This window comes from Onychostoma macrolepis, chromosome 07 (genome assembly GCF_012432095.1).
Source record: "Onychostoma macrolepis isolate SWU-2019 chromosome 07, ASM1243209v1, whole genome shotgun sequence".
Taxonomy (NCBI): Eukaryota; Metazoa; Chordata; class Actinopteri; order Cypriniformes; family Cyprinidae; genus Onychostoma; species Onychostoma macrolepis.
The window spans coordinates 46,911,084-46,983,172 of NC_081161.1; the positions used below are offsets into that span (position 1 = coordinate 46,911,084).

Genomic DNA, 72,089 nt, shown 5'->3' on the forward strand with positions numbered 1-72,089 from the left:
AATACATCTGAAAAAACGCGTTCGTCTTATATTCGGGGTCTAGACTTTGACATGTCAGTAATACACCCACAACAATAGGTGGCGCCAAAAACGCATAAAACGAGTGTGCCATGAAATATGTAATGTGTGTTGTAAAGATCGCGAATGAAAACAAAAGAAAAAGAAAAGCTTACAGCAGCATGATCGTGACTGTCATGTTAGTCTGATGGGAACAAACTTCCTCTGTAAGTGATTTTAAAACATAAGACAGTACCCAGATTTGAAGACTACAATAAGATTTCACGTCTACTGTTAATAACATTTTGGTAGACTACTATGAGATTGATAGCCTAATTGTTATATAATTCAGATGGGCTACCTGCTATTTCAATGGTATATCAAAATGTTCCAATGTCATTGTTGGTACATTTTACCAGTATTTACCATACTTTCAAAACAAAAATTAAAATTGGAAAAATATGCAATATGAAAATAATTTAAGAATAAATGTGTTTTACAGAGAGAGAAAAAAAACGAAAAAAAAAAAAACAGGATACAGGTACATCTGGAAAAAGGGGGGTCGTCTTATAATTAGGGTCGTCTTATATTCGGGACAATACGGTATATTAAAATAGGAAACCAATATTAGAAATTGCAATAAGATTTCACAATATTACTGTTTGTTCGGTATATTTGATCAAATAAAGACAGCCTTGAGTAGAAGAAACTACTTAAAAAAACATTAAAAAATGACTGATCCCAAACTTTTGAGCAGCAGTGTGTGTGTGTATGTATATATGTGTGTATATATATATATATATACACATAAAACATTCATAAAGCTTAAAAAAATCTAGCTGATGCAACTGTCATTACCCAGTAAAACATTGTTGTGAATAAGTTGACGGTAGTAATTCAGCATAACTGTTCATACTTTCTGAAATAGCACTAAGAATCAACTGATGTAATGTTGGCCTACCTTCAGTGATCGTGAGTTATCAGGATGTTTCTGAAGTTCCCAATCTTGTGCTGTTTAAATGGGTTTGTTACGTTAAGAAGGTAATTTCACAGTCAGACATGCAAAGTGCTGTTTATCATTAGTTTTGCAGCTCCTCCTTCTTTTGTGGATCATCTGATGACTCCAATTATAATGCGATTCCTCGTTAATCTTTCAAGTAGATGTTACACATTTAGACTGAATCTTTGAATGACTGTTGTAAATCTGCATTAAAACATTAGACAGATGATGGAAGTCATAATTTAAGTGAAATAAGAGCCATAGTGTATCTTTTACATAATCTTGACCTGATTAAATCATACAAATAGTTAAACAGATTGATTTAAAGTGGGATGCTATCACTCTGTTTTGGGAGGCTTTGTGGTGTGTTTAATCTGAATATAACTTTATTTTTCAGTTTAAATGTCCTTGTGGATCATGTAAATGAAGGGACAATGTGATTCTCAAGTCTATGCAAAACAAACAGTGTCACCTCATAAAGGTTATACTTCATGTAAACATTTACAGATATTTTTATTCAGAAAATCCATTCTCTTTTAAAATTATCATCTACAACTTTTCATTCACATGTACATTTGGCAGACACCTCTGTCCAAACCAACTTGTATTGCATTCAAGGTACACATTTACATTTGATCAGTTTTTCCATTTATACTGTGCACTGGAATAATATCACATAAATGTTTGGTTAAAGCCATGTTGTAGATCATGTGTTTGGATATGCGAAACATTAGAAATGTTGGTAACACTTTACAATAAGGTTCATTAGTTAAATATTAGTTAATGTATTAACTAACATGAACTAACCATGAGCAATACATTTGTTACTGTATTTACTAATCTTCGCTAACGTTAGTTAATAAAAATACAGATGTTCATTGTTAGTTCATGTTAGTTCACAGTGCATTACCTAATGTTAACAAGATTTTAATAATGTATTATTAAATGTTGAAATTAACATTAACAAAGATTAATAAACGCTGTATAAGTGCAGTTCATTATTAGTTCATGTTAACTAATTGTAAAGTGTTACCGAAATGTTTCTTTGTTTTTTTTTCAGGCCAGCTGTGTTTGTGATTAGCAGAGTGTTTTCAGATCATGCAAAATTTTGTCTCTTAAGAAGTTATTTTCCTATGCAAATGCTAGTGTGTGCTTGGCCCTTTTCCTTGAAATTCAGAGAAAAGAAAACAAATAATATAAAAAGCTATATTTATCATATATATATATATATATATATATATATATATATATATATATATATATATATATATGTTTGGACACATATATATTGGTTTGGACAGAGGTGTCTGCCAAATGTACATGTGAATGAAAAGTTGTAGATGATAATTTTAATATATATATATATATATATATATATATATATATATATATATATATATATATATATATTTTTTTTTTTTTTTTAATATTATTTATTGTTTTCTTTTCTGAATTTCAAGGAAAACTGCCAAGCACACACCTACTAGCATTTGCAAAGGAAAATAACTTCTTAAGAGACAAAATTTTGCATGATCTGAAAACACTCTGCTAATATATTTTATATATATATATATATATATATATATATATATATTATTCATATTTACCAAGGGTGCCAACATTTTTGGCCATGACTGTATATGTATAGTATATGTTTGCTGGTAAGATGTGTTTGATAGAGTTATAGCTCATTCACATCCTTCTCTCCACTCTCTGAGGCAGAAGTCTCTAAACTCATCCTTTCCAGTCATCCTACTACTTTTCTGCTTGATCCTATTCCATCTCATCTCCTTCAAGCCATTTCTCCTGCAGTTGTACCTGCACTCACTCACATCGTTAACACATCCCTTCACACTTGAATTTTTTCCCTCAGCATTTAAACAGGCTTGTATAACCCCACTTCTTAAAAAACCCATTCTTAACCCAATCTTTTAGGGAACTATTCCTGTAGCTCAAATAGTAGAGCATGGCGCTAGCAACGCCAAGATCATGGGTTCGATTCCCAGGGAAAGCAAGAGCTGATCAAATGTAAAAACTGTAACTTGAATGCAATGTAAGTCGCTTTGGATAAAAGCGTCTGCTAAATGCATAAATGTAAATGTATAGACCAGTTTCCCTTCTACCTTTCATTGCAAAAACACTTGAACGAGTTGTTCAAGTCTCTGTCTTTCTCACACAGAAAAACCTCCACCAGATCCTCCTGTCAACCCTATTGAGAAAGGGCATCTCAGGAACCGCACTCCAGTGGTTTGAGTCTTACCTCTCATATAGGTCCTTCAAGGTATCTTGGAGAGGTGAGGTATCCAAGTTGCAACATCTAGCTACTGGGGTGCCTCAGGGCTCAGTTCTTGGACCACTTCTCTTTTCTGTCTACATGGCATCACTAGGTTCTGTTATTCACAAACATGGCTTTTCATATCACTGCTATGCTGATGACACTCAACTCTACCTCTCATTCCATCTTGATGATCCGATGATAGCTGCTCGCATCTCAGCATGTCTAACAGACATTTCTTGCTGGATGAAGGACCATCACCTTCAACTCAACCTAACTAAGACAGAACTGCTTGTAGTTTCAGCAAACCCATCACTTCATCACAATTTCACCTTACAGTTAAGCTCATCAACCATAACTCCTTCAAAAACAGTCAGAAACCTTGAAGTTGTGATTGATGATAAGCTGACATTCTCAGACCACATTGCTAAAACTGCCCGGTCCTGCAGATTTACATTATACAATATTAAGAAGATCAGGCCCTTTCTCTCGGAACATTCAACACAACTCCTTGTTCAGACTCTTGTTCTGTCCAGACTTGACTATTGCAATGCTCTCTTGGCAGGTCTTCCAGCCAATTCCATCAAACCTCTACAATTAATCCAAAATGTCGCTGCAAAATGAATCTTTAATGAGCCGAAAAGAACGCACGTCACGCCTCTGTTTATCAATTTGCACTGGCTACCAAAAGCTGCTCGCATTAAATTCAAGGAACTTGGATGTGGGAAATAATTACATTAGATCAAAAAGATAGTTTTAGCAACACAGCGCAGATGCTACAGAACACAGTTAGCTGACTAGCTGTATATGATTGTGTACTACACTAATATATTACTTCACAGGCATTACTGGCTTGTACTTTTGCATCCATAATATTATAAATTGATAGTTTATTGCTGGTCTGTGGTTTTACAGTGGTGTAATTTTTTAAAGATTTTATATTATTTTAAGGTGAGCTTAAAGGGTGCACTACTATGAAAATCACACAGATTCAGTGTGACGTCAATAAGAAAAAATATAATTTCATAGATATTGTTAATAATAGTTGTTCATGTTAAAATATGTATGAACTTTATACATGACCTAGACTATTTATTTAGCAAAACCCTGTCCTTTTAATTAAGATTACATGAAATTTATTAAAAATTGTTTCTGCTCCAATTAAGCTCAGTGTGCTTTCTTTAAGCTCTTCCACACCGAACGTCTGTAAATACTTCATAAACAGATTTTAAAAATTAACTGATGGTTGTCACTTTAAGTTAAGTTAATCGATTTTCTATGGATTCTGTCGACTCAAATCTCAAAGTCAACTCAACTCAAAACTTCTCCAGACTGTAAATCTGTGGAAAATCAGGGCAAAAATCATGTAGTGTTCTCCAGCCTTAAGAGACTATAGATAAGTTGACATCCATTTAATAAGAGGTTTCATAATGAGGCTAGTTTCTGTGTTCATCCCCATGAATGAAATGTTTTATTGGTTTGTTTTATTTGATTTTTGAATGTTATTTAGCTGAAAGTGGACTAGTATAGATGTTGCAATGTGCTTAGATGACACTTCATTATGAATATATAACTGATCAACTTGAATGCCTTTTTGCTTGATTTTAGGGTTCTGATTTTTGTGATTGACTTTGTATCTTCAAAAAAAAAAAAACATTTTTTAAATTACTCTTTAAAAAGGTTGTTTAAAATAAACCCATGTACCCATTAAGCACAGCCAGACTTTTTGAATTTAATGATGTATATCTTAATTGAAATGCTTTTTTCATTTAAAATAAAATTAAATATTTTTGTGTGGGAGATAAATATTTTATTTTAACATAACTTTTTGTACTGAAACCAATATCTTGTGCACTAAAAACGTCTCAATGTAGATTTTGGTGAGCTTAAACACTGGCGAGAATTAAAAAGAAATTCAATTTCTAAACTTTAGTGACGATGCGACACTGCCTCGATTGTGCAAGAGACAATTCCTGTGTCAGCTGTGCAGCTCATATATAGCGCAGACGAGATGTGGCGATTTGAAGACATTCGCGCATTTTGAGAGAGAAAGAGAGAGAGCGCGGTTGATTCACTCACACTGTTTGTGAAATTACGTCTCACAGAAAGTTTTCAAATTACTTTATTTAATGAAGAAAAATGAATTGTACCTCACCTTCAGCATTCTAATTATTTTACTCGCGTTGGACAGAGATTGAGACGGTGCCACTGCATGTCGTGCCAAACCTCTGACGGCAGACGTGTCGTCAGCTTAAAATCGGTTTATTGGGGACTTCCGGCTTCACGATGTAGTGAGAGGTCGCACGGTGTTTGTGCTCTGGTACTTTCTGCGGATGTCTTTACTTATATTTGCACGTGATACAGTGTCTTTAGTGTCCAGGGAGCAGAACTAATATAGAAATGGGCAAAAATACTAAACCTGGCAGTGCTAAAAACCAAGAAGCTTCAAGTAAAGACAGTGAAGCATCCAACATGGCGGCGGCACCTGTTCCTTTAACGGTAGAAGTGCTCGTGTCAGAGCTCGTGAAGTCAAGGCGAAGTTTGTCGGACGAATTCACAGCTTTGCTGAACTCATCTTTATCCCCTTTACAAACATCTTTGGAGAGCATCCATAGCACTTTGGCCTCACACTTTAAGAGCTGCGCAGATCCAATATACTGTTAGACATGTGTTTTCCTTCTCAGCTTGTGTTTATGAGTGTATGTCTTGATTTCTTAATTTGCCAGAGTAAAACCCTCTATCATCGCTCAGTGCCTAACAAGGGATTGTTGTGTGTTTGTTTTCACTGAAACATGGCTGAACGACAACATCCCGGACTCCGCCATTCAGCTGCACGGACTAACTTGCTACCGCGCGGACAGAGATTCATCACTCTCTGGTAAGACTCGCGGCGGTGGCTTGTGTGTGTACGCCAACAAAGAATGGTGTAACAATGCTGGGGTAGTGACAAAACACTGTTCATCGCTGGTGGAGTTTATGTTTGTGAAGTGTCGACCGTTCTATCTGCCGCGGGAGTTCACTGCCATTGTTATTGTCGCAGTATACATCCCACCGTGCGCAAACGCAAAGGACGCGCTTCGCGAGCTGTACAGCGCCATCAGCGAACAACAAACAAATAACCCCGACGGCTTTTTTATCATAGCCGGTGACTTCAACCACGCAAACCTAAAGACAGTTTTGCCAAAGTTCTACCAACATGTGAACTTTGCAACAAGGGGAAATAACACACTGGACTTTGTTTACACAACAGTTAAGAGCGCATACAAAGCTGAACCCCGCCCCCACCTTGGGTACTCGGACCACATCTCTGTTATGCTAATCCCAGCATACAGACCACTTCTGAAACTGGCCAAACCGGTTCACAAACAGATCAAGGTATGGCCAAACAATGCCACCTCAGCACTGCAGGACTGCTTCCAGGACACAGACTGGAACATGTTCAAAGAAGCGGCCACCTACAACAACCACACAGACCTGCAGGAGTACACTGAAACTGTGACTGCTTACATCCAAAAGTGCACTGATGATGTGACAGTCACCAAGACCATTACCACACGCGCCAACCAGAAGCCATGGATGACAGCAGAGGTTCGTGGGCTGCTAAAGACCAGAGATGAAGCATTCAGATCAGGAGATAAAGCAGCCCTCAAAACAGCAAGAGCCAATCTGTCCCGCAGCATAAAAAATGCAAAACGGTCATATGCTCAAAAAATCAACAATCACTTCACAGACAGCAGTGACACACGGAGCCTGTGGCAAGCTATTCAGACCATCACAGACTACAAGCCCCCGCCACAGGCCTGTGATGATGACACATCCCTCCCAGATGCACTCAACCACTTTTACTCACGGTTTGAAATGCAGAATGACACACCTGCACAAAAACTGCCCACACCTCCCAACGACCAGGCGCTCTGTCTGTCTCCAGCCGACGTAAGGAAGACCCTATCTAGGATCAACCCACGCAAGGCTGCGGGTCCCGACAACATACCTGGCCGTGTACTGAAAGACTGTGCTGCACAGCTGACAGATGTCCTAACAGATATCTTCAACACCTCGCTGAGCCAGGCAGTCGTCCCCACATGTCTTAAATCCACAACAATCATACCGGTACCAAAGAAATCACCTGTGTCCTGTCTAAATGACTACCGTCCCATAGCACTGACTCAATCATAATGAAGTGCTTTGAGAGGTTAGTCATGCACAACATCAAAACCAGCCTCCCAACACACTCGATCCGCTCCAGTTTGCATACCGTCCGAACCGCTCTACGGACGATGCAATTTCCTCCACTCTCCACCTGGCTCTTACCCACCTAGAAAATAAAGACTCCTACGTTAGAATGCTGTTCATTGACTTCAGCTCAGCATTCAACACAATAATCCCACAACAGCTCATAAATAAACTCAACCTGCTGGGCCTTAACAATTCCCTCTGCAATTGATTCCTGGACTTTCTAACCGGAAGACCTCAGTCAGTCCGTGTCGGCCACAACACCTCGAGCACTACCACACTGAACACAGGTGCCCCACAAGGCTGTGTGCTCAGCCCGCTGCTCTTCACACTGCTGACCCACGACTGCACTGCCAAGTCCAGCTCCAACCACATCATCAAGTTTGCTGACGACACAACAGTGGTAGGTCTCATCAGCAACAACGATGAAACGCACTACAGAGAGGAAGTGGCACAGCTGGCCGAATGGTGTGGCACTAACAACCTGTCCCTCAATGTGAGTAAGACAAAGGAGGTTGTGATGGACTTCAGGAGAAACTCCGGTGACCACCCCCCACTGACCATCGACAGCTCGACTGTGGAGAGAGTCAGCAGCACTAAATTCCTGGGGGTGCACATCACAGAGGATCTCACCTGGTCCACCAACACCATGTCACTCTCCAAGAAGGCACAACAGCGCCTACACTTTCTCTGCCGGCTGAAAAGAGCAAGTCTCCCTCCACCCATCCTCACCACTTTCTACAGGGGCACCATTGAGAGTGTGCTGACCAGCTGCATCACTGTCTGGTACGGGAACTGTACCGCAGCAGACCGCAAGACCCTCCAGCGGACAGTGAACACCGCTGCAAGGATCATCGGTGCCCCTCTCCCCTCCATCCTGGATATTTTCCTCACACGATGCTCCAGCAAAGCCAATAGTATCGTGAAGGACTCCACACCCCTCCCACAGTCTCTTCCAGCTCCTACCATCAGGAAGACGGTGCCGGAGCATCAGAGCCCGCTCTGCCAGACTGCTCAACAGCTTTTTCCCCAGGCTGTGAGAGCCCTGAACTCAAATCACCCGCCTCTCTGAACCCCCATACAAACCCCTACCTCCTGTAACATGTAACGTGCAATTCGAAGTGTGCTACACACAGGTGAGTGGGCCTGTACAAACCACCTGTAGTAGCTCACTCTCCTCCTCTATGCGCACTAGTCACTTTTCACACTCACTGCTGTGTGTACACAAATCCCACAAAAAGAACTCAGTAATATATGTATGTTTACATGCTCATGCACTACAAATCATCCTGCACTGTTCCCCAGCCAGCTGCTTGAACTCAATGTTTCTCCTTGCACATGTACAGTATTTATCTGAAGCATTCGTATAGTTTGTATAGTTTGTATTTTTTAGTTTGTATAGGTACTTTTTTATAGATAGTATATTTATAGTCAAAATCTATCAGTAGGATAGTTGTGTATAGGTTTATATTGTCTTACTCCATTGTTGTATGCCTGTATTTATGTAGCACTGTGGTCCTGTGAGGCACGACATTTCGTTCCACTGTATGCCCCGCGTGTAGCGGAATGACAATAAAGCTCAACTTGACTTGACTACTAAGACCGGCGGAAAATGAAAAGTTGTGATTTTCTAGGCTGATATGATTAGGAACTATACTCTCATAGACCCTGCAGTCAAACATGAGCGCGGTAAGAGTGTCTACGGTAATTCACGTTGGGCAAAACACACAAGGAAACGCGTTGTGGAAAAAAATCTCACCGGCAATCACAGATATTCGCATTCGGACGGGATTAGTTTTCTCACAGGATCACTGAGTTTGCTGAAAAACAGCAGGTAATTTGCTCTGGAATTATTACAGAGGTTGTGTGAGAAAAACACAGACATGGCAGATTCGGACGGGATTAAAAAAGTACGTCTGTGAAACACACATTTCTCTAACGACCCCCTCTAAAACTAGTCCCATCCGAATAGGGCTTAATTTTAGTTTGGTAATTATGCATTTATTAGTAATTTATTACATATTTATTAATAACTATTTTAATCTGTTTTACCAGATTCCACTGCCAAGCGAAGTAAAATAAATGCTCACCATAGGCAGCATGTTAATTCTGACCCTGCAGTCAGGCACAAACTCCAGATGTAATTTTCTGCTGTAAGAAAGATGTTTATGATTTCATCTCAGAACCTTAGAGTCAGCAACTCTAAATTGACCCTTAGCAAAGACCCATCCTTAGTTACTGTTGCTATGTCAGACAAACCATCCGACAAACCATGGCACTTTTACATCACTTTTACAGAAATACATCATGGAACAAAGAAGACACTGACAACATGCTGACATACAAGACGGATCAGGTTACTTTTGGTATTAAACAAAGTCTCAGAGTTCAAATTTTGTCATTTCTTTAAAGAAATTCAAACAACAAATACTGTTTTGTGGCTCTTTAATGTGTCGTTACAGATCACTGTAGCACCTCAGTTCAAGCGGCATGTGACCGATCATCTCTTACTAGTTATAGCACAAAATAAACATGAATGAACATCAGAGGGTATCTTGTTTCAACTGTGAAAAGATGTCAATAAACACTATTTTTAAAGTTCAATTCCGCCGACGTTAATCTACTCTCCTGTTTGTTTGTCAGACAAAATTGGCAGATTTGGCATTATGATTGCTCAGGTTGCCTGTTAATCAATCATAATGCCAAAAGGTCAATTGAGCAGCCAAGGTTGGGCAAAGTTTAGGAATAACTGGGACTACAAAAATGACTGCAGTTAATGCCATATGCTGAACTTTTCACACCTGTTCCTTTAAATAGATTTTTAATGATGTAAGGTCTTTGTGTCATTTGGAGTGACTACTCATCATGTGGTGTGACCAATAATTGCAATAACTGTATTAAATTAAAAATAAATGATCTAATTTTTGTGGCTGAAATATGAATCACTGCTATAGTATGCTTAAGTGAATGGTATAATAAAGATATTTTTCTCAGTTTTATGCAATTTACAGAAAAAATAAGTCTGCTAACTACAATTAAGAAGGCAACTCTGAAATTATACAACAAAAATGAGATCATTATGTACAAAAACTCAAAAGAAATGCAAATACTTTTTCTAAACACTTAAATTACTGAGAACATCTAAAAAAATTAAGCATGCTAAGGAAATTAATTCATTTTAATATAAATCATGGTCGCACCACATAACAAAAACACTAAAATCACTTAATTTCAAATTTATGTGTACACAACCTTCTTAATATTTGAACAACAACAAAATATATTATGTATTTTAAAATTTGCCTGTCGAAAATCCTTATACGTCAATGACCCATATTAAAGGAACGACCAAGCGGCCAGCAGCAGACAGTGCGTTGAGCATATGTTTGATCAATTTAGCCTTCTCAAATCAACACGACTTGCCTAAAATAAAATCTGTAGACATAAAACACTTCATGCATTTCACAATATTAAATTAAACATTTAACCTAGATAAATGTGCACTGTTAGGCACATATCCAATCGTTTGTGCAGAGAGTGGAAGCTGAAGCGTGCTTTGCAGGACTTGGAGGCGCCAGTACGATCACTTGCATTTTTTCTTAATAACAGTGGAAACTGTCATTTTTGCTCATAAAGGTAAGAGTACATCATTCAGAACTGCAAAGGGTCTACTTTTATTTGTGTACACTCACAATAAAAGGTTGTGCTTTGATAAAATAAAGAACACAAACAGGATGCGCTTTCTGTCATTTGTCTTTAGCAGGAGCACCTCACAATGATGAACCGAAACTCAGTGAATAATTGCCCCACATTCTTGATAAATATATCTATAGAATGCTTTAAATTACTACTTTAAAACTGAACAGTTCAAATCGAAAACAAAAACTTGCATTATGTAATCCATAAAGACGCATTTCTCTCTAAAGGTATGTCCAATAAGGAGATGGCGAATCAGGATTGTCAAATTTTTTTTTGCAACACCGATTCAGAAAATACTAGGTTATTAACAAATAATTCAAATATCCCCCCACTGTTTTTTTGTTTTACTTTTTTGTTTGTTTTTGGGCCGCTGTGCCAAAATTGTGTTTGTGTTCAGTAGCTACAAATAGCCTACAGCGGCATTTTAGTATGTTGAAAAATATCTAAATAAAAAAGATTAACGTCATAATATTTTAAGAATAAAGTCAAAAGTACGAATATAAAATCATGTTATATTGTGTGAAGTTAATGTGAAAATTCCACCTATATACCTAAAAAATAAAAATCTATGGCATCCCACCTGTCATTATTCACATTTAACATGAAAAACAGCAATAAACACAAGAGATGTGCTGTTGGGTTACATCATTCATTTTAAATTGTCTAAATATTTTTTCCTCATTACAAATCTTTGTTGGTTTTATTTTGTATCATTATAATAAAAATAATTCACTTTATGCAGAAATGTGAAACTGCAAACTTATTCGCAGTCTATAACATTTTATAAATATTTGTTCAATATTAGCTATATATTCAGCATATTTAGCTCAACCTGTTTTGTATCTTAATTGTTTAATGGATAAGCGAGTCATTAAAACAAGTTTATGGGTGACATCTGTTTAATCTTGAACAACAACAAATTGGAGCAGCATCAGCCCGTTAGATCATTTTAAATAGTCAAATAACTTTCAATTTACAGGTCATAACTGCATCTGTCTCGGATGTAGACTGCTGAAGATTTAATGCGGATCCTATAGCCTACTCTAGCATTATCCTAATAGGCCTATAAATTTGCTTTATTCACATTCAAGTGTTTGTGTGGAAAAGTATTAATGTGTGGCATGACAGGGAGGCGCCCGTGCGATCACAATGTATTTTTTCCTGATAATGAAATAATTTAAAATTGAGGTGCCGCACATGCGAAATGCATCTACAGAAAGCTTGAAATGTCTACTTTGGACCAAACTTATTCAAAGTTAAATAAAATACTCCCTGGCTATGTAATCTGTATGAAGGTTGCATTTCTCTCTAAAGGCACGTCCATGGAGATGAGAGTCAGCACCGCGGATTTCATCTTTGCAGCCGACAACTATTAATAAAAAATTAAAATGTCTCCTTTTTCAAAATCATTAGGCTACTTTTGCCTGTGCTTTGTGCCAAAGTTTATGTGTGTGCTTGAGCGCGGGTATGGATTATATAATTTAATATAAACATGTGAGCTGAATAATGGCTTAATTGAACGACTACTGGTTAACTAGAAAAATCTTTAGTGGGGGGCAGCCCTATTAAATACCCTCTAGACGTCTCCGTTAAAGTTTTTAAAGCATTTTATGCACATTTCCATAGTCGGATAAATTCTGCTTTCGGAACGGTCACGTCCGTAACATTGATTTTTCATCTGAAACACAAAAACGAAAATGTAAACAAAATTTATATTTTATGTTTTGTGAAAAGTCAACCTTTCTCCATTATGCAGACATTGTTGCTTCTGGTTTGTGCATTGTAAATCACAGAAATTCTACAAAATATGTTGTCTCCCAAAAACTTGGGTATTTTTCTGTCACGTCTGTAATGCATGTGTATTTCCTAAATCTAAAATATAAAACATGTTTATAGATGAATATTTTTCTGATGTCTGGACTCTATTGTCAGGGGTTTAGAAAAATATAAAGAGATCGTTCATTATATTGGTAATGAATACATTCTGTGAGAATTTATATATCAGGTTTTGACTGTGAATGTCACGTCCGTATCGATGGAATTGCCCATGTATAAATTTGAAAGACACTTCTGTTCAAACTGACTTGTATTGCATTTACACTTGACCAGTTCTTGCATTAAATTGGATAAAATCACACACTTTGGTCAGAGCCACATTTTTAATGATGTTCAGATATGCAAAACATTAGAAATGTGTTAGTTTCCAGGTCAGGTTTAATTTGTGTAAATATTATGTGTTTGTGATTAGTAGAGTATGTTTTCAGATCTTGCCAAATTTAATGCATTTTTTGACTCTTCAACAGTTATTTTCCTATGCAAATGCTATTAGGCGTGTGCTTGGCCCTTCTCCTGGAAATTTAGAGAACAGAATAGGGATGTGTATCATTTACATTTTACTGATACCGATACTGATACTGGTTATCAATAACGGTACTTATTGATAATGTTATTGATACTATTTGATGCAAAAAGATATAATGTGAGAGCAGTGAGTTATTTTTCTCTTTGTGTTTTATTTTATTAACATTAAATTACCCATTATTAACATTAAATTACCCAAAAATGAAAATTGTCATAATTTACTCACTCTCAAGTTTTTTTAAAAACCTGAATTCTTTCTTCTGTTGAACATAGGTTATTTTGAAGAATGTGGGAAACCAAACATTTGCTGTTCCCCAGTGACTTCCATTTTTTTTTTCCTAATATCAAAGTCAGTGGGGACCACCAACTGTATGGTTACCCACATTCTTCAAAATATATTCTTTTCTCTTCAGCACAAGAAAGATTTTAATTTGGTACAACATGACAGTGAGTAAATAAGGACATAATTAAAATTTTTGGGTGAACTATCCCTTTAATTACAATCGGCAGCATGTTTAGTACTATACCTTTAAGAGCTGCATGCATCCGTTTCTCTCTCAACTGTTTACTTTTTAACGTTACACTCTTGCTGTGATGACTGATTGCTCGCAAACACTGCACACGCGCATGGATATCACACACACGTCGAGCAAACGACGGCCACATCATTCAGTGAAGGAAAATGACAAATGTTAGTGACAAATTAGAAGCTGCTGTTTAAGTATATGGAGATGAAACAACGCAAGTATCGATAACAGTATCGTTTGTCCTGAAGCTTATCGGTAGTCCGGTATTGACCCAATTGACAGCACCAGACTAGATGCATCTATCACTATCAGTGATCAGAACATAAAATATGTTGAGAAATTTACCTTTCTTGGCAGCCACTGCAACACTGAACCAGACGTCAACTACAAAATCGGCAAAGCCTCTGGAGTCCTTCAGAAAATGCGCCCAATCTGGTCATCAGCAGTGATTAACCTCAAGCTGAAAATCCAGCTGTTCAATACAATTATTATCCCAGCCGCTGCTCATTATCATATATGCCAGTGAGACATGGAAGATGACTGTGAAGATTGCTCATAGGCTCAATGTGTTCCAGCAGCGCTGTCTTTGCAAAGTCCTGCAACTCACATATCGCAACCGTAGTACAAATGAGATCCTTCGGTGATCAGTCTTGCGAAAATGACAAGATATTGTCACAGAATGGCAACTACAACTTGCTGGTCATGTGTTATGTATGGTCAATCATTGCCCCCCAAAGACTGCAATACACGCCACTCACTTAACCCACTTCCTGCCACTAGGGCGGCGGGGAGGTCTGGGCCGGCCTGTTGGCGTTGCGGTGACCCGGGGCATTTTATTGACAGGTGTCCGGTGATGGAGGTGGGAACAATGATCCGGGTCCCGGATGCGCCGCAGAAATGCTTTCCGCTCCGCAGCATTTCTGCCAAGAGTGTTGCGGACGCGCTGTTTCGCTTAATCTCCCGAGTATCCTCACTGATCAAGGCACGGCGTTTATGTCACGTACGTTACGCGAACTATACGAATTGTTGGGCATTAAATAGATTCGCACCAGCGTCTATCACCCACAAACGGACGGACTGGTGGAACGATTTAATCGCACATTAAAAACCATGATTCGGAAGTTCGTTCACGAAGACGCCAAAAATTGGGACAGGTGGTTGGAACCCCTCTTGTTCGCTGTGCGGGAGGTCCCGCAAGCCTCCACGGGGTTTTCCCCCTTCGAGCTTCTTTATGGACGTCAGCCCCGAGGGGTTCTTGATGTCCTGAGAGAAACTTGGGAGGACGGGCCTTCTCAAAGTAAAAATGAAATTCAGTATGTACTGGACCTGAGAACAAAACTCCACACGCTGGGGCGGCTATCCAGGGAGAATTTGTTGCAGGCCCAGGACAGACAAAGCCGGCTATATAACAGGGGAACCAATTTGCGGAAATTTTCACAGGGAGATAAAGTGCTTGTATTACTCCCAACTTCGAGTTCCAAATTACTTGCGAAGTGGCAAGGACCGTTCGAGGTCACACGGCAAGTGGGAGATCTCGATTATGAGGTGGTACGAACAGATAGGAGTGGGGCACATCAAATCTATCACCTCAACCTCCTAAAAAAATGGAGCGAGGCGGAGTCAGTGATGCTGGTGACGGTGGTGAGTGGAGAGGATGATCTCGGGCCAGAAGTGAGCCTCAAAACGCAATCTCTCGCTCTGGCCCCGGGAGGAGATCATCTCTCGCCCTCCCAGCTCACTGACGTGGCCAGGTTGCAAGCAGAATTTGCTGATGTGTTCTCGCCCCTACCTGGTCGAACAGATCTCATTCAGCATCATATCGAGACCGAGCCAGGCGTAGTAGTACGCAGTCGGCCGTATCGGTTACCTAAACACAAGAAAAAGGTGGTTCAGATGGAATTAGAGGCAATGCTCGAAATGGGAGTGATAGAAGAATCCAACAGTGATTGGGCGAGCCCGATAGTCTTAGTTCCTAAGACGGACGGCTCGGTCCGGTTCTGTGTGGATTACCGCAAAGTAAATGCTGTGTCGAAGTTCGACGCGTATCCAATGCCGCGAATCGACGAATTGCTTGATCGGCTGGGCACAGCTCGTTTTTATTGCAGGCCGGACGGCGTGGCTCAGCGAGGTCTGCAGCAGGAGAGAGAGCTGGGAGACCAGCGGTGAGTAAGTGGGTCAAGTGCAAATGACAAACACCTGTGTCTTATTCCAGTAAGTGGCGTGGGGAGACCGTATAAAAGACACCTGGGAACGTCAGAGAGGGAAGAGAGACCTGCTGTGGACTGGAGGCTGCGATCTGGGGATTGTGCGAGTGTGACGTGTGCTCAGGAGAGCAGGACTGTTTCCGTGCGGATGCACGATTATGTTGAGCGCTGAGAGCGCGACTTTCTGTTGTTTAAAAAACTAAATAAAAACCCCAGTTTCAGCCTAGCCGACCTCGTCCTCTTCCTTCCTACCCATTGACTTTGTTACACATTGATACTATGGATGCACGATATGAAAAATTTTAACCGATAATTAAGTCTTTCTCATGGCCGATACCGATAACCGATAAGTTCACTTTTTATATTAGAATTTTCATATAATCTGCAGTTTGTGCACACAGGAGAATACAAAATCTAAGATGCACTGATGAAACTGATATTTTAGTAGCTCTGGCCTAACTATAATAGCAAACATCAGTCCTGACTCTTCAAATGTTTTTATTTTTTGTGTAAGGCACCACAATACTTAGTAACAGAAATGGTTTAACAGAACTATGACAGAACTATGGTTTATCTGCAATTAACAACTCAACAACAAATTTATATTCAAATATTTAATGCATGAAGAAATGCATCTATTCAATCTTTTTAGTGCATGAGGATGAGGAAGTTATATAGGGACTTTAAGCAACAGCTGCGAATGGAATGGCTACGTTGACTGGACGTAAGCTGTTACACCGCCGTAGCCAAGAACATAAAAATCATTAAGCAACCTAAACAAGACGGCGCACCGCGGCATTCAGTCATTTATTTAAATACAAATGATGGATTATGAGGAGGATGTTTAGGCCATTGTTCTCTTCACATATCTCTAGTCTCAGTGCTACCTGAGGTGCTGTTGGTAACAGCAGACGTATCTTTGTACAAACGAAAACAATCATTAAAATTAGCTTAAGTTTAAAACATAATCAACACAGTTTAAATGAAAGACTAATGGTAGAATTGTATACTGATGGAATTAAATTGTATATACCATAAAACACAACATTTAACTACATAAACTGTCACATTGTAACGATTACGGTAAAGCAGCTGTTCTCTGCTAGTAGACGGTTACAGTAGAACGCCACGAAGTAGCAGTCGCGAACGCACAATATGACGTTGGAATGCCGTTGCCGTTCCAGCAGTGGAGGCTGCTTAAAGTCCCTAATTATATCTTTTAATACAGCTTTGCCACGATGACGACCTTTCAAGTGAGATATACGATTTGTTGTTTTAAAACTTGACGCCTTTTTTCCTCCTCTTGGAATCCTTGCTCAACATGCGTTGCAGATAGCAATGGTATTGTCCTCACCTGCCACAGAGACCAGACCGGCGAAGACATGTTCACAAATGATGACGTAATGAGCGCGACACAAGCTGAGAGCCACTGCAGTTTAAAGCTGCAGTCACTTGCACTCAGAAAGTGGATGACTCTCAGATAAGTCAGACTGATTGATTGATTTACCAGCAAGCGTACTTTATCGGATCTAGTTATTGGATTTCATTTATTTATCGGAGCAATAAAAATGATGTCATTTTCACCCATATCGGTTGATAATTTATCATCTGTCCATTAAATATCGTGCATCCCATAATTCAAGAAAGATCTGCAGAGCATTAACATCAAGTGGGAAGATGTGGAGGCAACTGTAGCTGATCAGGGTTGCTGGAGGGATGTTGTGGCCCAATGCGCAAACGTGCAGGAGGACCTAAGTTCTTATTTTTTAATAACAAAGGCAACAAAAAGATCTGCATTGTGTTTATTAATATAGTAATTATTCATAAATAATTGGAGAAAAACATGTCGTCATGCATCAAGAATTGTTTCATAATCAAATTGTTACCCTCTTGAGTCTCTTGAGGCAAGTGAAGAGTCTCACCTTTAGGGGCCATGGTCTAGTGATTTAGCTACAGAAATGTAAAGCCCGCTACACACCAAGTCGACGGTCGGCCATCAGGCAGTTTTTGTTCGTCGGCAGATTAAGTTTTCTCAGTGTGTTCCGCACCGTTGGCTGAAGTTGGTCCTCGTCCGCTTTTTTTTCGGCCGATTCGAGATGTTGAATCGGTGTCGGGGCTCGTCGGTCTGTCGGGCCATCTGATCATTCTGATTGGCTGTTCAGCTGGCGAACCAGTGCACGAGAAAGGCGCAGAACAGACGTGCTACCTGGCCGTCAGGTGTCGAGTGTCGGCTTGGTGTGTCAGGGCAACTTTGGACCCAGACGCTGCCGACGTGAGCTGACCCCGCTGTCTGATTTCGTTGCCACTAGTTTGTCGGCGTCGGCTTGGTGTGTACCAATTTAAACTTAAAGATCAGCAAAAAATGTTCTGTATTGTTAGTCTATATACATACAGGTGCATCTCAATGAATTAGAATGTCATGGAAAAGTTCATTTATTTCAGTAATTCAACTCAAATTGTAAAACTCATATATTAAATAAATTCAATGCACACAGACTGAAGTAGTTTAAGTCTTTGGTTCTTTTAATTGTGATGATTTTGGAATGATTTTCATCTAACAAAAACCCACCAATTCACTATCTCAACAAATTAGAATACTTCATAAGACCAATAAAAAAAACATTTTTAGTGAATTGTTGGCCTTCTGGAAAGTGTGTTCATTTACTGTATATGTACTCAATACTTGGTAGGGGCTCCTTTTGCTTTAATTACTGCCTCAATTCGGCGTGGCATGGAGGTGATCAGTTTGTGGCACTGCTGAGGTGGTCTGGAAGCCCAAGGTTTCTTTGACAGTGGCCTTCAGCTCATCTGCATTTTTTGGTCTCTTGTTTCTCATTTTCCTCTTGACAATACCCCATAGATTCTCTATGGGGTTCAGGTCTGGTGAGTTTGCTGGCCAGTCAAGCACACCAACACCATGGTCATTTAACTAACTTTTGGTGCTTTTGGCAGTGTGGGCAGGTGCCAAATCTTGCTGGAAAATGAAATCAGCATCTTTAAAAAGCTGGTCAGCAGAAGGAAGCATGAAGTGCTCCAAACTTTCTTGGTAAACGGGTGCAGTTACTTTGGTTTTCAAAAAAAAAAAAACACAATGGACCAACACCAGCAGATGACATTGCACCCCAAATCATCACAGACTGTGGAAACTTAACACTGGACTTCAGGCAACTTGGGCTATGAGCTTCTCCACCCTTCCTCCAGACTCTAGGACCTTGGTTTCCAAATGAAATACAAAACTTGCTCTCATCTGAAAAGAGGACTTTGGACCACTGGGCAACAGTCCAGTTCTTCTTCTCCTTAGCCCAGGTAAGACGCCTCTGACGTTGTCTGTGGTTCAGGAGTGGCTTAACAAGAGGAATACGACAACTGTAGCCAAATTCCTCGACACATCTGTGTGTGGTGGCTCTTGATGCCTTGACCCCCGCCTCAGTCCATTCCTTGTGAAGTTCACACAAATTCTTGAATCGATTTTGCTTGACAATCCTCATAAGGCTGCGGTTCTCTCGGTTGGTTGTGCAACTTTTTCTTCCACACTTTTTCCTTCCACTCAACTTTCTGTTAACATGCTTGGATACAGCACTCTGTGAACAGCCAGCTTCTTTGGCAATGAATGTTTGTGGCTTACCCTCCTTGTGAAGAGTGTCAATGATTGTCTTCTGGACAACTGTCAGATCAGCAGTCTTCCCCATGATTGTGTAGGCTAGTGAACCAAACTGAGAGACCATTTTGAAGGCTCAGGAAACTTTTGCAGGTTTTTGAGTTGATTAGCTGATTGGCATGTCACCATATTCTAATTTGTTGAGATGGTGAGTTTTTGTTAAATGTGAGCCAAAATCATCACAATTAAAAGAACCAAAGACTTAAACTACTTCAGTCTGTGTGCATTGAATTTATTTAATACACGAGTTTCACAATTTGAGTTTAATTACTGAAATAAATTAACTTTTCCACGACATTCTAATTTGAGATGCACCTGTATGTTCAGCTATATATAATGTGTATCTGTAGATACTAAAAATATGTGTTGTATCATCAGATAAACATTACAAATAATGTAGTTTATCAGAATAATGTAGGTTTTTTTCAGTGTGTTTTGGATTGACTTATTAACTGATGTCCCTATCTCACCTGCTTTGGCTCGATTGGAGAGGATTTGTCTTGTCTTTGAATAAAGTGTCCTTATGAAGGTCAGGATGGAAATTTTTCACAGTAGGCTGGGTTATTTGATGTATTTGCTGTGCAGCAGAAACTACTGCTTAAAAAATAGAGAATGATGGGTAATTTTAATTAAATTAAAGTAATTTTAAATGCATAAAAAACACCTTAAATGCAAGTAAGTTGTCTACTTTCATATATAAAATAACTTTTATGACAATAAAAGGTCAAAATATGGGGGAAATAATGTTCCAAAGTATAAAATTGTCATTCAACATAATGGTCCGGACTTTGATATTACCAATACATCTTTAAATAAACATATACAACACCAAGTTAAAAAATATATTTGTTGTCTTGGCATTTTCAAGTATATATAGGCTGTGTTATATTAAAAGGACTATGTCTTATTTTTATATTTTTTAAGTATTTATATGGACAGGGGACTTTTGTCCAGAAAAGGCAGTTAATCTGAGATCATTCAGTATAACAGGAATAAGAAGTTATTCTGAAATCATATAAAAAAAAAACTGATAGTCATTCGTGACATCATTAAATGGCACCATGTGGTGCTGCAGAAAAGTGAGTTTATTGCTCTTAAATACTTGATAATTTCACTTTTTCATGGTGTGGTAACAGGTTACAAAAACACACGTCATTCAGTGAAATGATTCAGTGATTTTTTTCTAATAAAAGTTTGTTATGAATAATTGTGATCAACTTTACTGGTCAAGTTCACTGTTTGAAATAGGTGGCCATTTGATTGCCTGAAATATTAGCTGATGTAGAAGTTTTGTCATTCAGTGTAATGCAAATGATCTGTTACACCACAGTGTCATCCATTACACTGAATGACAGTATCACTGTATAAATAATAAGTCTAGCATCTTATTTATATTACAGAGAAATGTGTGTTAAACTTAATAATTATTAACATTTTGATGCATTTTGGTATTGTTTAATTTGATTATTGATTAATTATAGACACCCATGAACTTGGGTGAGTCACTAGACACTGTAAAAAGCTAAAAAGCTGATAAACTAAGTGTGGACCCAGTAGTTTGGGTGGCACTCTTAAAGCCCGTTCACACCAAGAACAATAACTATAAAATAACTATAACAGTAACTGTGTTAGCCTCCACACCGATGAACAATAGCATTGTTCATTCTAAGCATGTCTTTTTTGCAGATTTGTTGTCTGCCACTTTAAATGCTCTAGCTCTTTAAAGTTGAATTAATTCTAATTGGCTGTCAGTGCTTTTATCATTCATCAGCTGGAAAAAAAAAATAAAAATCCAACAATATCCAACAACATAAAACAGATTCCAACAATATTGTTTCTCTGTGCAGTTATTGTTAGTTGTGCTGTGGAATCTGCTATTCTTTTATAAATAAGTTTTTTTGGTCACACTTTATATTAGGTGGCCTTAACTACTATTATACTTACATCAAAAAATAAGTACAATGTACTTATTGTGTTCATATTGTATTTCAAAACACTATTGCAGCTATTGAGGCAGTATATGGGTAAGGTTAGGGGCAGGTTTGATGGTATGGGTAGGTTTAAGGGTGGGTTAAGGTGTAAGGGATGGGTCAACAGTGTAATTATAAATGTAATTACATATAGGTATTTTTTTTAAAATATAAGTACAATGTAAAAACATGTATGTACACAATACGTGCATTGTACCGAATTTTTTATTTAAATGTAAGTACATAGTAGTTAAGGCTATCTAATATAAAGTGGGACCATTTTTTATTTATTTATTTTTAAAATCTGTGAACATGCCTTTAGCCAGGACAGAGAAGGGTATTGAGGATTGTAATTGTTGGAATAATAGCTTGCCAATATTTCTGGGAGTAGTTCAAGAGAGATCACTGAGGGGATTCTCCACCCCAAATACTCATCCTGATAATGTCATTTATGTTTGCAAACAGAAAGTATTAATAAATGTGGCTGCAAACATGCATATTTGAGGCAGAGCAAGTCAGAAACAAAGTGACAGGCTAAGCAAGCATGGCAGGGGAGCATCAGGAAATTATTGTTACGAATCCGGTTCGTGGCCTTCCGTCTGATTGCCATCAGAGGTCACCCTTCCATCATATTGACTCTCATACTACACAAACTGTTGCACGTCACCTCCGGACTACAGTTCCCATTATCCATTGCACTGACGACCCACACACAGCTGATTGAACTGCTCACACACAGCTGATTCCCATTTGCACGCCTTACTTAAGCCATGGACTTTCTCCCCCTCACTGCCGAGTATTGTTTAGCGTTTATCACAGTCATTGCTGATAGCTACCTTACAGAGCCTTTCCTAGTTTCTTAGTCTTGCCTAGCCTGTTTACCCGTGTTTGGATTATTGCTCTTGTGTTTTTGGATTACCCCTTCGTCTTGCCTGTCGGACTCTGTTTGCCCCTGTTTGGATTATTGCTCGTGTACTCGGATTACCCCTATTGCCAAGCCCTTTGGACATTGTTTGCCGATCGTCGACCCACGCATGCTCTCAGAATACTCTTGTGTCTTGTCCTCAATTGATCCGTTTACTAATGTTTGACCCTGCCTATGTTTGACTACGTTTCTAATAAAGCTTGCACTTGGATCCGTATGCCTCACGTCTCGTCGGCTCCGTAACAATTATGATTATGATTTTAATGACACGATACTAAAAATATTTCGGTTATGGGAACAATAGGAATGTTATCTCTCTTTTTGGCAAATCGTCATTCAGAATAACACATATATTTATGTAAAAATGAAAAAAATATACTTATTCTGACCTGTACTTATTAAAATACAAATAAGAATATATGATCATACTAAATTGCAATATATTTTAAATGATTTTCACTTCCTTACAAAAACGTCTTGCTGGCAAATTGGAAAACATAGTGGTTTGAATGACATTAGCAAAGTATAAAAATTTAAGGGCCACACTGTCAGTGGCGTGCACAGACCTCCGGAGGGGCAGGGTCGAAATGGTGTTACAAGGGCACAATCATGGCTGGGTGATGGGTTTGGTCCCCCTGGGCTAGGGGTGGGTGATATGGCAAAAATATCATGTCACAATTTTTTTTTTTTTCAAAATATCACGATTCACGATTTTATCACGATTCTTTGTCATGTTGGTTTTTCTATTTTGCAAGCTATTTGAGCATTACAGCCAAACTAATTTCCCTATCATAAAGACAGCCTTTTAAGGTAACAAAATATTTTAAAAAGTATGGTGGATATTTAGGCCAAAGTGGGTGAAGATAAAAATCTTTGTCATTATTTTATCTTTGTTATTAAAAAATGAGAACAAATATACACATTACAAATACACACAATATACAAATAAAATAAACAGTGTTTTATTTTCAGGTAGGCTACAATAGGTGTATTTAGCAGGAGCATTCAAGAAATTGAATGAACAAATATAAAAATAAAGCAACTGTATTAAAGTTTTTCAGTCAAGAGTAGTGAGTGATTTTGTTGTTTGGTGTTTAATTAACATTAAAGGAATAATTCACCCAAAAATAAAAAGCGTTATTTTTATACCACAATTTACTCACTCAAAAGTTGTTTTAAACCTCAATGAGTTTCATTCTTCTGCTAAACATAAATGCTATTTTGAAGAATGTGGAAAACCAAACAGTTGCTGGTCCACACTGACTTCCGTAGTATTTTTTCAGTGTGTCAATGTGGACCAGCAACTGTTTGGTTACCCATATTCTCCAAAATATCTTCTTTTGTATTCAGCACAAGAAATAAATTAAAACAGGTTTGGGACAACATGTGAGTGAGTAAATAATGACAGAAATATAATTTTAGGGTGACCTATCCCTTTAATTACTGTCGGCAGCATGTTTACTTTTATTTTAGACATAACCAACTGAGTCTATACATAAACACTGTGTGTTTTGACAGTATTAGCACAACAGATAACTTAGTTCAATAATCAGGCACTATTTGACGGGTATTTTCGTGTGCGCGCTTTGGGTGTATGTACTCAGAAAAAAGCACGTCTGAGCACTACGTGAATGAAACGTTTAACAAGGAAGCAGATGCAAATAATGTACTTTTGTGATTATGAATAAGTGCAGTATCCAGTGAGAGTAACTCTACCGCTGAGTTAATGTATGTCACGTTGTACAGTACAGTATATTGATATGGCTGCGCCAGAACTGCTGCTGATAGAATGTGTGCTGTAGCACAATACTACGATATTTCTTCAGAAAAGCAGATCGTCCACAATCAAAAATCGTCATATCAAACACCTCTACCCTCGGCAGAAATCGCAGACCGGGGGCACCGGACCGCAAGGGCACTTTACCTAACCCCCTCATGTTTTATAAAAAAAAAAATCTTGTTTATTTTAAAGAACCTTTTTAAAGAATAATTGGAAAAAAAAAAAGAAATTATTTGAAGGTACAGTCAATCACTAAAAAACAGAACACTAAAATCAAGCAACAAGGCATACAATTTAATAAGTTATATATTCATAGTGAAGTATCATTTAAGCACATTGCAACATTTAGACTAGTCCACATTCAGCGAAGTAACACACATTCAAAAAACAAACTATTTACAAAGTAGGTAAGTGTTTGAAGCCTAGTGTTTTAAAAATCGGTTCACATTTTAAAAGTCGTGTAGTGTATTCTAGCCTATTTGCTTTTTTTTTTTTTGGACAGATACGACAGGCTTCTAATGGCTCCTTCTTTTTTAACCCTAACCCTTCTTTAAAAATAAAAGCACGGTAAAACCACAGACCAGCAATAAACTGCAAATTTATAATATTATGGATGTAAAAGTACAAGCCAGTAATGCCTGTGAAGTAATATATTAGCGTAGCACACAATCTTATACAGCTAGTCAGCTAACTGTGTTCTGTAGCATCTGCGCTGTGTTGCTAAAACTATCTTTTGGATCTAATGTAAGTATTTCCCACATCCAAGTTCCAGGTTATAATATACAAAAGTCTGAACATTAATCTCTTAATTTTACAGTAAATTTTACAGTGAAATTTATCTAAAATAAAGGCTTAAACATCTAAAAAATGCACAATTAAGGGGCTCCTCTTTTGGTGAAAGTTTTTAGACAGCTTTCAAAATGGCCGCCAGACAGTGTGAACACATGGAGACTCATATCTCAGCGTGTGATGATCTGATTGACTTGAAATTTAGTTTCAATGTTTATGTCAAGTTTTTGCTCAAAAATGACCAAAATTAAAAACAATGCTTTTATAATTTCCACACAGGAGAGACTTGGTGTTTCAAAACAATGGGAAATATATATCAGTATCAGCATCGGCTATCAACCAAAATTATGTGAAAAATATCGGCATATCGGATATCAGCAATAATCTAATATTGTGTATCCCTACATACTACCGTTTGTTAGCTCATATTTAGGCATACATATGTCAACTAAATGAATAAATGCAAAATGAATATATGTAACTATTTTTGAGAAATTACTATAAATTGTTAATCTAATGTAATAATTCAGATAGCTGTAACTAAGAATAAATTGCATTGATTTTAGATAACGTTCATCCCAAAGAAGGACAAACAAGAGTAGTGTTCGCTTCACTACGTTTTTGTCCAGTCCTCTTCTTCTGGAAGACTTTCCCGTTGGGTTGCGTCCTCCACATCATTGTGACGTCCTGATCGCTCAGCGTCTGCTTCAACTAAACACAGAAACAGCCTTCGATTACTCTGTGAATGAATCTCACGCAAACAAGTTTGAGGCATTTCAGCTCAGAATTAACATCTCTTACTTTATAAATACAAAAAGAGCAGAAATGGGCAAAAGCATTGTGTTTTGTCTATACATGAAGACTGACTGACTGACTCACACACACACCTACAAATGCTCACAACACAACCAAATAAAGAAACACACTGCAAATACTCACAGCACAACCAAATAAAGAAACGCGTTTCTTTATTTGTTTGTGTTGCGAGCATTTGCACCATCTGCTGTCAAACTGATGAAGATGTTTTCTTGATTTGCTGATGCTTTTTCTATTTGCATGTGTTTTCTAAAGTTGCAGCGCGTTGAGCTCTCTCGGCCACCGTAGTATTGGGAGGATGGTATTTTTTAAAAATGTATATACATTTTAAAAAATATTTTTTTAAAATAGGTTTTTATAGAAAGTAAAGTTCACGTAAAAAAAAAAAAAAAAGACCCACATTTCTAAGACCCACATTTCAGGAAGTTAACATGGCCAATGTGCCATGGTTTAATGGGGAATTGTTTCCATCTACTTAAACATGTAAAAAAAAACATGCAATTTCAACTACAGCCACCAGATGGTTCTAGAGCATTACTCAATGACTCATTTGTCATTTCCACATTTCCACTAATTCCATTCAAAAAGTGAAACTTGTATATTATATTCATTCATTACACACAGACTGATATATTTCAAATGTTTATTTCTTTTCATTTTGATGATTATAACTGACAACTAAGGAAAATCCCAAATTCAGTATCTCAGAAAATTAGAATATTGTGAAAAGGTTCAATATTGAAGACACCTGGTGCCACACTCCAATCAGCTAATTAACTCAAAACACCTGCAAAGGCCTTTAAATTATCTAGTTCTGTAGGCTACACAATCATGGGGAAGACTGCTGACTTGACAGTTGTCCAAAAGACGACCATTGACACATTGCACAAGGAGGGCAAGACACAAAAGGTCATTGCAAAAGAGGCTGGCTGTTCACAGAGCTCTGTGTCCAAGCACGTTAATAGAGAGGCGAAGGGAAGGAAAAGATGTGGTAGAAAAAAGTGTACAAGCAATAGGGATAACCGCACCCTGGAGAGGATTGTGAAACAAAACCCATTCAAAAATGTGGAGGAGATTCACAAAGAGTGGACTGCAGCTGGAGTCAGTGCTTCAAGAACCACTACGCACAGATGTATGCAAGACATGGGTTTCAGCTGTCGCATTCCTTGTGTCAAGCCACTCTTGAACAACAGACAGCGTCAGAAGCGTCTCGCCTGGGCTAAAGACAAAAAGGACTGGACTGCTGCTGAGTGGTCCAAAGTTATGTTCTCTGATGAAAGTAAATTTTGCATTTCCTTTGGAAATCAGGGTCCCAGAGTCTGGAGGAAGAGAGGAGAGGCACACAATCCACGTTGCTTGAGGTCCAGTGTAAAGTTTCCACAGTCAGTGATGGTTTGGGGTAGAGGTCTGCGCGGGACTGTTTTTTAAGTCCCGCTCCCGCCCGCTCCCGCGAGGTTATATCCCGCACCCGCCCGCTTCCGCCATATATTTACTCTTTGTTTACCCGCTGTCCGCTTTGAATAATTTTCTTCCCGACCCGACTGTTCCGTTCCCGCTAAAGGACCATGGTATACCTGTTCTTAATTGGCCAGCAAACTCGCCTGACCTTAAACTTGTGAAGAGGAAGATGCGATATGCCAGACCCAACAATGCAGAAGAACTGAAGGCCACTATCAGAGCAACCTGGGCTCTCATAACACCTGAGCAGTGCCACAGACTGATCGACTCCATGTCACGCCGCATTGCTGCAGTAATTCAGGCAAAAGGAGCCCCAACTAAGTATTGAGTGCTGTACATGCTCATACTTTTCAGTTGGCCAAGATTTCTAAAAATCCTTTATTTGTATTGGTCTTAAGTAATATTCTAATTTTCTGAGATACTGAATTTGGGCTTTTCCTTAGTTGTCAGTTATAATCATCAAAATTAAAAGAAATAAACATTTGAAATATATCAGTCTGTGTGTAATGAATGAATATAATATACAAGTTTCACTTTTTGAATGGAATTAGTGAAATGAATCAACTTTTTGATGATATTCTAATTATATGACCAGCACCTGTATACACACGTGGCATTACAGCTTGGGAATTATGCACAAACAGCTTGCAACCCCTATAAGGAACCATACCGCCAAAAATAACTTGTTTCAATAAACTCAACATAACTTGCCAAAGTGGTCCTGCCTGAAGTTTTTTTGTATTTATATTTATGTTAGGACATTATAAAGTAATTTTTACAATAATAAAAAATACCCTTGTCAAAGATTTTTTTGGTACTGAAGTGTCGTCTTTTTTTTTTTGCAATTATATGCAAAAATTACAGTCAAACCTCAATATGGTGTTAGATGTGTGTATTAGTGTGTGTGTGTGTGTGTGTGTGTAACTCGCTGTTTTAATAATTTCAGGGGACTTTAATAAAGCAAATCTCTCCCGTGAACTGCCAAAATACAGACAGCATGTTATATGTCCCACCAGAGACAGTAATATATTGGATCACTGTTACACAGCAATAAAGGAGGCATATTTAGGACTCTCTGATCACTGTTTGGTTCATCTCATACCGACCTACAGGCAGAAACTGAAATCAGCTAAACCTGTATTAATGACTGTAAAGAGATGGACTAATGAAACAGAGCGGGTTTTACAAGCCTGTTTCGACCTTACTGATTAGAGTGTTTTTGAAGCTGCTGCAAACGATCTGGACGAGCTCACAGAGACTGTAACATCTTATATCAGTTTCTGTGAAGATATGTGCATTCCTACCAAGACTCATCTAACTTACAACAATGACAAACCATGGTTCACTGCAAAACTCAACAGCTCAGTCAAGCCAAAGAAGATGCTTACAGGAATGGGAACAGAGTCTTGTATAAACAGGCCAAATACAGACTGGAAAAGGAGATCAGAGTGGCAAAGAGGAATTATTCCGATAAGCTAAGGATCCAATTCTCTTCCAGTGACATGGCTTCAGTGTGGAAAGGTCTGAAAGACATCATCAATTACAAGACACCATCCCCCAGCACTGTGGAGAATCAACAACTGGCAGACGATCTGAATGAGTTCTACTGCAGGTTTGAAAAAACACCATTAATCCAGCAACCCCCATCTCCCCCCTCCTGCACTCCAGATCAGTGAAGATGATGTGTGCCAGGTCTTCAGAAAGAACAAGAGAAGAAAGTTACCAGGCCCAGATGATGTGACACCAGCCTGTCTGAAATATTGTGCTGACCAGCTGGCCCCCATCTTCACCCAGATCTTCAACAGATCACTGGAGGTATGTTAAGTCCCTTCCTGCTTCAAACGCTCTACCATCATCCCAGTCCCAAAGAAACCCAAGATAACAGGACTTAATGACTACAGACCTGTGGCTCTAACGTCTGTGGTCATGAAGTCTTTTGAAAAACTGGTTTTGGCTTATCTGAAGGACATCACAGGACCCTTACTGGACCCCCTGCAGTTTACCTACAGAGCGAACAGGTCTGTGGACGATGCAGTTAACATGGGACTGCACTACATCCTGCAACATCTAGACAGACCAGGGACTTATGTGAGGATCCTGTTTGTGGACTTCAGCTCGGCCTTTAACACGATCATTCCAAACCTCCTCCTGCCCAAACTAACCCAGCTCTCCATTCCCACCTCCGTCTGTCAGTGGATCACAGCTTCCTGACAGACAGGCAGCAGCTAGTGAGTGTAACACAGTTTGTAGAACGGGAAAAGGAGGCGGGAACCAGCAAACATTTAAAGACTTTAATGAAATAAACAAACACAAAAGTAAAGCGGCAGCCCCTCACGGACGACTGCCACACACAAAACACAAATAAAAGTCCAGGCCTGGTCCTCTCTCGTCTTGCACTGTTGTCGCTCCTCCTTTTATCCTTCCGGAGCTCCTCCCTGGAACTCGAGACCGGTGAGTGGCGCAGGTGTCGCTCATTATCATTAACTCCACCGGCCTTGTCACATGTCACAGTGAGGCTGGGCAAATACACATCCAACACCCGTACGATCAGCACCGGTGCCCCTCAGGGCTCTGTTCTCTTCCCTCTACACCAACAACTGCACATCTAAAGACTCCTCTGTCAAACTCCTGAAGTTTGCAGATGACACAACAGTTATCAGCCTCATACAGTGACGAGTCTGCTTACAGACAGGAGGTTGAGCAGCTGGCTGTCTGGTGCAATCTTAACAACCTGGAACTCAAGACAGTGGAGATGATCGTGGACTTCAGGAGAAACCCCCCTGCTCTCTCCCCATTCACCATCATGAACATCACCATAACAACAGTGGAGTCATTCAGATTTCTGGGCAGCACCATCTCTCAGGACCTGAAGTGGGGCATTCACATAGACTCTATTGTCAAAAAGGCCCAGCAGAGGTTGTACTTCCTTCACCAGCTGAGGAAATTCAACCTGCCACAGGAGCTGCTGAAAAAATTCTTTCCAAAATCGCTCAGCCCTAGTATCGAATCAGGCTCCTCCTATCGAAGCATCAAATCTTCTACTATTTTGGGGTCACCCCTAGTCATTTGGGGTCACAAAGACACTGAACAGCTTAGAAGGGTTAAACTGACATGATATTTGCTGTTTGCTATACTGTCTGTTCCACAATTAGGCCTAATTCTTGCCAAATTAATATTATAAAGTTAACCTTGTTTAAGACGAGCGCCTTCAGTTTAGCTTCATCCACATTCTCAGCGGCTTTCACCTGCACTCGGATCACCTGCCTCTTCCTCTTGACTGTGGGAAAAACACATGTTGTATGTTTTACTAGATGGGCAATTCCATGCAAATGTCAACCTTAGCATGAAAAAATTAAGTTTTTACTAAAAGAACAAATCCCTATTTAAGTTGTGCATTTAAGTCTGTATTTTTCTGCATTAACATACTTTAATAGAAATTTGAAGGAAATCGCTATGTGTATCCACCACATATGGGGGGTGCACCCAGAATAAAATTGCATTTTCATCCAAAAGTATTTCATGTTTTCAAATGAGAGATCAAAGGCTGCCCATTTTTTTAAAATTTATGTCAACAGTAAGCATTTTGTAGGAAGATGGAGGCCTGTCTGAAAAATTAATAAACACACTTTGTCTAAACAGCGATGGTTTTTGGAGTTATAAGGGCTAGATTTATGATGTCAGGACGCTTCAGTGCTGTCACGTCTGTAACGTTTTAAAGTTTATATCATAAAGTAATTATTAATGCAATTAACTTGAAACTTTCTGTACAAAGCCAACTTATGTCCATTCTAATTATGATCAACAGTTCATCTCCATTCTTTGCTCTTATTAACTATAAAAATGCGTTATGGACGTGAGCCTTACGGATGCTTCATATCAAAGCACCAGCAAAAGTAATGATTATGATGTTGTCTGGGAAAAAGATGAGATTTTAATAATTTATTAATAAACTAGTGCTTTCTCAGTCAGTGTTGGCTGCAAAGATGAAGTTGCCGAATGCCAACGCTGACTCGCCATCTCCACAGTAGACGGGCATTTAATAGAGAAATGCACCTTTTCATACATAAATAGAAAATATTAGTTTTTTTTACATTTATTTGAATTGGTTTGTTTAATAGTAGACATTTTAATCTTTATTTAGATTTCTTTCTTTTGTCTGTGAGGCATGTAACCGGTTTATTGTCGTGGAGATCACAGAAATTAGATAACAGAAAGCGCATCCTCTTTATTTTCTCTATTTTACAAAAGCACAACGTTTTGGTGTTATTGTAAGTGTACATAAATATTTGGTAACACTTTATTTCGATAGTCCACTTTAGACATTCTACTAACAGTAAGTAACTTTGCAACTACATGCCAACTAGCAGTCTTTAGAGTATTAGTAGACTGTCTGGTTAATATCTTCTAACACCTTATTTTGATGGGTCCACAATATACAGCATGCTGACTATCAGAAACTTTGCAAGTATATGTCAACTTATTCTACTAACCCTAAACCTACCCTAACAGTCTACTCTGAGAGTTAGTAAACATGTAGTTACAAATTAATGAGAATTAGTTGACATGTAGTTGACATGTAGTTACAAAGTTACTTATAGTTAGTAGAATGTCTAAAGTGGACTATCGAAATAAAGTGTAAACGAAATATTTTTTACAAATGTTGTAGCCTATTTAGGCTACACTTTTTCCAGGAAAAAAAATGAAAGGGATTGCGTGGGCACCTCCATGTCATGAAGTAAGCGTGCTAACACTCCCACATTTCTCATAAACTCTTGATATGCACTTGATATAGTGCATATTCATCTAACTTAACGCCAGAGTGAACCGCTGTATAGCAGCCCTACTCCTCCCCATATGTGAGAGATCATTTGAGAGATGTTTCTGTCTCCTAGACATAACTGAGAAGTATGAAATATGTACAGGCGGACTGTAGGACAAATCACAAAAATATTTTTAAATGCCATATGATGTTCTTTGTCAATATTATCTTAGTTAAACCTTTTATGTGTTTCAAATAACTTGTTGCTATCTGCACTGCATGCATGCAGAGAGCAATGTTTTGCGTGTTCGGCGCACATGCTGCTGAGTGCGACGCGCAAGAGATGTGCTGTGGGGTTATATTTATTATGTTTGTTAAAATATTTTTCTTCATTACACATCTCGTTTGGTTTTATTTGGCTTGTGAATGAGAATTGAATTGAATCGAATCGAATCGTGAAATGTGTCAAAACCCAGCCCTAGTTTTTATGTAGTTTCAAGAAAATAGCATTTTTTAGTATTTGAGACTCAAAAGGTTTCGTAAACTGAAAAATGTGCAGTTGTATTTTTTTAAAGCATACTCACACTGCGTGCTCTAGACGCACATTTGAGCTTTCGTTGTTACTGTATCACATCTGTATGTGCGTTGATCAGTTGTAAATAAGAGTTAAAATTAAATCTGAATTTATGAATGATGCACTCACCTGTCGATCTCTTAATTCTCTGAAAAGATCAGGATGAGCAAGCGACAAATGCTTAAAAAGGTTTGATGTGTTGCCTCCTGTGGCAACACATGATTTTATAGCAACGCTTGCAAACAGGTGCAGTTAAGGTCTGTTTTGAATGCAAAGTAATGCCATATTTCACTTCTACTGTTCTCTTTATTTATTAATTTTGGGTGCGTTGATAGAGTTTCATGTGTTTGATCCATCTTGTTCTGTTGTCACATTACCGGTTGCGCAGCAATTTGGGAAGCACTGACACCTACAGGTGCACTTTCGCAACAGCAGCGTATGGAATACCGAATTGAGCAAAATAATGATATCTTACCCTTTGAAAAATAATATACATACCGGTATTTACATTTTTTTGTAATACGTTTTGTGTAGCCTATATGACAGATTTGTTCAGCACATGTTGCCCTTAGTGGTACCTTCCTTTTCAAAGTGATTCAAGCAATTCAAAATTTTCATGGCCTTAGGAGTTTTTGAAGTGTCTCAGCAGGGGGCGGGGTAGGACAAGAGAGTATCGCGGTATGCCACGAGAGTATCGCGGTTGTGTATCGTGGTGTATCGCAGTTTTTCGGTTCGGTTTGAATATCATTACATATGGAGTCAATTTAATGCCGCATATATATGCAAAAGAAAATAAGTTTTGCAAAGAAAAATAAAGAATTGCAAAATAGATAAAACAGAGCAAAAGCAATGATTTTGCAATACATATTTTCCATGGCCATATCTACTAATTTATTTGCAATGCAGCTGTTATTTTGCGTTTCAGTCAAGTTTGAGTTTGCGATACTGTTTTCCCTTTGCGCTTCACGTTTCTGCGTGTCTCACTTTGTGGCGCTGTTTTGACATGGGGGTGGAGTCAGGGGACGGGGGCGTGTCCAACAGGCCTGGGCATGCCTCCCTGGAAGTGACATCATCGGCCCGAGACGCAGATCACAGCTGATCCAGGCACCGTCATTGAGCAGAGGCATGCGGACGGATCGTTTCCTTTTATTCACTAGCTTTAAAACATGCATGTTTTCATTTTATTAACAAATGTATATGTGTATTAGCAGCGTTTGCTCAAGTTAAAGAAGTTGTTAATATGAACATCTGCTGTTTATTTCTCTCAATGTGTGCACACTTTTATAGCATTAAAATGTGTATTGTTTCATCTGGTTAACTAAATGTGCATTAATAGTGCTTGTTTAAAATCTCTTAACCTGTGCACAGCGCTCTTTGTTTACATTAGTTCAGAGTTACTGCTAGTTTTAATGTAAAAGAATGCAATTGACTTCACAAACTATACATCATTAAAAAGGTCTAAGACTCAAGCTTCATATCCATCTCGACTTCGTTTTTCATTTGCATAACTCCTGGCATAAATTAAGAAATGACTGGCACTGGAAGTTTAAAAAAAGATTAAAAAGTCATTTTGGTTTAGTTTTGTCGAGGCCACGAGATATTAAGTCATGGGAACGTGATAATACTGTATGACGTGGCTATGAGTTTAATCATGCATAAACAAACCCGCGTGACCATAGCAACCTGGGATTATCAGAGGTTGATTGTGTCTTTTTATGTAATATATGTGTATATTAGGCTATTATTATTATTATACAGCCCTGAACGTTAAGAGATCGAAATGAAGGGAAAATAAATCAAATACATAACAACGAATATAAAAATATTACTAATACTAATAAAATACATGGACTTACAAGACTTGTGGGATGGATAAAAATGTTTTCTTGTCGGCCTATTTTATTATACTTTATGTAACATTTATTCATAATAAACTTAATTCGAATGCTGTCTACATGTGTGCAATACAGTCCAGTACAGTCCTATGGTTAACACTTCAACCACCAGAGGTCGCTGTATACCTAAAAGCGCCAGCGGGTCAAATTTACCCATGCCATGACTACTGTTTTGATATGGCTAAAAACGTAGTATGTCACTGTATTATGCCACTGTCTTCACAATGTCTAGAGTCATAAAATTATTATTTTTAGTCATCAGCTATGTTTTTGTCCTGTTGTTTTAAGTTCACAGCTATTTTTAAGCAGGTTACACTAATCCCTTTCTTAATGATGAATATAAACCAGTCTGCAATGACAACGAGAATTACGAGGAAATAAATACATATTTGGGTGTTGTAATGTTATAGCTAATAAAATGTTTCAAGATAACCCATGTTATTTAAATGACTAAAACACCCTAAATAGACTATTATAAGCAATACTAATTCACCACATTGCAAAAGATGTACAATGACAAATTCAAGTGCACAGTTTCACCCAATTAATGAATTTGTTTAGTTATATAATTTATCATTTGAATAAGAGAACAACACCAATAAACTTGGGGTAATCATAAAAATTGTTTTATTCATTACATCTTAATTCAGATTTTGTTTTCAGGAATAAATAAGCAACACAGTAGCGAACCATAAACGATAAAAATATTGCAAACACAAATTAATATTTAATCCAAAGTTTGAACATTTATGAGTAGAGGAATAAACATCTTCATTTGAACGTGATGACAGGAATTATGCGTAAATTTGTCCTGATGGCGCTTATAGGTATAAATGCCCCATTTTTGTTCTGGTTTTATCTAAACAATTTTTTTAACAATAAACGGGGGATTGTAAATAACACAATTTTAGTAAAAGTCAATATTCAATACTTGGATATTTTTAATTGAAAATATATTATGTAGCCTATTTGAAAAACAGCCATGGGTAAAATTACCCCGTGGTGGTGTTAATATAATAATTTAATAATGCATTTTTTTTTTTTATAATTTCTTAATTAAAAATAAAATATTAATAAATACATCTCTGATAATCCCAGGTTGCTATGGTCACGCTGGTTTGTTTACCCATTAATATCTCGTGGCCACGAGAAATTTAAACCAAAAAGACTCAAGCTTCATTTTTCCAGTGCCAGTCATTTCTTAATTTATGCCAGGAGTTATGTAAATGAAAAACGAAGTCGAGATGGATATGAAGCTTGAGTCTTAGACCTTTTTAATGATGTATAGTTTGTGAAGTTAATTGCATTCTTTTACATTCTAGTCTAGTTAATTACAGACCGATCTCAAATCTCCCTTTTCTGTCAAAGATACTAAAAAAGGTAGTATCCTTACAATTATATTCCTTCCTAGAGAAAAATGATATCTGTGAGGAATTCCAGTCAGGATTTAGATCGTATCATAGTACTGAGACTGCTCTCATTAGAGTTACAAATGACCTGCTTCTATCATCTGATCGTGGTTGTATCTCTTTATTAGTTCTACTGGATCTTAGCGCTGCGTTCGACACTATCGACCACAACATTCTTTTGAATAGACTACAAAACTTTGTTGGCATTAGTGGAAGTGCCTTAGCATGGTTCAAATCGTATTTATCTGACCGCCATCAGTTCGTAGCAGTGAATGAAGAGGTATCATATCGATCACAAGTGCAGTATGGAGTACCTCAAGGCTCAGTACTAGGGCCGTTACTTTTCACGCTCTATATGTTACCCTTGGGAGATATTATCAGGAGACATGGTGTTAGCTTTCACTGTTATGCTGATGATACTCAGCTCTATATTTCTTCGCGGCCCGGTGAAACACACCAAATTGAGAAACTAACGGAATGCATAGTCGATATAAAAAACTGGATGACGAGTCATTTTTTACTGCTAAATTCTGAAAAAACAGAGGTGTTAATTATCGGACCTAAAAACCCCACATGTAATAACCTAGAACATTATCTAACACTTGATGGCTGCTCTGTCAATTCTTCTTCATCAGTCAGGAACCTAGGTGTGCTGTTTGATAGCAATCTGTCATTTGACAGCCATGTTTCTAGCATTTTTAAAACTGCTTTTTCATCTTAAAAATATATCTAAATTGAGACTAACACTCTCAGTGTCAAATGCAGAAATGTTAATTAATGCATTTATGACCTCAAAGTTAGATTATTGTAATTCTTTATTGAGTGGTTGTTCTGCACACTTAATAAACAAACTACAGATGGTCCAAAATGCAGCAGCTAGAGTCCTTACTAGAACCAGGAAGTATGACCATATTAGCCCGGTTCTGTCAACACTGCACTGGCTCCCTATCAAGCATCGGATAGATTTTAAAATCTTGTTAATTACTTATAAAGCCCTGAATGGTTTAGCTCCTCAGTACTTGAGCGAGCTCTTATCGCATTATAGTCCTCCACGTCCGCTGCGTTCTCAAAACTCCGGCCGTTTGATAATACCTAGAATATCAAAATCGACTGCGGGCGGCAGATCCTTTTCCTATTTAGCACCCAAACTCTGGAACAGTCTACCTAACACTGTTCGGGAGGCAGACACACTCTGTCAGTTTAAATCTAGATTAAAGACCCATCTCTTTAGCCTGGCTTACACATAACACATTAATACGCTTCTATTATTCAAATCCGTTAAAGGATTGTTAGGCTGCATTAATTAGATCAACCGGAACCGGGAACACTCCTCATAACACACGATGTATTCGTTACATCGTAAGTTGAATGGCATCTACGCTAATATTTGTCTGTTTCTTTCCTAGTCTGTTTCTCAGTCCGTATCCGATCAGATGGTGGATCAGCACCAAGAGATGATGTCTACAGCCCTGATCGTCAGCGGAGACAAGGACACCCAGATGACCCCCAGAGATATATCCCCAGATATATCAACCAAAAATAACAAAATAACTAAAATATAATAAAATACCTAACTACATAATACTACTATTGTTAGAAATTGCAACAAAATTAAAATAGAAATATAAACTTTTGAACTGCGGGTTTCGTCTGGTCAGAGGAGAACTGGCCCCCCGACTGAGCCTGGTTTCTCCCAAGGTTTTTTTTTTCTCCATTCTGTCTCAGAGGGAGTTTTGGTTCCTTGCCGCTGTCGCCTCTGGCTTGCTCAGTTGGGGACACTTAATTTCTAGCGATTATCGCCGATTTGATTGCACAGATACTATTTAAACTAAACTGAGCTAGACAATGACATCTCTGAATTCAATAATGAAATGCCTTTAACTGAAAATTGAGTGTTTAATCTTATCATTATACATTACTGACACTCTATCCTCCAATTTGATACTGTTAAGTGCTTTGACACAATCTGCATTGTTAAAAGCGCTATATAAATAAAGGTGACTTGACTTGACATTAAAACTAGCAGTAACTCTGAACTAATGTAAACAAAGAGCGCTGTGCACAGGTTAAGAGATTTTAAACAAGCACTATTAATGCACATTTAGTTAACCAGATGAAACAATACACATTTTAATGCTATAAAAGTGTGCACACATTGAGAGAAATAAACAGCAGATGCTCATATTAACAACTTCTTTAACTTGAGCAAACGCTGCTAATACACATATACATTTGTTAATAAAATGAAAACATGCATGTTTTAAAGCTAGTGAATAAAAGGAAACGATCCGCCCGCATGCCTCTGCTCAGTGACGGTGCCTGGATCAGCTGTGATCTGTGTCTCGGGCCGATGACGTCACTTCCAGGGAGGCATGGACACGCCCCCGTCCCCTGACTCCACCCCCATGTCAAAACAGCGCCACAAAGTGAGACGCGCAGAAACGTGAAGCGCAAAGGGAAAACGGTATCGCAAACTCAAACTTGACTGAAACGCAAAATAAAAGCTGCATTGCAAATAAATTAGTAGATATGGCCATGGAAAATATGTATTGCAAAATCATTGCTTTTGCTCTGTTTTATTTATCTATTTTGCAATTCTTTATTTTTATTTGCAAAACATTTTCTTTTTGCAAAACTTTATTTTCTTTTGCATATATATGCGGCATTAAATTGACTCCATAATTACACCCCTAGAATCTGTATGAAGGTTGCATTTCTCTCTAAAGGCACATCCAGTATTGTGGAGATGAGTCAGCATGTGAATTTCATCTTTGCAGCTGACAAGGACTCAGAAACTCTAGTTTATTAATAAATAAACTTTTTTTATGACACATTTATAATCATTATGGATTATTATTATATTAATTTAATATAGCGGTTAGCCTAAATGTGCGATTTGAATAATGGCTTAATAATGGCTTAAATTAACGACTACTAGTTAACTTGTAATATTAACTTGTATATTTAGTGGTGGGAGCCCTAATAAATAGGCTACCCACTGACTTTTATACATGTTTTATACATGTTTCCATAGTCAGATAAATTCTGCTTTCAGAACTGTCATGTCCGTAACATTTGATTTTTTTCCTCTGAAACACAAAAACAAAAATTTAAATAAAATTTAGATATTGTTTTGTGATTAGCCAACCCTTCTCCAATCGTCAGATATTTTTGCTTTTGGTTTGTGAATTGTAATAATGTCCACAAAAATCTGTTGTCTCCCAAAAACTCAGGTCTTTTTTTGTCACGACCATAAAGCATGTGCATTTACCTCATATAAAATATAAAACGGGTTTATAGACTTATACTTTTCTGATGTCTGGACTCTATTTTCAGGGGTTTCGAAAAATATAAAGAGATGGTTCAATATATTTGTAATGAATACATTTTATGAGAATTTATATTTACATTTTTGACTGTGAATGTCACGTCTGTTTTTTTCAGTTAATTAGACATTTAATTAAATTTAATTTAACCATTAAAATGGAATTCAGAAAAAAATGTAATAGAAAAAAATATATATATTTGGGCTAAAATAAAATGGAATTTTGGGAAAAAATAAAACTGATTTCATAGGGGCCTACAACTGGGGTTGGGTATTGAACTCTGTTCTTTTAACGCCATCGATTGAATTACGTTTGTACTACCGAGTACCGATTCACATTAAATCAATTGGTGGCAAATTTTGGTACCTGAAAACTCATCCGGGTGCGAGAGGAAAGAGGTTTGCACACCAGAATGAGAAGTGCCACCACATCTTTAAAATTCAAACACATTGTTTTCTGTGAGTGTACACAGACTGGCACAATCACAGAGCGCCAGTCACATCGTTTTACATGAAATCACATTATGTTTTTCCCAAATTATTGTTAATGTACATAATGACTTGCATCTTTCAGCACAACGTTTGTCTTTCTGTGGTTCTAATACAGTCCAAATGCTTTATATAGAGAGCTATAATAATTAGGGCTGTCACTAATGATTATTTTGGTAATCAAGTTGATTATTCTAACAATTAATCGAGTAATCGGATCATTATAAAAAATGTTTACTTACAGAAAAATAAATTAAGTAAACTACTTAACTTAAAATGCATAAATAATAGCAATGAGACAATAATAATTAGTTCAAATGAAGTATCAAAAGTTAGTAATCATTTGATTTTATTGAATAAAAGTTTTCAAATACATAATGTATTATAAACAATAGAGCTAATGTACATTACACATTATAACAAATGCCTGCAGGGGGCGCCAACGCCAACGTGTTTTTACACATTACTGCGCGATCTAATCCTTGTTTAATATTGACCAAACATCATTTAATTCAAATGTCCACTTAGTCTTTAATATTTGGCCATTTCTTTACGACCGAAAAGCTACGGCCACTGAAATTTCTTGAATATGTGGACATCAAAGCATGTAAACTCAGAGTGAGGGTTTGAACTTTTATTTTGAAATCACGATGAACAGTTAGCATATTGAGAAAGATATTGATGTATTCTCCTGTGTTTGCATAGGTTTATGAATGATTTGCCTTACAAATTTGATGAAATGGCGCACGTTGCGTTCCCAGATGATCGTTATAATAAACCCCAACAACATGCAGAGATGGAATTTGAGACGCTATACACATGTAAATTATAACATTTTCTGTGAAAGGAGCCGCCCTGAGATGGGTTTTAATATATTATGCAGTCTTGGAAAACGGTCTAATAATGCGTTTCATGCATTCTCGTCTGTTGAATGCGCAACTTCCGGTATTTTGTCGGTTACTTGACACATTGAAACTCATAAACTTTATTCATTCTTGATTTGAACTTTTGCCTGTTTGGTCATCAGATTAACTGTTCGCTGTCATCTTGAACTGAATGTGACGCGTCTGATGTAGATATCTGTGAGTTGTTTATACTACATACCTTTTTTATACTTTCACCTGACCTGCGCGGAATTGGGTGAGTAGTAGTTTGTCGGTGCAATACTCAAAACTTGCCATCAATTAGTTGATGAGTTAATTAATTACTTCATGTAAAAACTGATTAGGTTGTGGGTCAATATTTGGAAGACTGTGAAAAATATTAATTTTTAGTTCTCTTCACCAAACCCACACTACAAAAGAATCATCTAAAACCCGGTAAACATTGAGAATATTATTTGTGACATTAGAATTATTTTGTCTAGTGTGTAAAATTTCTAAATATCAAAATGTTAAAATTGATACATTTGGCTTTTTTTTCACCAAAACCGTACTTTGTAAATGTCTGAAGTAGATAATACTTCGAATCAATGTCACATTTTCCTATTCAGTGCTTGTCAACAAATAACAAACAAATGATTGTACAAAATAGTTCAGGACAGACTTACCAGTGCTACAGCAGAACTGACAAGCTGCGGTGCATGTCCAGTCACCGAGTGTATGAGAAGCAATACCAACGCAGTCATAGTTCTGCGTAAATCTCTGAATAGCGAGTTGAGTTGAGGAAGTGACGTGGGCCTGATCTGACCACTTCCAAGTGTCTCTGTACAATCCGATCCAGACAAAACCCCCAAAACTATATATCAACTTGATTATCTTATCATTGTCTTCTCGACTCCTAATGATAGCCAGGTCTGTATAGTGATCTCTGCAGTGCTTCTGAGCATCAATCCATGTCTTTGTAGTCTTGCTCAAAACCATTTCCTCTGTTGTGTTTGCACTTCCTGTGAAAAATCAAAAATAGTCAAGACGTTAAAGCCAAATTAATTTTCACAAGAACAAAGTCAGTATTAACATTTTAATATCCTGCCGGTGTTTTTATTGTTTTTCTTCAGTAGCATAAGTACCAACGCTACTGAAGTTCTCAACTAGAGAGGCTGCAATTCTAGCGGAACGGACTACACCTGGAGGTGTTTCTGTCGGTCCTCAAAGGGTAAAGAAGAAGAAAAAAACAGCTACAAGCACACAGAAGAACTACACGTGGAAGATGTCGACGATATATGAATATGACTGTGTGAGATTTAAATGAGAGCACACAGCTCTGAAAGCATGAGTGCTGTGCATGATCACGCACACACATAAAGTTACTACTGACTGTGTGACAACTTACAGCTTGTTCATTCTTTGTGTATCTGTTCCATGGATTATCCTTATTAACATTACTGGCTAATATTACTGGTTTAAATAGTTTTTGTGAATGAGTTTAAATGGATAGTTCACCCAAAAATGTAAGCTTTATTATCATTATTTATTTACAAGTACTCTAAGACTTTTCAATATGCGCTGTGAAACATGTTTGTTTGTTTTTTTTGAAGTTGTAAACAGATTATTGGAGTAAATTTTGCAAGAAAACACCATTTAAGTTTTTCTTTTTCAAAATTTCAAATTTATTTAATGTGCTAATGCCATTTCCGTGTATTTAGGCCTATTTGTGAAATTTACTAGCAATTTCTGAATGAAAATTGTTTACAAGTGAATCCTACACCTTTTTTTTTCTCCCAGTGTATGAACTAGGGATGGCCATTTTTGGCAATTTCTCATTTCGATGATTGATGTCAAAAACGAGTACTTGAGTACTCAGGCGGGGCCGTAATGGAGATGATGAAAATTAATGTTAAAAATAAAAAATATGACATGAAAACACATTAGAACAGTCTTAGATTATGATTATGATGCAGCAATGTTATTTAAAAAAGGAATAGCTGCCTAAGGTGAAGCTGAAGAGTGACTTTATGTCAATAAACTGAAGCCCGTTCTATCACACATCTTATGATATTAATCAGGGCCTGTATTCACAAAACATTGTTACCACTAAGAGTTCTCCTAAATAGCAGTAAATGTTTTTAGTTAAGAGTTTTCTCTTAAAACCTATTCACAAAACCGCTGAGACAAACTTTTACTAAGGAACAGAGAGAAGTCTTAAACTAAGAGTAAGGGGGCGGGGTTGACCTCGTTGCTATGGATGATGTCAGCATGCTTATTAACTATGCACACAGTGATTGGCTGATAGTCTCTGTCAGAGATTTATTAATAGAAATATTGTAGAGCCTGGCTTTATGATGCCATATTCAGATAAAGGTTTAAAAATAAAAATGTTAATTGCCACATTCAAATGAAGATTTTAAAATACAGGCTAAGTGTCAACCTCCAAAACCAAAGGTTGTACCTTTTTAAAAGCTCATTATCATCAAATGTTTCTAAAATGTTTACGTTCTGAGGCAGATTGCTGGCAACAGCCATTTTAGGATAGTTTTTGGCTTGGTCTCAGTGACTTAGGCGTCCTCTTCACAGATTTAGGAGCTAGTTTTAGTGCTAAAACACTTTGTGAAACACTCTTAGAGCAACAATTTAGGAGTCCTAAATTTAGAACTGATGCCCATTATTTGTAAAGATTTTCTCCTTAATCGGCGAGATATAAGCTACTTCAACATCCTTAAGATGTTTTGTAAATATGTGCCCTGATAACTTAAATACATAACATAGACGTAACATTACAACTTGTACTGCAACAAAAGGATGCAAATGCTAGGTTACGCGCTATAGCGAGAGAGAGAGAGTGAGAGCTTCCTCTGTGATGCACTTTCATGACAGCGCACTGAAACACGGGCAAGTAAAGAAGACAGAATATACTATAGATTTCTATAAAGTTCTCATTATAATGCTATGTTTATGGCAGATTTGTGCTATATTTTCATCTACATTATCAAGTGATCGGCTGCCCTGATTTCTAAATATTGGCATCGGCATCGGCCAGAGAAAAACTCGTATCGGTCGACCGCTAATAAAAACAAATTAATTTTATTAAAATGTATTCTTAAAATAGCACAATGTCTTCAAGTTAAATGGAACTTTTATTTTGATGGGTTGCTGTGAATACCTTTACATTTATGTGTGTATATGATATGACAATAGTTTTACTCAAATGAATAGTGACTCTCAAAGCAGTTTTGGAGATGCTGTTATTTATGTCCTCATTTAGTGAGACGACAGACGCTAAAATCACCGCGAGCGTCATGCGCACTTCACTATGTGTGTAGTAAACAAAACCGTGTATCTTCACTATTCATTCACAGAGAAAAGCAGAACATGCAGGATTCATATTTAAATAGTATTTTTTTTTTGCGGCTTAATATAAACCCTAAACACTGTATGATTAACTGATTATATAAAATAATAGAAATATAAGATGGTGTCATGGGTGGACGATATACAGTACTTCCATTAATGATGGTACCAATATGTTGTAATTGCAGACTGAATGTGATTAGATAAAAAAATAATTATTTATTTATTGAGCTTTTCTCATAAAAACAAACTAGTGTAGGCCCATTCACAAACAAATGACTTGACTTAATGATTCATTTTCACAAACATGAAATGTTACTGGCTTTCAGCATCTGAACTGCAAGTTATCATTCCTTTCAGCATTTTATGTATCAAAATCAAGCAATTTTTGTGTACTGAATCCTCGTGAACTTTATAATTTTATCATTACTGGCCAAAAGTTTAAGATTATAACAGGGTTGTTTTAGTTAACTAAAACAAACAAAAAAGTCTTTACTTGAAATAAAGTAAGTGCTAACTGAAAATAAAATATAAAAGCATACATTTTTTACTTTTTTACTAGGTTTCAAGGCAGCATTTCCTATTTTCAATTGATGTATGAAAATAACTAAAACTGAAATAAAAATGATTAAAAGTTATATAGACATTTGAAGGGGAACTAATATGCAAAAAAAAAAAAAACACATTGTGTGAAAACAACCAGCCTATAATAGTAAAAATCTACCCAAATAATCCCAATAAATTATAAACAGTCTCTCAGAACAAGCGATTCCAGATTTCTCCCTACGTACACGTCATCATAGGGAAAAAGTCCTGCCCATTTGTGACGATCCCTGCCCTATTAGCATAGACACAGCCCTGAATGAGAAGAAGCAATCCACCATTACTCTTTTCCTGCTGTAGCTGCTTATCAATGCCTATATGTTTCACAAACGAGGGTCAGTTCAATACTGGATTTTCACAAAGTAATGGTTCTGAAAGAAGGATCAATACCAACACTGTGTCTGTTAGTCAGCTCCAGAAAAAGTAAGTATCACGTGTTTGTTTTCCAAATTGCCTTTCTGAAAGAGCTTCTTGGCACTCTGTAAGGCTAATGTTGCTAAAGCTACCATCGTTGCTGTCTGTTTTCACCAATTCTGCTTCCAGAATGATCGTAAATAGGAATGTGGTAATTAAAAATTGCATATGAAAGCAATGTGATGTGTGTCAACTACTTGAATTTGTCGAACTCATAATCACAAGTGGGACTTAAAAAGTTTGCAAGAAACTGTCGTTATTTTATCTCGCCGTGCTCCCCATCTGTGTAATTCATAAATGTGCATTTATAATGCACAGTACAATCAAATGACTGACTTTTAAACTGATTCCGGTTCCAATAAGGTTGACTCACAGCTACTGAGAGTTTCTGACATTTTCAGTGCATGAGATTGTCCTGTTTTGTTTTTGCCAGCTTTTACCAGCTCATTTGCATTTAAAGAGACAAACGCAAAAATGGTGCATTTTTAACAAACTATAAAAAATAAAAAAATATCTGTGGGGTATTTTGAGCTAAAACTTAACATACACACTCTGGGGACATCTGATACTTATTTTACATCTTGTAAAAAGGGGAATAATAGGTCAACTTTAAAAATAACACAACAAAATAACTAAAATTGAACTAGAAATTAAAACAGAACATGTACAAATAATCAAACGTAGGGCCCTATGATTTCCGCAATGTGGAAAATGCAGACGGAATCATAGATCCCAGTAATGAAAATGGAATTTACTGTATAATGCGCAAAAAGACTATTTTGAACACAATCTCTGGAACTGCTCAGAGAGTCAGTTTATGAGCAATTTAACATTTCTTTTGAGAAAAACTATCATCATATTCTATATACAAACAGAGACGTAAAGGTCTTCACAGAAACCCGTTAAAAAGTTTGGTTTACTTGAAGAAACATTGACAGAAATATATTACTTATGTAATGCTTGTACTACTACTAATAATAAAAATATTAAAACATTTTTTTTAAGGAATATTGTACCTGGATTATCTCTCTTTGTTTTACTCCCTGGATCACGTTCGCCGCTGATCGACCCCATCTGTTCACTGGACTGCTCTAGTGTCTTGCCTGTGCCATATCTGTTTGCTGGTGTTCGACCTTGCCTGTGTTTTGACCATGTTTATTAATAAAAGCTTGCATATGGGATCCGCACACCTCACGCCTCTGTCTCCCCGTTAAAGAGGTACTGGGTGGAACTATTATCGTCCCTGTTTTGATTTCAGCAAATCAGTTTGAGCGAATGCACACAACCTGATCAATATTCATGAATCCAGCAGCTCGTTAATCCTTAATGTTATATATTGTTCTTATTAGTAGAATTCGTAGTATTATTTTATATTTTAGTATTATTGATTTTTTACAGAAACACTAAATGACAAAAAAGCACCACCACCAGTCATAAGTTCAGTTAAAATGACTAATATGCATTCATACATTGTTACCAAGTTTAAATTATAATTAATAAAGTTCTATCATTAAATAATAATTGATTATCATATCATATTATAATGCTTGACCGACTGATGTTAAGAGTGTACTTTCAGATATTTAAATAGCTGTTCCATTTTACAAACATTATACTGTATTGCTTTCATTGCTTTCACAAATCACAAGAAAATCAAACCACAAATGAACCAAACTCAGACCACCTCCGGAGGTGGTCTGAGTACAGTTTGCTTTTGGCTCCTTTTAGGGGGGTCTGATATCACTTGTTTGTTCACATATACGAGCTGAACCGCTCCGAGAGCATTTGCAGGGCTCAAACAAACTAGGTGTGAAAACACCCTAAAACTGATTTCATAGGGCCCTACAGTAGGACTGGTTTATGATGTAAATTTTCACCCATCCTAGTTCTGGGCGATATTGCAAAACATTTAAATCTCTTTTCTTTTTTTTTCTTTTTTTTCCAGAATGTTTGACCGATTCTCGTTTTTTGATGATTTTAAATTCTATTCAAAATCTTGATTCCTCGATTTCTGAAAAACAAAATCGTGGCAAAATATTAAATTAGAATTAATTGATAAAATCTGAAAAATTGCCCAGCCTTAACCCATCCCTAATGTCATTATTTTAGTGTCTTCTAGAGGTGTCGCGATATACAGGTATTGACGATAACGTGATATTAAAATCATGAAATATCGACATCGTGTTAATTTTGGGTGTGACGATATACCGGTATTTGCGATAACCACAATATTTAAAATGAACAGGAAACTTAATATAATACTGCACGCAAATAGCTTACTCCAGCTCCAGTACCTGGTTGACCTCCCAGGTGGCAGTATTGCGCCTTAACACTGACACCTGTCAAACAAGAAGACACAGCGCGCGGCTTCACCAAAGCCACTAGAAGGCAAGCCTGCAACCATTAGCTGAACAAGCGTAAAGGCTAAAGCTAACGCTTCAGGTCTGGCAGTACGTGGGAAAGGAGACCAGAGGCCGTTTTTTTTTAATGGATGTCAATGGAGGAGAGGCTTCACTAGGCAGAATATACAGCTTTTTAGAGGAAACGGCTTATAATTTAATGAATCGACAGGCTATCGGCCAATCTTCAACATGTTTTACACTAAACAATACTTTTGGATTGAACTATTTTTTTGAGTTTACCACGGAAAAAAAAAGCCGTTTTATAAGAGAAGTCACTGACTTTTTGCGACAGGTGGGATTCAGCTTACAGCACTTCTCATTCATTCCTATGGTATCCGTAAACAGCGTTTGAGTGTCGCACAACTCTGACTGAAGTTCAATGACGTCAAGGCTGTAATGTGATTGGTTATTACGGCACACATGATCCAAGTTAGCCGTTACACTTTCTCCAATAGTAAGTAATACAGTCCCTCTTATCTCCCTATAGTAAGATAATCTCTGGCCGCACTAAGTCAAGTCAAGTCACCTTTATTTATATAGCGCTTTTACAATGCAGATTGTGTCAAAGCACTTAACAGTATCAAATTGGAGGATAGAGTGTCAGTAATGTATAATGATAAGATTAAACACTCAATTTTCAGTTAAAGGCATTTCATTATTGAATTCAGAGATGTCATTGTCTAGCTCAGTTTAGTTTAAATAGTAGCTGTGCAATCAAATCGGCGATAATCGCTAGAAATTAAGTGTCCCCAACTGAGCACGCCAGAGGCGACAGCGGCAAGGAACCAAAACTCCCTCTGTGACAGAATGGAGAAAAACCTTGGGAGAAACCAGGCTCAGTCGGGGCCAGTTCTCCTCTGACCAGACGAAACCCGCAGTTCAAAAGTTTATATTTCTATTTTAATTTTGTTGCAATTTCTAACAATAGTAGTATTATGTAGTTAGGTATTTTATTATATTTTAGTTATTTTGTTATTTTTGGTTGATATATCTAGGATATATCTCTGGGGGTCATCTGGGTGTCCTGGTCTCCGCTGACGATCAGGGCTGTAGACATCATCTCTTGGTGCTGATCCACCATCTGATCGGATACGGACTGAGAAACAGACTAGGAAAGAAACAAACAAATATTAGCGTAGATGCCATTCAACTGACGATGTAACGAGTACATCGTGTGTTATGGGGAGTGTTCCGGTTCGGTTGATCTAATTAATGCAGCCTAACAATCCTTTAACGGATTTGAATAATAGAAGCGTGTGTCGTTATGTGTAAGCCAGGCTAAAAGATGGGTCTTTAATCTAGATTTAAACTGACAGAGTGTGTCTGCCTCCCGAACAGTGTTAGGTAGACTGTTCCAGAGTTTGGGTGCTAAATAGGAATAGGATCTGCCGCCCGCAGTCGATTTTGATATTCTAGGTATTATCAAACGGCCAGAGTTTTGAGAACGCAGCGGACGTGGAGGACTATAATGCGATAAGAGCTCGCTCAAGTACTGAGGAGCTAAACCATTCAGGGCTTTATAAGTAATTAACAAGATTTTAAAATCTATCCGATGCTTGATAGGGAGCCAGTGCAGTGTTGACAGAACCGGGCTAATATGGTCATATTTCCTGGTTCTAGTAAGGACTCTAGCTGCTGCATTTTGGACTAACTGTAGTTTGTTGATCAAGCGTGCAGAACAACCACCTAATAAAGCATTACAATAGTCTAGCCTTGAGGTCATAAACGCATGAATTAACATTTCTGCATTTGACGTTGAGAGCATTGGTCGCAATTTAGATATGCTTTTGAGATGAAAAATGCAGTTTTACAGATGCTAGAAACATGGCTTTCAAATGACAGATTGCTATCGAACAGCACACCTAGGTTCCTGACTGATGAAGAAGAATTGACAGAGCAGCCGTCAAGTGTTAGATAATATTCTAGGTTATTACATGTGGGGTTTTAGGTCCGATAATTAACACCTCTGTTTTTCAGAATTTAGCAGTAAAAATTATTTGTCATCCAGTTTTTATATCGACTATGCATTCCGTTAGTTTCTCAATTTGGTGTGTTTCACCGGGCGCGAAGAAATATAGAGCTGAGTATCATCAGCATAACAGTGAAAGCTAACACCATGTCTCCTAATAATATCTCCCAAGGGTAACATATAAAGCGTGAAAAGTAACGGCCCTAGTACTGAGCCTTGAGGTACTCCATACTGCACTTGTGATCGATATGATACCTCTTCATTCACTGCTACGAACTGATGGCGGTCAGATAAGTACGATTTGAACCATGCTAAGGCACTTCCACTAATGCCAACAAAGTTTTCTAGTCTATTCAAAAGAATGTTGTGGTCGATAGTGTCGAACGCAGCGCTAAGATCCAGTAGAACTAATAAAGAGATACAACCACGATCAGATGATAGAAGCAGGTCATTTGTAACTCTAATGAGAGCAGTCTCAGTACTATGATACGATCTAAATCCTGACTGGAATTCCTCACAGATATCATTTTTCTCTAGGAAGGAATATAATTGTGAGGATACTACCTTTTCTAGTATCTTTGACAGAAAAGGAGATTTGAGATCGGTCTGTAATTAACTAGATCTTTGGGGTCAAGTTGTGGTTTTTTAATGAGAGGCTTAATAACAGCCAATTTGAAGGTTTTGGGGACATATCCTAATGACAACGATGAATTAATAATAGCCAAAAGAGGATCTAAGACTTCTGGAAGCAGCTCTTTTAGTAGTTTAGATGGAATCGGGTCTAACATACATGTTGTTGGTTTAGATGATTTAACAAGTTTATACAATTCTTCCTCTCCCACAGTAGAGAATGAATGAAATTGTTCCTCAGGGGATCTATAGTGCGCTATCTGATGCGATACTGTAGCTGACGGCTGCAAGGATACAATTTTATCTCTGATAGTATCGATCTTGGAAGTGAAGTAGTTCATAAAGTCATTACTGCTATGCTCTTGGGAAATGCCAACACCTGTTGATGCTTGATTTTTCGTTAATTTAGTTACTGTATTGAATAAATACCGAGGGTTATGTTTGTTTTCTTCTAGAAGAGACGAAAAGTAATCAGATCTAGCAGTTTTAATGCTTTTCTGTAGGATAGGGTACTTTCCGCCAAGCTAAACGAAATACCTCTAATTTAGTTTTCCTCCAGCTGCGCTCCATTTTCCGGGCTGCTCTCTTTAGGGCGCTGGTGTGCTCATTATACCACGGTGTTGGACTCTTATCCTTAATCTTCCTTAAGCGTAAAGGAGCAACCGCATCTAAAGTGCTAGAAAAGAGAGAGTCCATAGTTCCTGTTACATCATCAAGTTGTTCTGAGCTATTGGATATACTGAGGAACTGAGATAAGTCAGGAAGATTATTTATAAAGCAGTCTTTTGTGGTAGAAGTGATGGTTCTACCATATTTGTAACAAGAAGTTGGCTTTACAGCTTTAGCTATATGGAATATACAGGAGACTAGATAATGATCTGAGATATCATCGCTCTGCTGTAAAATTTCAACGCCACTGACATCAATTCCATGTGACAGTATTAAATCTAGAGTATGATTTCGACAATGAGTAGGGCCTGACACGTGTTGTTTAACACCAATAGAGTTTAGAATGTCTATAAATGCTGATCCCAACAAATCTCTTTCATTATCAACATGGATATTAAAATCACCAACGATTAGGACTTTATCTGCAGTCAGTACTAACTCCGATAGAAGATCAGAAAATTCTTTAATAAAGTCTGTATGGTGCCCTGGTGGCCTGTATACAGTAGCCAGTACAAACATCACAGGGATTTATCATTAACACTTATTTCTTTGGATAACGTTATATGAAGCACCATTACTTGAACGAATTATACTTGAAACCTGACCTCTGAGAGATACTGAAAATATTTCTATAAATTGTAGCAACACCTCCCCCTTTACCTTTTGGACGCGGTTCATGTTTGTAACAGTAATCTTGGGGTGTAGACTCGTTTAAAGTAATGTAATCATCTTGTTTTAGCCAGGTTTCTGTCAAACAAAGCACATCTAGTTTATGGTCAGTGAACATATCATTTACAAAAAGTGCTTTTGAAGAAAGGGATCTAATATTCAATAAGCCAAGCTTTATCATGTGTTTATCTGTATTATATCGGTTTTTTATTTGTTGAACATCAATTAAATTGTTACTATTACTTTGGTTTGGATGTTTTCTGTATTTTCTAGTTCGGGGAACAGACACAGTCTCTATAGCGTGATATCTAGATGAAAAAGATTCTATGTGCTGAGAGTTAACTGCCTTTGGTGACATGAGGCGGCTAGCAGACGATCGGTTTAGCCAGTCTGTCTGCTTCCTGACCTGGGCTCCAGTTAGTCAAGTACAAACTCTAAGACTATGTGCCATATTTCTAGAGAGAAGGCGGCACCACCCAGGAGGGATGAACACCATCTCTTTTCAACAGGTCAGGTCTGCCCCAAAAATTCTTCCAATTGTCTATAAAGCCTATGTTATTTTGCGGGCACCACTTAGACATCCAGCCATTAAGTGACGACAGTCTGCTATGAATCTCATCACCACGGTAAGCAGGGAGCGGACCAGAGCATATTACAGTGTCTGACATCGTACTTGCAAGTTCACACACCTCTTTAACATTATTTTTGGTGATCTCCGACTGGCGAAGTCGAACATCATTAGCGCCGACGTGGATAACAATCTTACTGAATTTACGTTTAGCATTAGTCAGCACTTTTAAATTTGCCAAGATGTCAGGCGCTCTGGCTCCTGGTAAACAATGGACTATGGTGGCTGGTGTCTCTATTTTCACGTTCCGTACAATAGAATCGCCAATAACTAGAGCACTTTCATCAGGTTTCTCAGTGGGTGCTTCACTGAGTGGGGAGAACCTGTTTGATGTTCTGATCGGAACGGAAGAGTGGTGTTTTGACCGCGACTATGCCGCCTCACTGTCACCCAGTTGCCCTGCTGCACGGGCTCAACCGAAACCGAACAATGTACAGGACTCCTGAGCTAGTCGCATCCAAAGCAGTATCTACAGCCCTCACATTCTTACTGTCCTCAACTAAAGTTTGGATGCGTGTCTCTAGTTCTAAAACCTTCTCTGTCAGCCTAACTATTTCCCTGCATTTATCACATGTGAATCCTCGCTGCTGACAGAGACAGATAAACTATACATGTGGCAGACAGTGCAAACAACAATAGCAGGAGAAGAAGCCATTACTCACCTTGATTGATGAATGATACCAACAACTTACCACTTACCACTGTTGTTTGATGAGCTCGTGAAAACGGAGCGAGGAAAAATAAAATAATAATAGGCGCGAATAGAAATGCAAATGGAACCGCAAGTGACAAGCTAACGGGCTAACAAGCTGCACTCGTGGTTTTTAAAGGCGAACGATCAAAGTAGTTAGATTAGTTTGAAAGATAACACCAGAAATATGGTGAGAATTAAGTTATATTTTATCACTTTAGACAAAAGAGATTGAAAGTAAGGTAGAGATTCAATAAAAGCGAAGGTACACGGAGCTACAAACACAAACCTCACAGCAGCACAACAGACTGAAGCAATCGAACTCAGCACTACTCTGAGAAGAACCATGTTCAATATTATACAGACAGTAAGTTGTCATTATTTTACTTGTCATTGTATGGGAAACGTAACATTAACCTGTTAACAGCAGTTTCCTGTGTTCATATATTTAAATAAAGGGGTGATTCTTTTAATAAGTACTGCGTTTTCTTTACTCGTCTAAATTTTGTATTTGTATTTGCAATCAAGTCATGACCAATACATGTACGTAGCACTTGATTTTTTATTCAAATCTTTTTTACACGATTAAAACAAATCTAGAAAAACTGAGCGACCACATTGCTACATTAAACTCTGTGAAATGTTAAGCCATATGCACTTAATGCCTCATCCGCGGTCGTTCTAGGCGCATATTAAAACTGAATTAGAAGCACGTTAACTGCATGGCTTCATTGGCGCAGGCGATGTCCTACATAGAACTACACAGAGACTTTCTTTTTCATATGCACATAAAATCATCCTAAAAGGACATATCTAGCATAACACTATATTATGTATGTAACCCACATATTAGGCTATCATGTTTTAAGCACATATTATGTATGTCTTTTTAATAACTATTGAATGACTTTAAGGTTTATTCGTGTTTATTATGTATGAGTTTGACAATTCTAGCTTGAAACGTTTCTTCCAATTGATTCTTTGTCAAATGTATCATATTCTGGTTATATAAATCACATCCGAAAGTATACTTTGCAAGAGTGTGTAAAATTTGGACCATGTGACTGATAACATGCTGATTTATGATGGAAGGAACAACCCTAGCTAAGATAATAGCCTGTCTAATTGGTCAACACACCAGTTGGGAGGTGTTCCAAAAGCCGAGTTTAAAAACTCAGGACACCATCAAACCCTTCTCACTTCTCGCCCTTCTTTCTTTTGTCTTCTTGTCACCGCGTTTTGACACTGCTTTTTAGCGCTCTTTGAGCGTGCTCTGGCCTACCGGCCAGTTGCTACTTAACACCACGATGAGAAGAAAAACCACCTACTCTCGTTACACCCTTTCTTTCTTTTATTTTAGTTTATTTTCCGTTGTGAGTTTCATGTTCTCAGTTTAAGTTTTGCCGTCACGCCTTGTCTCCGAGTTCAACTCGAGCCTGTGACCGCCTCAAAACTTCAACCAGACCAACTCCGCATCCTCAGCCAATGCCCAAGACATCACTTCAATGACTACTGAACTTCCAGCCAATCAGCAACTTGGGAACCCCCTTTTCCTGCAATGACGACCACAAAAGGGAATCCCTGTAACACATAGGCAACGCAAGCAAGTAACCTCAGGTCTAACTGAGCTGGTGCATTTAATATAAATTTGAGCCTCATTGAGAAACTCAATGCGAGGGTTAATTAAGTGATTGATGGTTGTTCAGGTCTATGCAATAGCACATATTGCTATAAACTTGGGATTTCACATTCTCATTCTCTAAATTCATCCTTTCTCTCTTTCTGCAATGTGTGAATGCGTGTGTTCATGTGTTAGATTAGTTTATGTCTTAGGTTTATATAAATAAAGTCTTATTTATATTGAAAAGAGAAGTATCTTGTGTTTTGTGCTTACAAGCTAATGTCTTAATCTGCCGATCTTGTTACTGTGCTTATTAATAGTGCTTTCACTATAATGTGGATTTTAATATCCAGTGCAGAATTAATGTTATACGACTTGTTCAGTGAATCGCCGGCCGACTCAGTGATCAGCTGCAAAACAGTGATTATGTTCAAATTCCCTATAAAATCATAAATGATTCCCTTTGAGCTAAATTAAATTATTTACATTACAAACCCTACAAAGGTTTCTATAGATATCGCAATATATCGATATTGTGAATTCTTTTGGCCACAATAACCGTGCTGTGAAAAATCTAATATCGTGACAGCCCTAGTGTCTTCATTCATACACCGAATGAATGCGTATCTATAAAGAGTGAATATGCATGTTTCTCACCATCATAACATATGAAATGATGAGAGATGGTGCAGGTGAAATCTTGCCAGCCTCCAATATAATTTATTGCAGCACACTCCTCTTTTCCATCATAGTTATGTGGCTGACCCGAAGTCCAGGACTTGAACACCAGACTCTCCTCGTTATAAGACCAGCGCCAGCTGTTGATGTCCTTGTACAGTCCGATCCATGTAAAGCTAGGTCCAACTGCAGCTTCTTCCAGACTTGTCCAGTCTTCATTACTCTGAATGGTGGCCAGGTCAATATGGTGCGTTCTGCAGTAATTCTGTGCATTTTCCCACGTCATAGACTGCTTGATCAGAATATACTCTTGTTGTATACACAGATTTAATGACAGCAGTCCTGCAAGAGAATACGGTCATCTTATTATTTTTCCTTCTTAAAGTTTCCATTTGGCTGGCTTTATTTGTCCCATGTCATCTCGTTTTTATTCTGACACCTAGTGTTGTCTCGATATTGTAATTTCTAACTTGGAGGCAATACTGTAAAACAAATTGATATTTGATATCACTTTCAAAGCCACTTTGAAAAACTGCCAAATTGGCCAAAATTAAAAAGGTAGCTTACTGTGTGGGGTTTAAATGTGAACAAAAGTTATGTTTACATTTCTTTTCCAGGTCTAACAAACATGTGAAAAGTATTACCTTCCCCATTGAAGGGTAGATAAATATCACGATAAATATCGGTATTGTATGAGATGAAATGATATTTTGATAATATTTCACAATTATATTATTTTAGGGTAACACTTTACAATAAGGTTCGTTAGTTAACATTAGTTAACAACATTAGTAAACATGAAATAAGAATGAACAATACTTCTACAGCATTTCTTAATCTCAGTTAATGTTCATTTCAGCATTTACTAATGCATTATTAAAATCACAAGTTGTGTTTGTTATCATTAGTTAATTCACTGTGAACTAACATGAATAAACAATGAACAACTGTATTTTCATTAACTAACATTGACAAAGATTATTAAATAGTGTAATAAATGCATTGTTTGTTCATGTTAGTTAATACATTAACTAATGTTAACAAATGACACCTTATTGTAAAGCGTTACCTATTTTAGTTTACTGTAGTTAAATTACAATGTGTATAGGGGTAATGTTTTAAATATTATATCACGATACAAGTGTGTAAAGTATAAAACCTACTGTGTTTACTAGTGTATGTTTTAATTTCTTAATTTAACTGACAAGTGAAGTCAGTAGGGAACGAGAAATGATTCAGCATCAATTCTAATATTGTCCCAATGCATCGCGATTCTTTCGAGTCATTTCTGAGCTTAGTTTTGATCAGCAGATGGCGCTGCATGCTTTAGAAACAGCCGTACTCTGCTCATTTCCAAATCCTTAAACACACTTGAACCTAAAATAATCATTTATAAAATTTGAAAAGGTTGAAGCGAATTACAAGGGTGTTCACAGTGGGCTGTGTTTACATTAATCTAAAGCATTCTGAGCTGAGGTGAAATTACACAAGCGCTCTTCAGCACTCTTCTTCATGAGCATTTGAATGTGCAGATAAAAAATAGATTAGAGCGCCTTCTGGTGTTAAAATGTAAGCTCAGAATCGATTCCAGAGGAATCACGATGCATTCTGAAAATATCAGAATCGATCCACGAATCGATTCTGCATCGATTTATCGTCCCAGCCGTAGAAGTCAGTAATAAAAACAACTAAACAAAGTGCAACCAATTGCACAAACAAATGCAATACAACAAATATACAAACAGTGCTTTAAGTTCTTCCAGCAGGTCTAACAATGATGTTCTCTGTCGGTTGTTTATGTTCCCTTAAGACATAACCGACTGTGTTTACGAGGATACTAGCTAAGACCAGTATTTTGACATAATTTGACATGCGCAAGAACACATAAAACAGAGATCACTTCCGCATTGGCGCGCTGTCTGAGAGACGCAGGTCTCTGTATGGACAGCAAACAGTGTGCGAGTCCCAGTGTTGGGCACGTTACTTTAAAAAAGTAATTAGTTATAGTTACTAGTTACTTCTCACAAATAGTAACTGAGTTAGTAACTGAGTTACATCATTATAAAAGTAACTAATTACCAGGGAAAGTAACTATTGCGTTACTTTAAAAAAAAATTTCAAATGTCATATAACTTTGGATGCCCCCAAAATTCAATATGTTAAATTAATGAAATGGACACTAAAAAGAATAAATTATTATTATAAAACATTGTGCATTAATCTACACTATTTATCTACTGACACTTAGTATCAGTCAGTCAAGCATTATAATATTATGATAATTTAATATTATTTGATGATAGAACTTTAGTAATTAGAATAACCAAGTATGAATGCATATTTGTCATCAATATAAAACGCACTAAGGATTAATGAGCTGCTGGGTTCATGAATATTAATCACGTTGTCTGCGTTCGCTCGAATTGATTTGCTGAAATCAAAACAGTGACGATAATAGCTGAGCGCCAGCCAATGAGATTGTCGTTTGCGAATTAGTTCCGCCCACTACCAGAGAAACCGGCAGTTCTTAAAATCTGAAGAATTCCAAAGGAACTCCGTTATTTTGACAGGAAAATACAACAAAGAATATCGTTTACATGTAGCGCGTCACTTCTGCATGTTATGAAAGACTCTCTCGATCTGTATCTTTCTTTGCGTAGTGTATGTGAGAGAAAGCGACGGCGAGTTGTTCGCCTTCACACTAGAGTTTATGGGACGTCAAATACAGCTACACTGCGCATCCATTCAGATTAACTGAAAAATGTAATTCTAATAATATAATATAGTAACGCCACATTTTATTGTCAGTAACGGTAACGGCGTTGTAACGGGGGAAACAGTAATTTGTTTGATTACTCATTACTGAAAAAAATAACGTTAGTAACGCCGTTTATTTATAACGTCGTTATTCCCATCACTGGCGAGTCCTAAGTTCTGTATTGCGTCTTTTTGTGCTTGAAAGTTTAAACTAACAATACTTAAAAATGCGCATTGAGTTCACAGCATCAAATGTGAACTGAGCTGCACTAAGCCTCTGAAAACACTGGATAACGAACAGAGTGAAACTTTGACACAACAGATTAGATCGTGGTGGGTTGTAGCACCTTATAACTGAAAGCTTCAACTGGACTGAATGAGACAAGTGTCGCTGAGTGAGTGACAGGAGGTGCACATATGCAAGACTGTGTTGTGCGCAAACTTGCAGCTGGTACCGGTATATTGATACTGCAGAAACACAATATCTTATAGATTCAAATATACATGCCCGTAGCCAGCTACGAGATCACAGAGGTCCGGACCTTTGTCAATTTTTCTTGTTCAAACATAACATTTGTTCTCTGAATGAATAATTTGCTGTTTAAAACTCCTCGTACGAGTATCTGAATGTATGCTGTAGCCTAATTCAGTTTAGACAGTTTGCAAGAATGTTTAGCGCCCGTGGTATGAAAATGATTGCTGCGACACTCTGGCGGAGTGAACGAGGCTTGAGAAAGTTGTGATTGAGGGTGCGGGCACAGTTAGATCTGTGTTGCCAGATCCAGCTATTATGAGCATCTTTGGACTTGTCTTTTTTACTTAATTTTACACTTTATAAAGTTAATAAAGTGGGAAGTTGCAGTTTAGGGTTAATGATATCTTTATCTTATTTACAAAAGATTTGAACTAATTACGGTTTATTTTTTAATTTGTTTTAATAGTAAAATCTGGCAACACTGCATCGCCTGTACTCAAAAAGGCCACAGTCAGGATACCACATTTGGTAACGCAAATGCAAAAAAAAAAACATCATGTTATTATCTATCAGAAATATTATCAACGATAAACTGATCTGTAGAACACGTGGTGACAGAATTATATGAAATATGCAAACACTATCCATGAAGAAGTACTATTTCATTCAGTATAGTAGTTAAACTTTCACAAAATCACGATAAAAACATAAGATTGGTTAATGAAAGCTATAACGGTAATATGTATTGTTGCATGAATAATAAACAACTGATGTAATTATCTACTCCTAACTAAGTATTAACACATTTTGATGCAATAAATATGGTATGATTTAACAATGTTCATCCCTCCAAAACAGAGAAAACATCTTTCACAAACATCTACATGTATGTCTCTTTTAAAGTATTTTGTGTATATAATGAGTTGTATTTGTAGGGGTTGTTATAGCCCAACTCTTAACCACACCTCAGATCTCACTAACTTTCAACCCCTGGCTACGGCCATGTTTCAGTATCGTTATGTATTTAAAATCAAGATTTTTGACAACATTACTGTCACCTACAGTTTGTTTGGTCATTCTAATTGATAATAAAATATCTGAATTATTGAGTTGATTAGACTGACCTTAATTATCTTTGTCTTACTCTTGCTTACAAAGTGTTTTGTTTTTTTGTAATATGGCTGTATGTAAAATTGCAAAAATATGGAAATAAAATTTCTTTTGTAATGTTATGTCTTAATGTTTTTAGGTAACACTTTATTTTAAGGTATCTTAACTAGTTGCTAATTAACATGCATATTAATAGAATATTAGCCATTTATTAGTAGTAATTAAGCACACATTAATGCCTTGTTCTACATGACCTTATTCTACATCTCTAATCCTACCCAATACCTAAACTTAACAACTACCTTACTAACTATTAATAAGCAGCAAATTAGGACTTTATTGAGGGAAAAGTCGTAGTTAATAAGTGTTCCCTATTCTAAAGTGTTACCTGTTATTTTAATGTTTTGCACAATGTTTTACCTGAAAGAAAAAGCAGATGAAGCCAAATTTGGTCCATCACTTTGCCGGCGGTTTTTGTTACTGGAAAAATATAAAAACACAAAAGAATCCCAAATTAGTTCTCTAATATACTATCTGCATAGTTGATGAATTTCCATGATAGTTTTTTAAGGTTTAATTTATATATTAGTATGAGAGAAAAAAACAAACAAACATGGAATTAAAAAAAAAAAAGCCAAAGTAATGTTTCATTACCAACAATATGATATGAAAAGTACAGCATAATTAGTAATCAACTGTTCATCCTTTATGAATGATAGCACTAACCCGTTAAACTGCACTGAGAGTGAACTGATGAAATGTTGGCCTACCTTCAGTGATAGCGAGTTTTCAGGATATTTCTGAAGTTCCCAGTTGTGTGCTCTTTAAATGGGTTTGTTACGTTAAGAAGGGAATTTCACAGTCTGATATGCAAAGTCTGCCCTTTATTGTGGGTTTTGTTTTTTTGTGGTTCCTCCTTAAGCTGTATTTTGGTGGATCATCTTAGGGCGCTCATAGTCATATGATTCCTCATTATACTTAAAATAGATGTTACACCTTTAGGCTGAATCTTTGAATGACAGCTATCTTTTAGTGTAATATACAAGAATATCACAAAAGTCATTGTGCCATCTCTGTATATTAATTAATTAAATGTTCCTTGATTTAGTCTCTGCAAATGAATGATCTCAGATTGATCTCAGAGCCTGATTGAAGATGCTCATTGGCCGATCACACATACATCTGCTTTAAAATGTTAGACAGATGAGTGTATCTTTCACATAATTTTAACTTGATTAAATCATATAAATAGATAAACAGATTGATTTAAAGTGGGATGCTATCACTTTAATTGTTTTAGCTTTGTGGTGTGTGTAATCTTAATATAGCTTTATTTTTCAGGTTAAATGTCCTTGTGGATTATGTAAATGAAGGACGATGTGATTCTTAAGTCTATGCAAAAGAAATAGCATCACCTCAGAAAGGTCATACTTCATGAACAAACATTTACAGATGTTTTATTCAGAAAATACACTTTTAATGGGTCAATGACGTGACGCCTACATTTTCTGTCCGATTGCATTTTTTCAGTTTTCATAAAAAGATGTCATATATAAGAAGTGTGCCTCCCACATATGTACCAACTTTAATTTTTCAAAAAACATTACTTATTTGTAATTTTTCTGTTATTCAAAGTGTCAAAACATCATGTGGTGCGACCGTCCGACCATAACTGATGTTTTGGAAACATCTTTGAAATGACCCTAAATTTATTCAGATTCATTTTCTGCACTATTTGGCATGTTTTCCAAAGTGTTTTGTAATCCTGTATAACATTGCAAAGCATTTGTCTTTATATTTCCATCATAATATTCAAACAAACTTTGTCCGATGATCTCCATTTTATGAAATATCATGTGGTGCGACCATCAAGAAGCTACCATTTTGGTACTTTTATGTTGAAATCCATTCAAAGATAGGACGTTGCATCATATAACAATTTGCCAAGGACCCATAGAAGTGTAACAGAACGACTCAGAAAGGTGATGGTAAGTTTAAACCGTTTATTTACAGCAGGGAATGAACGAATAAACAGGTAAGTAATGTAGCAATGGATGGTAGAAATAGAAGGATGTGGGCTATGGTAATAATAATGTCCTTTACTTTGCAGGTTGGGAGATCGTGGACACTGTGCAGAACAGGAGAAGATCCAGGAAGGAACGAGACGAATAATCTGGGAGTTGAAGAAATCACAAGGGAGAACAGGTTGCTCATGAGTCCGTTGCTCAATGTATGACCAGACGATGAGTGGAGGTGATGTGTGTGTTTATATAGGGAGATGATTAGTGATGAAGAGTAGGTGTGTACAGTTAGTATTCCAGGGAAGGTGCACGTTGTAATTGGGAGGTGAGAGAGCCTGGCTCATACGTGACAGTACCCCCTTCTCCACGGCCCACTCCTAAGGGCCGCGGACCCCACTGTTGTAGTGGCCGACCTCTTCCTCGGGGGGCTGGTCGGTCAGGATGGGATTCGTGGAATTCAGTGAGGAGGGTAGGATCAAGGATGTCATCTTGTGGAATCCAGGACCGTTCCTCAGGTCTGTAGCCCTCCCAGTCCACTAAGTATTCCAAACGGCCACCACAGCGACGGGAGTCCAGAATCTCCTGAACCGAGTATATGGTGCCGTCCTCCAAATCCAAAGGAGGAGGGGGTTCCACTGTCTGGCCAGGCACTGTGGAGGAAGTAGACTGAGGTGAGTGACATATGGAACGTTCGGTGAATACGGTAAGTAACTGGCAACTTGAGAAGGTAAGTGACAGGATTAATTTGATGGACTATGGGAAAGGGGCCAATGTATCTGGGACTTAACTTCTTGCAGGGCAAGTGTATCCGGATGTCCTGCGTGGAGAGCCAGACCAACTGCCCTGGTTGGTATTTGGGAGTATTGGTCCGTCGATCATCTGCCTGGATCTTTTGTCGTTGCACTGACCTCTGAAGGTGGTGATGAGATTCATCCCAGACTCTCTCGCTGGTTGTCATAGAGAGTTCTGGGCGTACTCGGTCCAACCTAGGAACTGGCTCCAGGAGTTCTGGTGGCTGTGACAGAAGGTCCGGGGGAAACGCCCAATCTTCTGGATTTTTCGTCTGCCCATTCGACTGAGGGTGGTATCCCGAGGACAGGCTTACAGTCACACTTAGAAGAAAGTCCGCCATACCCTGGATACGAACTGTGGTCCTCTGTCCAACACAATGTCTTCAGGGATGCCGAAGTATCTGAATACGTGTTGAAATAACAGTTCTGCTGTTTCCATTGCAGTAGGTAGGTTATTCAGAGGAATAAGGTGACATGACTTTGAGAATCTGTCTACTATAACAAATATGCATGTCTTACCAGCAGAGGATGGCAGGTCAGTGATAAAATCCACTCCTAGGTGTAACCAGGGTCTATGTGGAATGGGCAGAAATTGGAGCTTGCCTACTGGTAAGTGGCGTGGGCTCTTGGAGATGGCACATTCCTTACAGCCTTGGACGAACCTCCTAACATTGCGGGCCATGCCCAGCCACCAGAAGCAATTGCGTAGCAGCGAGAGAGTTACATTGGCCCCTGGGTGGCCAGTGCCCAAGGATGAGTGAACTGATTGGATAGTGGTGGTACGTTGAGATGGTGGAATGTACAGGCGATCAGGAGGGCACCCTGGCAGAGTAGTAGAGGGAGCATTGGCGGAGGAGATTTCCAGAGTAGTGGACCACTGAATCGGGCAGGCGAAAATGTTTTGAGGGAGAATGGTCTCTGGAGTGGGAGGAGTTTCTATTGGAGCAAATAGTCGTGACAAAGCATCTGCCCGTATATTCTTGTTGCCAGGTTATGGAGAAATTGAAACGCGTAAGCCCATCGAACTTGTCTGGGGTTGAGACATTTGGCGTTTCTAAGATACTATATCTTAGATATTCTAAGAGGTTTGAAGAAGCGTGGTGTTCCTCTGAAGTGGATGGTGTACGGTGACGTCACAATCTGAATGCCTCTCCGTTCTGCTTCCACCATTTCTAAGAAACTAAGATGGCGCCTCTGTGTTTGGCACGCCGTCTGCTGTTCTCCCCGTCTTTGTTGTTTTTAGTACTTATGTTTTTATTAATGTCTATTTTTATTACTGGCTGTAAAATGGCGTTGGTGTATAATCGCCAAACACTTATGGACATTCGAATGGCTTTTGAAACAGCCAGGACCGACACCTGTGCGTCTCAACCTTCTCTGCCGCCTACCTATTCCTACTTCTCTTCACATCAGTACCGGCATGTTACAGACTTGCCGTGGAAAAAGAAGCGTCGGCGAAAAAGAGGAAAGCGTGCTGGAGTTGCAGTTCGGCTGAGATCCTCTGCTGTTTTACTGTCTACCGGGCCTGGGATGATACGCGGATTATATCTTCACTGGCGATCGCTGGACTCAACGTATCGATGGCTTCGACCTGTTGTCCCTGCTGTCCCTGGCCCTGTCTCTCTGCGCCGCTTCCTTCCGCGTGTTCGTTGTGGTGGAGTAAATGCTTCCAACCTTCGATTGACCCAGAGATCTACGCAACCCCAGGAAGATGTGTCGCCATTTCACGTGGCTTTGATCAACGCACGTTCTCTGGTAAATAAGACATTTATATTAAATGACTTTTTTACCCTGCACGCGCTGGACGCCCTATGTATCACTGAAACTTGGATTAAACCCGGAGACTTAAGCCCATTCACTGAGCTGGTGCCTCAGGGCTGTAGCTTTTAAATTCCCTCGGTTATCTGGTCGAGGTGGGGGCTTGGCGGCAGTGTTTAAAGGCTCGTATCTCTGTCGCAGTCTATCAACTGGGACTCATAGTTGTTTCGAGGTTATGCTGTTTCAACTTTCACTAGTCAACCCTGTGGTTTTTGCAGTCATATACCGACCACCTAACGTAAATAGGGAATTTTTAAATGAATTTGCTCAATTTATGAGTGAAATCGTCACCAGTTACGACAGGATTTTAATACTGGGAGACTTTAACATACATGTCTGTTGTGATTCCAAACCACTATCCAAAGACTTTCTTAGATTACTTGATTCTTTTGACTTTGTGCAATGGGTATCTGGACCTACTCATGCTCAAGGACATACTCTGGACTTGATTTTATCCCGTGGTGTGTCAGTGCTGGATATAAAAATTGTGGACGCTGGCATATCTGATCATCTACCCATATTGTTCTCTGTGTCTCTTGATGGAAATACTCCAAGTCAATCATCATTGCCATGTTGGACTCGTATATTTACAGAATGCTCAAGTAAAGAATTTGCTTCTAAGTATGAATTATTAGGTGCTACCCAGGATATGATTACTCTTACCGGTCACCTGGATGTTAACGAGCATCTTGGTGTTTTCAACAATAATTGCTCCAATATCTTAAACACTATTGCTCCATTAAAGATGAAAAAACACAAACATAATTCAATACCTTGGCATAATGATACCACTCGTTCCCTTAGGAAGACTTGTAGAAGTGCGGAACGTAAATGGAAAAAAGACAGGCTTCATGTCTCATATGAAATCTTACGTGACTCTCTCTCTGCATTTCAGCGAGCTGCCAAGGCTGCAAAGTGTAGATACTTTTCAGAGTTAATCACACAAAATAGCCATAAGCCAAATATTTTATTCTCTACTATTGAATCTGCACTCCATCCAGCTGTTAACATTTTTCCGAGGTATCTGTCTCTCTGTGTGAGAAGTTTGCTAATTATTTTAATGACAAGATCTCTCGAATCATGTTTGCTGTATCAATGCCGTCATATGAATTGGTTGATGTCCTATACTCTGGTTCCACCTGGTCTCTTTTCGAGTCTATTAACCTGAACACCTTAATCAAAACTCTGTCTAGCCTGAAACCCACAATGTGTCCTCAGGACGTTATTCCAACACGTTTTCTTAGACAGATCATTGACACTATTGGTCCTGATTTGTTGTCTATTATCAATAAATGTCTCCAAACTGGGACTGTCCCCCACGACTTCAAACTTGCCACAGTGCGACCACATCTTAAAAAACCTAATTTGGACTCGACATTGCTGGTTAATTTTCGTCCGATTTCAAATTTGCCTTTTTTATCAAAAATATTAGAGAAAATTGTCTCAAATCAACTCCAATCTTATTTGTCTCATAATTCTATTTATGAAAAATTTCAGTCTGGTTTTAAATCCTGTCACAGCACTGAGTCTGCCCTCTTAAGAGTTTTAAATGACGTCATGTTGACTACGGATTCTGGCCAGTTTACAGCTCTGGTTTTGTTAGACCTTAGCTCTGCCTTTGATCTGGTCAACCATGATATTCTTATATCTCGTCTTGAGGCATGTGTTGGTTTACGGGGCACAGTATTACAGTGGTTTAGGTCATATCTTACCAGTAGGAGATATGTCGTCAACATTGGGCACCATTTCTCCTCTGAGATGCATTTAAAATCTGGTGTACCACAAGGATCGATTCTTGGTCCAGTATTGTTCTCACTTTATATGCTTCCTTTAGGGCTTATTTTTAACAAGCACGGGGTCTCTTTCCATCTATATGCAGATGACACCCAAATCTACATCCCTTAAAGCGTGGCAATAAACATGGCATTAAGCCCATTTTGGATTGCCTGGAAGAACTGAAACTTTGGCTTGCAACAAATTTTTTATGCCTCAATGAGAGTAAAACTGAATTCATCATGTTTGGTCCCAATGATAAAAGTGTATATGATCTCGAAACTACTTCTCTGTCACCATACAGCACTACTTGTGTCAGAAACTTGGGTGTTTGGTTTGACAATAACCTCAAATTTGATAAGCAGATAAGTTCCGTTGTTAAGTCCTGTTTTTATCATATCCGGCTTCTCTCCAAAGTGAAATCATTTCTATCATCACGGATGTTTGAAATCATAATGCACGCATTTGTTACATCTAGGCTTGACTACTGTAATTCTCTGTACATTGGTGTTTCTCAGTCCTGTGTCTCTCGTCTGCAGTTAGTCCAGAATGCAGCAGCTCGGCTTCTTACTGGAAAGCACAAATACGATAGTATTACACCGGTTTTAATTTCACTTCATTGGCTTCCAGTAAAGTACAGAATTGATTTTAAAATTCTATTGTTTGTTTTTAAATCTCTTCACAATCTGGCCCCAATGTACTTAACTGAGTTGTTACAGCCTCATACTTCGTCGAGATCTCTCAGATCCACTAATTCTGATCTATTGCATGTTCCTAGGACAAGACTAAAACGAGAGGTGACCGTGCCTTTTCTGTTGTCGGCCCAAAACTTTGGAATAGTCTCCCCTCTCATATCAGAACTGCTCCAACCTTGTCGGTTTTTAAATCCACATTAAAGACCTATTTCTTCTCGTTGGCGTTTGATACTCCATGATAAATTGTCTCTGTCCTTGTGTTTGGAGTGCCACACATTCTTATAGCCTGTGTATATTCTGTGAATATCTGAGTTTTTTAGCTGTATTTAATTCTGCCTATAGTCTGTATAGTGTTGTAAAGCACTTTGGTCAACTTCGGTTGTTTTTAAACTGTGCTATATAAATAAAATTGTATTGTATTGTATTGTATACTCCAGGTTCTTGTGATCTGTGTACACGGTGAAAGGATGTGTGGTTCCCTCCAGCCAATGTCTCCACACTTCCAGGGCTAGCTTGATGGCAAGCAACCCTCTATTCCCAATGTCATAGTTACTTTCCGCTGGGTTGAGATTTCTGGAAAAGAAGGCGCATGGAAGGAGTTTGGCTGAGTCCCCATGCTGCTGAAACAGCACTGGTCCAACGCCACTGGTAGAGGTGTCAACCTCCACCACAAAGGATCTTGAGGGGTCCGGATGAATGAGGTGTGGTGCGGTGGTAAAGGTCTCTTTGAGCTTCTCGAGTGGCCGCTGGAGTCCAGGACAGAGACTTGGGCTTACCCTTCATTAGGCTGGTTAGGGGGTGAACTATGGAGCTGAAATCCTTGATGAAACGTCGGTAGAAGTTTGTAAATCCAAAAAAATCGCTGAAGTTTTTTGATGGAAGTTGGTATGGGCCACTCACAAACAGCCTTAACCTTCCCCTCGTCCATTTGGATGCCGTGCTCACTGATAATGTATCCTAGGAAGGGCACTGAGGACTGATGAAATGAGCACTTCTCAGCTTTTAGGAACAAGTTTCTCAGGCGCTGTAGGACGCGGAAATAGAAACTGTTTCTAAATTAGAAATTTCGCGTGTCGCCGTCGCGACTAGTTAGGACAAAAACTCTGATTAACATGGAAAAGATACCTTTTATCACGTGTCGCGTCGCGTGTAGTTAGGACACGGTGTAAGAAAGATGTTTATGATTTCAGTAACTCTAAATTGACCCTTAGCAAAGACCCGTCCTTAGTTACTGTTGCTATGTCAGACAAACCATCCGACAAACCATGGCACTTTTATGCCACACGTCATGTTCTCATGCAGTGAAAAATACATCACGGAGCAAAGAAGACACTGACAACACGCCGACATACAAGACGGAGCAGGTTACTTGCGGTATTTAAATTTTGTCCTTTTTTAAAGAAATTCAAACAACAAATACTGTTTTGTGGCTCTTTAATGTGTTGTTACAGATCGCTGTAGCACCTCAGTTCAAGCGGCATGTGACTGATCATCTCTTACTAGTTATAGCACAAAATAAACATTAATGAACATCAGAAAGTATCTTGTTTCAACTGTGAAAAGATGTCAATAAACACTATTTTTCAAGTTCAAGTCCACCGACGTTAATTTACTCTCCTGTCTGGTTCGTTTGTCGGATAACAATGGCAGATTTGGCATTATGATTGCTCAGATTGCCTGTCAATCAAACTCTCGGCGAAGTGTCAATTGAGCAGCCAAGGTTGGGCAAAGTTTAGAAATAATTAAAAAATTAAAAAAATTACTGCAGTTAATGCCATATGCTGAACTTTTCACACCTGTTCCTTTAAATAGATTTTTAATTATGTACGGTCTTTGTGTCATTTGGAGCGACTACTCATCATGTGATGCGACCAATAATAGCAATTAAATAAAAAATAATTTATCTAATTTCTGTGGCTGAAATATGAATCACTGCTATATGGGATTTTAAAAATATTTTTCTCAGTTTTATGCAATTTACAGAAAAAATAAGTCTGCTAACTACAATTAAGAAGGCAACTCTGAAATTATAGAACAAAAATATGAGATCATTATGTGCAAATACTTTGTTTCTAAAAAAAAATGTTGAGTATGTTAAGGAAATTAATTAATTTTAATATAAATCATGGTCACACCACATTACATTTTTTAAGGCTACGGCTGATTCATCTAGATGAAAAAACACTAAAATCACTTAATTTAAAATTTTTATATGAATTTGTGTACACAACCTACTTAATGTTTGAACAACTACAAAATATATTATTATTTTTTGTATTTTAAAATTTGCCTGTCGAAAATCCTTATGTCAATGACCCTAATCTAAAATTAACTTTACATTTACATGTATGCATTTCACAGACACTTCTGTGCCAACTGACTTGTAGTGCATTCAAGGTACACATTTACATTTGATCAGTTCTTGCATTAATTGGATAAAATCACACACGTTTGGTCAGAGCCAAGTTTTTGAAGATGCGTTTGGATATGCAAAACATGATAAGTGATTCTTTGTTAATTTCCAGGTCAGGTGTATTTGTGTAAATATTGTGTGTTTGTGATTAGTAGAGTATGTTTTTAGATCTTGCCAAATTTAATACCTTTTTAAGCTCTTAAGCAGTTATTTTCCTATGCAAATGCTAGTATGCGTGTGCCTGCCCTTATGGAAATTTAGAGTTCAGAAACAACAAAATAATAGCTTTTTAGAAAACAAGATGTTATATTTTATCATTTAGAATTATAGACATAATACTATTAATGTCATGGCAATGACAAGTTGTCAAAAATACTAATACTAAAATTATCTATTAAGTTATGGTAGTGTCAAAAACTTCTGTAAAATATACTTAGCATTTCCTTCCTATCTCACACACTTTTGGGACTGAATTTTGTAGATGAACAAAAAGGGTGAATCACTCACTGCTCTTGACTGAATAACTAGCTTTAAGATTAAGCAGCTTTAAGCAGATTTTTGTAACTACTTTAAAGACTATAGTAAGTATTTTTACATTTTATTATTCAGTATGTATGTTATTTCGTGTAAGCTTCCATTGAATAGATTTAAAAAGTAAATCACGGTTTATTTCATTTGTTTCTTATTGTATTTAAACAGTTTTTTATATGTATAATTGTTCTTATTTTTCAACTCAAACCTCATCTTGATTTGATCATGACCCAAGAAACGAGCGTCACTGAAGAACAATAAGGCTGCAGGCATTGATCAAATCCTTGCAGAATTCATGAAATATGGTTGGCAATTAAATTATACAGCAGCTGACAAACCTATTCAATGTAGGGATGTGCAACAGTGGTCGAGTACTGAAGTACTCAGCCGTGACGGCAACGATTGATCATGAAAACGATGATCTGGAAAATATATATATATATATATATATATATATATATATATATACTGTATATGTATTTTATTTGTTATAGCAGCACTTTGGGTGGCACTCTGAACTTTAATTGTTTAGCTTGCCACAGCATGCACAGCAAAGACATGAGAAAAGAGAGAAGCATGGCTTTGAAGTCACATAGTAATGTCTGGGTTAGCTACATACATATTTGATGAATTTAATATACAGTCATGGCCAAAAATATCGGCACCCTTGGTAAATATGATGAAAGGAGACTGTGAAAATTAATCTACATTGCTAATCCTTTTGATTTTTTAAAAAAAAAATCACAAAAATCTAACCTTTCATTGGATAATAAGAATTTAAAATGGGGGAAATATCATTATGAAATAAATGTTTTTCTCAAATACACGTTGGCCACAATTAACGGCACCCTTTTATTCAATACTTTTTGAAACCTTCATTTGCCAATTTAACAGCTCTAAATGTTCTCCTATAATGCCTGATGACGTTAGAGATCAGAGACCATTCCTTCATCCAGAATCACTCCAGACCCTTTAGATTCACAGCTCCATGGTGATGCTTCTCTTCAGGTCACTCATGTTCTACAGGGTTCAGGTCAGAGGACTGGAATGGCCAGTAGAAGCTTGGTTTTTTGCTCAGTGACCCATTTTTATGTTTTTTTTGAGGTTTGTGTTTGGGTTATTTTTCGGTTGGAAGATCCAAACATGGCCATTATAAGATTTCTAACAGAGTCAGTCACTTATTGATTTTTTTATCTGCTGGTATTTGATAGAATCCATGATGCCATGCGTCTAAACAAGATGTCCAGGACCTCCAGCAGAAATATAGGCCCACAGTATCATCAAAATTACAGCAGTATATTTCAGCAGTGTTCACCAAAACCATCTTGAGTATTTGCTGCTAAAAAGCTCATTTTTTAGTTTCATCTGACCATAGAAGCCAGTCCCATTTGAAGTTCCAGTCGTGTCTGATAACTGAATATGCTGGAGTTTGTTTTTGGATGAGCAAGGAGAATTTTTCTTGAAACCCTCCCAAACAACATGTGGCGATGTAGGTGCTGTTTAACATTTTTTAAGGTTTTCTGAACCCAAGACTATTTTCTGCAATTCTCCAGCTGTGGTCCTTGGAGAGTCTTTAGCCACTCAAGCTCTTCTTCTCACCATGCATTAGGACAATATAGACACACGTCCTCTTCCAGGCAGTTTCATAACATTTTATGTTGATTGGACATTCTTAATTATTGTCCTGATGGTGGAAATGGGAATTTTCACTGCTCTAGCTCTTTTTTTAAAGCCACTTCACTAATTTGTGAAGCTCAGTTATCTTTTACTGCACATCAGAAATATATTATTTGTTTTTTCTCATTGTGATGGATGATTAAGGGAATTTGGGCTTTGTTTTCCCTCCTATTTATATTTCTGTGAAACAGGAAGCCATGGCTGGATAATTTTGTGTTCATTATCACCCTGGAGTGCTTAAAATTGTGAATATGAATGGGAATATACTTCAGAGATAGTTTACTCATAAGAATTTCTAGGGGTGCCAGCAATTGTGTCCAACTAGTATTTGAGAAAAACATTTATTTCATAATGATATTTCCCCCCATTTTAAATTCTTATTATCCAATGAAAGGTTAGATTTTTGTGATTTTTATTTATTTATTTATTTTAATAATAGATCAAAAGGATTAACAATGCAGATTAATTTTCACAGCCTTCTTTGATCATATTTACCAAAGGTGCTGATATTTTGAGCCACGACTGTGCACATATATTTGTACGATATGCTAATGATAAAGCACTAATATAAGTAATGAATAAGGTAATATATTATTCAAATATGGTTATTATATTTATTTTATTGGCATATATAACAGTTATCTGTATGAATTAGATTAATTTTCACAGCCTTCTTTGATCATAT

The 72,089-nt window shown here is 37.7% G+C and overlaps 1 protein-coding gene across 1 annotated transcript; it reads right to left on the reverse strand.

Annotated features, from left to right (window-relative positions):
• Window positions 1-24,926: 24,926 nt before the first annotated feature.
• Window positions 24,927-60,161, reverse strand: LOC131544600 (putative C-type lectin domain family 20 member A). Its single transcript, XM_058782940.1, has 5 exons — window positions 60,106-60,161; window positions 55,323-55,685; window positions 41,693-42,028; window positions 30,881-30,969; window positions 24,927-26,129 (listed from the first exon to the last, which is right to left on the reverse strand). Exons 1-5 carry the CDS (start codon window positions 60,140-60,142, stop codon window positions 25,992-25,994), a joined length of 963 nt encoding a protein of 320 aa, XP_058638923.1. The 5' UTR covers window positions 60,143-60,161; the 3' UTR covers window positions 24,927-25,991.
• Between the last annotated feature and the right edge of the window lie 11,928 nt (window positions 60,162-72,089).

What these genes read in the sequence shown, in the direction of transcription:
- LOC131544600 (XM_058782940.1), bottom strand. Translation starts at nt 60,142, where the DNA reads ATGGACCAAATTTGGCTTCATCTGCTTTTTCTTTCAG. An exon ending in TCATCTGCTTTTTCTTTCAG is followed by an intron (nt 55,686 to 60,105) that starts GTAAAACATTGT and finishes ATTCTCTTGCAG; the next exon opens with GACTGCTGTCATTAAATCTG. An exon ending in AGGCGCTCGTCTTAAACAAG is followed by an intron (nt 26,130 to 30,880) that starts GTTAACTTTATA and finishes TTCTGTGTTTAG; the next exon opens with TTGAAGCAGACGCTGAGCGA.